Genomic DNA, 72,089 nt, shown 5'->3' with positions numbered 1-72,089 from the left:
TCATTCATTCTCACAATGCATCTTTTCACGTCTTTACTCATGTAATTGCAAATGTAAATATTCCACATTACCAATTTTACTGCAAATAAAAATGCTTGGTTTCAGACCTGAAAACTCAAAATATGTTTCAATAATTTACTTTGAATATATCCAGAAGTGGTAACAGTAAGTTTAATGGCACAGGATTTGGAAGAACAATGCATGATACTATTTTAAAATAATACAGAATGTGATATAGAAAGTGCGTTAAGTAAATCAAGGAATTTTGTGTAGCGCTCATGAATCAGGCTTAGCATGCTGTGAGCATTTAGTGATTAAACCATTACTTGCCAGATGCCAAGAGCAAGTGGATGTCACCCTGTAGGGAGCCCAGTCCTTGCCCAAAGCACCGTCCAACTCAGTCAGAAATTAAAAGCTGTGCTGATTGGATTACTAAACTACACAATGGTTGAAATGAATTTCCAAGTGGAACTGCATCAGAAATCTATAGTTTTCTTGGATACAAGACTAAGACAAGTAAAATACGTTAGAATCTTAGAGTCTTTTCAGTGTACATACACAACACTGCAATTACATAATTACATAATTTCTAGGCTTGGTTAGAGCTTTTCCTGGGGAGACGGGCAGCGGTAATAACCTTTCTGTAATTTCATTGTTTGTCTCAAGGGCATTCAGGAATTTCCCCAATATATTTTCATTTATAATACAAAAGTTACAGACAAAGGGGAACAAGTGAAAAGCCAAGTATCATAGTCTACATATACATGCAAAGGCAAAATGGCTCTGGTAACTTGATCATTATATTATTTACACGGCCAGTGCTTTGATGCATCTTATTACTGCTTATAGACTATGTCAGGCTAGTGAATAACTTTTTAAAACTCAAATTAACACCATTATTTAACTTTCTAGTTAACCCCCAAGTTCAAGAGTCAAGAACCAGAAAAGGCAATGCAGGTAGGCACAGCTGTTTGATACACTTCCAATGTTTGGGGCAGTTATTGTACATTCCCAAAATAAAGACAGAGTGCCCTCTAGTGTACGTTCTGGGCAGTCTTCATGATTTCAGACCATGTCTTTATCCTGTGGAGTTAACCCTGGGTATCCCTGGAGGACTCTCTACCACTTCACCAAATTCACTCTTGTACCAGGAAACAGTCTAACGTTAGGCAGCAATATTTGCAGTGCGGTTATTATTTTCAAAGCACTCTACTATGCCCTTTATTTATTTGTACTATTATTCTTTTTCCAGTGTTTTTAAATCAGTGCATGTTTACATTACATAATGTTATTCTTATGGTAAACTTACTATAACCAAACATTATTTTCATTCACCTTTACAGACAGGGAAGTGACAATGTGGAGAAGCTAAGCTGTCTAACCCACGTACCCAAATGTGAAGAGACTGTACAGAAAGTAAAAACCAATGTATGTGTGAGCTTACAATCCTGGTTTTTCACCTGCTTTTCCTCTTTACCTGGCAGATTTTAAATATCAGCACTATAATACATGCATTTGCAGAGTTATAATAAATATCTTTAGTTCCTTATGCTCTGCAGTTAATTTGGAGCTTTTTAAAAATGCAAATTAGTAGACATGGTCAAATAAAATTCATTAATGTACCAATGATGAATCCATATGAAACTTTTCAAAGATAATAATTAAAATTTTAGTAGGCTTCCTAAAGTGTAAAGTCCATTAATAACTTACGAAACAAAGTCTTTAGAGGTCATTTGAAAATTAAATTCTCCCAGATTTTTCACATACAGAGGTATTGTTAACAAAAAAGACATTTGCCCCAAAAGTTGAGTTACCCTATAAATCAAAGCTATACTTAATCTCTTTTCCTTTTTTTTCCACTTCTAAGTTTGCACTAGATTATATTTATTGCCCAAAATTAAACTTGAGATATTACAATGGTAATAAAAATGTCATGTAGTATTCACTTATGTACTTTTAAATGATATTAGAAGTGAGTTGTAAACTAGACTGCATAAAAGGGAAATGTGCAAAGTTATTGATCTTCTCTAAATGAGAATGCTTTGTTGTTGGTGTGGTTGGAAGGATTGCCGCAGGAATGCAGAAGGCTCGTTAATGTCTAAATTTAAGATAAAGTGGCTTATTTTTAAACAATTAGAGAGGTGAAATACTGCAAGTTTTCTCATCTTAAAGAAACCATAGAATAATATTACAAAGGTCATTATAAACGCTGAAGTAAATCCTTGACCTTGAGTTGTGGAGCAAGTCGTAAAAAGAAAAAGAAAATAGCAATAAATATTTATCTGAGAAATTCACTCATCGTGGAGACTTACAGAACACATTGCCACTTGTGTGCTTTTCTCAAATGTCATAATATCACTGAGGAAAAGAAAGACGTGAAAGTACCTCAATTTCCCATTTCCTATATGGACAAACTTGGGCTTGATCGGCCTCAGGTAGCCCGTGACAGCACGACAGTGGGTGTAGAGCAACGCCTCCAAACGTTCTGACTTGACAGCAGTAAAGAAAATGGTTTTCATGTAATCAATTACTCCTAGATTTGTTTTATCATTTCATTGTATATGTCACCAACATTTTTCTCCATATAAAATTGTCATTCATTATGCAGTAGAAAATGGTTTAAAGAACAATTAAGGTGTCTAACCTTAAAGCAATAAGTAAAATGCATGTTTCCAGAAAATGAATCCCAAACAGTGCTCACAAGAATAGCATGATAAATACCTGATCTCACTAATGCAGCTCTGCCTGCATTGTGTATGTCTGTGTTCTGAAGTTGTTTCCTTGTGCTGTATTCTTGAGAAATCTGCTCTCATGTTAAATTTTAATATTTTCTTCTTCTGTTTGACTTGCATGTTCCTATTTTAATCACTGAACACGACTTAAAAACTCAATTTTTTTCACGGGGGCTGGTTGTAGCTCAAGTGATCAGTTGAAGCCACAGGTCCTCTATGCAGCCTTCAAAGTCTCTCTCCTGTACTCAGGAAATTTCAGTGTCCTCGGACAGACATTGGCCCAGGATTTCCCAATGAACCCCCTACAAGAAAGGACGTCACAGTGTTTCTTCCACAACTCTTTACGGTTAAATCCGTGTCTGAGACCATTTGGAAGCACAAGCAACTGGATTCAGGTCATAACTTGACTTTAGTTGTAAGTCAACTTTAGTTGTAAGTAAGTTAAGTAAGTTATATTAATAAAGTGTTATAAAACAAAGATGTAATATTTATATTTATCTTATAACTATAAATTCTGCCAAGTATTCGATGAAGAGACCAATATCTTTTCTTTTGAATCATACTAGGATTTGAAAATGCTTCCTCTGCCCCTGTATTTGGGATCTAGATTAGCCCTTATCACCTCTCTCCCTCTTTGGTACCTATTTCATTCCTTCTGGCTCCAGAAAATAGTCCTCTTTCCTCTTCTTTATCTTTGTTGGGTAAAGCAACTTAGCACTCACTCCTGAAAGTGTCAGCATGGTTCACAGCAGCCTTTATAAGACGGGTGAGACCAGCTCCCTGCGTGCGTGCTTCCCAGACCCAAGCACCCGCTGAGCTAACACTCCCTGGAGTCAGTCTTCTTTCCAAATGCCATCGAAGTGAAATGCAACCAGAAATGCTCACTATCCAGGCCGTATTCTGCTTACATCCACACGCAGGATCTACAGGAATTCATTTCGTCTCTTTGGACACATTTTTCCTCTCTGGGACAATGTGATATTTAAGGGACAAATTATGAAGCCACACAGGGTGGAAGTTTACACAATATTATTAATATTACTACAATTCTTGCCTCAAGTCTTTATGAATCTTTGACAAAATGATTAAAGATACCTGATTTTCTCCTTCAGTTTTATGTAATGAAGTCTATTAATTTCATCTGCATGAACACACCATTGAATATCTTTGCAGTTCTCCGTGAAGTAGGATTATTTTAAGCACTAAAAACTTCTGATATTCCTAGGTGGATTCTATGTACGTTAGATTTTTAAATATTTTTCATCCATAGTAGTTGTAACTCACTCTCTAACAATACATAACATATGCCACCGTGTTAATTTTTTTTCTCTTGGTAATAATCATCTCTATTATATAATATAGGGACTATGGATGCAAACTCACTGATATAAATAGCAATGTTATATACTCTATGAACTTTCGATTGCACTGAACTACTTATCATTGATTGAAAAGTAAATATGCAATCCAAGGATCTTTTCATGTACAAAAAACAAAATAAAAAATTGTCTTCACTCATTGTGTCACAGAATTTGATCTGTTATTTCATTGTCATTGTATATATTCAACTCAAGAATTACATCTTAAAAATACAAATGTGCCAAGCACAGAAGTCTTCCTGAACAATAATCTCTAAAATATTAATTTAGTTGATAGTAACAAAAATTATAAAGCAAATATTATAACTGTCTTCCATATGAAAGTAAGACCTAGAAATGATCAACCAACTATCCTAAATCACACTATAATTTAAATAAATGCAAAAAAAACTAATTCAGGATTGATCTCACTTAGTCCACATTTAAGGCTACTTGGACTACACTCAGTTTTCATGGTATAAAGATAAATCAGACAGGGATCCAACCCTTACTGTCATGTTGTTACCCTGTATGGAAGAGAGGTTTGCTTTTTCCCAGGATGCATCATGTACTTCTTGTGGTTCAGCATCACCTGGGTATGTGTTTGCAGGTAGGCTAATAGAAATTTATATATATACACACACTTCTGCTATAATCCACTCTGTCCTTCAAAAGAAATTGCTATGCCAGGATTAAACTAATGCCACAACAAATACCTTAATTGTTTAAGGAAGAGAGAATCTGACTTCAACAGTGCCTCAGATACTTCAATTTATTTTCAACCCTGCTCCCTAGTCTCCTATTGAACTGAACAGGAGAAAGTTGTAAGGAAAAAGTTAAGCCATGTTTCTCAGGGAATATAGACGGGGCTGCAGGACCCTCATTCTGGTATGTACACATCCTGCTGTACATTCCTGTATTTATTCCCAGCCGTAGGAACCATTTTTGGTCACACCGAGATGGGCCAGAAGGTAACTTCGCCTTTGTGAGAGGAAGAGACAGATGAGAAAGGGCTTGGCTATGACCAGACAAGACTTCTCCTAAGTCGTTCGGTAAAACATCACTAGTCAGTAGCAGTCTCACTGTGTCTGAAGAACCACAGGTGACCACAAGTCAGAAACTCACCCCCTGTGGGGAGAGGTGCTCTTAACACAGCATGCAAGAACTGAGGGAAACCCCTTACAATAACGAAGTCCACGCCACGCTCTTCTGAAAATGTTCACAAATATATATCGAGGTAATACACAGGAAAATCAGTTATTGATGAAATATATGAACTTGTCTGATTGCAGCCACAGCCTGGGAGGGTCTGGTGACACCGGAACTCACCTGCCTTGGAGCTATTTGTACGCGTGCTTCCCCATGTCAGTCTGTGCTATGACTGCCTCTTCCTCTCCGGGAGACAAGTGTTAGGCTCATTTTATTTACTTATGTTTTTAGTGCTGGACTAAGTTTGTGATATGGAATATTTGCACTGGTTGGGAGGAATTGGTACATATGTGAATCGCACCTGGACAATCTTCCATCCCCTTCCACCCCACACACTCTTCCCTCCCCCTTTCCCCGATGTCCTCTCCCATCTCCGAAAAGTTTGCCTCTCAATTTCCGAACAACTCTCCCTTACTTTACTCTGTAATTGATTTATATTTTAGGTTTCTCATGTAAACGTAACATTAGGTATCTAATTTTGTGTGCCTGACTTAACCTTATGCTCTTGTTTTAAATTCCCTGAGATATTTCCACAGACAGTGTGCAGTGACAGACCCAACCTTGTGACCAAGGGTTGAGTCACAACAAAATCAATATTGTTTCTGCGACACTCCTGCTTACAGAAAAGCTAAAGCAGTAGCAGTAATTTTCCTTCATGAAGGACCCTTGTAAATTAACTCAAGATGTCTCTTATCACATCTACTGTTGTGCAGAAATTAGTTTAAATAACAAGAACCCAATCTCATCTTATCTGTTCAATGTTATACTACCAGTGTGATAACATAAGAAAAATAAATTAAAGAGAAAGTGATTAGAAAGAAAGAAACAAAGTGATCTTATTTTCAAATATTAAAAAATCAATATAAACAAGCAAGAGATTATCAATATTATAAAAGAAATGTGGACAAATTGCTAAATAAAAACAAATGTAAAAATTCAATTCCATTTCTATGTACTAGCAAAGATAGAAAATATATTTTTTAGCAAATATTTTTTCCATTTAGCAATATTTTTTCCATTTCTATGTACTAGCAAAGATAGAAGAATATATTTTTAAATGTAGCAAAATATTTTAAAATTTAGCTATAACAAAATACAAATGGAGATGCAAGATCTACCCAAAGAAAATGGTGAAACATTATTAAAAGCTAATGTACTAGTGGTAGATGGTGTTATGTCATGGGCTTCATAACATGAGCTTCTGTTCTTGGAATTATTTCTCTCTTCTAATTTTGAATTTGGTTTAGTTTGTTATCTGTTTTGTTTTGTTTTGTTTTGTTTTTGTTTGTTTATTTGTTTATTTTTTCCAGTACCGGGAATCCAATTCATGACCTTGCACTTGCCAGGCAGGCGCTGTGCCACTGAGCTAAATCCCCAGCCCACATCTCCTTTGATTTGTATTTTAAGTTATTTGAAATCTCTCTCTCTCTCTCTCTCTCTCTCTCTCTCTCTCTCTCTCTCTCTCTCTCTTTGATGTAGTCACTTTGAATAACCAGTGATTCAATGAAACAATCAAAAGACAAATTAGAAATTTTTTTGTGATAGATGAAAATAGAAATACAAAAACAGGAAGAAAAAGCTTGGTATCTCTGCAGTCATTTTGTATCTCTCTCCTTTACTATTTTAACCTTAAAATCAGATTACTTCTACTCAATTTTGTATGCAGACATCTGAATTACATCTTAATCACCTAGTGTTTACCAGGAACTGGTAGTACAAGACTGACATATCCAGAATTTCCCTTTTAGAGATAACACCAAGGCAAAGAGAACTAGGATATTTTCAGTGCTTATAGCTGTATTTTCACTCTTCATAGTAACTAAGATGTGGAATCAATTCAGTTGGTTATCCATGGATGAATGGATAAAGGAAATGTGTTATACATAAACTAAGTATTACTCATGTATGAAGGTAAATGCAGTACTGTTATTTACAGCAATGTAGATGAAACTAGAAGACATTGTAAGTGACGTAAGAGGCTCACAGAAAGACAAACACAAATTATTCTCACTCATTTGCAGAAGTTAAAAATGTTGATAACAAAAAAAGCACAGATTAGAATACAGGTCAGCAAAGACGGGATAGAACCAAAAAGAAAAACCACACTTGGGATAGCTAAAAGCAAAACTTACAGTATTTACATTTTTAACTTTTTTGTGGTTGTGGGTATTGAGCCCAGGGAGTCACATATACTAGGCAAGGGCTCTACCACGAAGCTCTAACCCTAGTCCACTTTTCTTAATTTGTTTATTGCTTTTTAATATTTTTTTCTAATTTTATCAATTTCCTATAACACCTTGGCAGTACTGAAAACATACAAACACAAGGATGTACTCATTTTAACATTTTATGCATGAGCATATGTCATACCATCAGAGAGGTGGGGGTGTTAATACTCTAATAGTACATAGGAATAGTTTTATGCCTTTGATATACTTCCCATAATTCATGATAATAAATAAAGTGAAATCACTATAAGGTTTAATTAAACACATAAGCATCTGTCACATGGATATCCATGAGAACACACAGAGAACTTAGGGGATTGTCACATGCTGGCAGAAGCAAAGGTTTATAGTAACAAACTCCTCAGAGAAGAATAAAAAAGAAAGAAGAAAGAGAGGAAGGAGAGCATGACAAATTCAAGGAGGAGGACATTATTCAAAGAAAACTCTGGAATTTAAGGTTGCTGATGCGGGATCGTGCGAAGCAAACAACATATAACTCTATGAACTTTTCTTTCTTCTCTTACTAGCTGGACTGCTTTAAACTGTTTGGTTGCCCCTTGGAAAAATGTCAAAAGAGTCATTTCAGGTCGTCTAGAGAGCACTGATCTTGTATAGCGTCACCTCCTGTGTTAGGGAAATCAGTCTTGCATGACACGGTCACCCTACTAGTGACCTTTGAGAGCATTTGCGGGTGGGTAATATTTCACATGAAGTTTGGTTTGTGTACTCTAAACATTACTGAACAAAAACAAACACATTCAGAAAAATAGCACTAGAGGGATTGGAAGCTGCTAAGGACGGAATCATTCTCCGAGATGGAGTGGCCCAAAGCCCTACTTTCCTTCAGGATGTAGAAAGAAAATGGCTTTATAAATGACATAAGGAGAGCGAGCAGAGGAATGGGCTGAGGCAGAATGAGGCTGTTCACATCCACACTTATCTGGGGACTGTGATTAATCTCTGACCCTACTGCGTTCTACTATAATTTCCCAGGAAATAAATGACTACTACGGGTACTTGTACACTGTAACATATATGCATGGAGTCAGCAGTGAAAAAGCCAATATCGCTTTTTAAACACAGGCTGTATTCTTAATAGACAGCAGGATAACCACAAAATCATACAATTAGTTCTTACTAGAGTCAAAATAGCCAACACTCATTTCACTACTGTATTTTTCATTTATGCTGGAAACAGCCACACAACTGACTTAGAGGATAAAACCTAAGAATACCAGTATTTTAATGGTAATATTAAATGCGTTAAATAAAGCTTTCACCCTGCTAGGTGAGCAGCTGAGGAATACTGTGCTAATCAAAACTGTCAGAGGTGCAGTCTGTAATCCACGTCTCTGGCTCCCTCAACCTTTATCTGGAGGGAAAAGAGGTGGGGCACTGGTTTTGTTTTATTTATTTAACTTTTCTTTGATCTCCTGAAGATAGTCTTAGTAACCTTTTCCTTGATGAGATCTGATGGCTGCTTTTGAATTGAATTTTTTGGTCCTATTGAAAGAATGAAATTGATTACCGACAACTACTTTGTCTTGAAAATCTTATATATCAAATCAACCTCCACAAATATATAAAATGCAATCTTGGATCTTGCTATGCGTGCTAACAATGTGGAAAGACTACGAACAATCCAGAAAAATCACAGTCATATCTAGGGGAAAAAATATTATTTGAACTACCATTCATTAACGTAGTTAAAATTAGTTAAGATGAAAGTAATCCCTTAATAACTCCTAAATTTCATTTGGTTTTGCTAATGTGCATTTCTCATTTGTAATACATTTCACAGATTTTTATTTCAAGTTCCATTATACACCACACAAAGGGAAATTATGCACTATAGTTTTTTCTAACATAAAAACATATTTAATTCCAGACTATGTGGTTATTTTGTTCCTAAAGATAAATACTGCAGTATCCACAATTAAATGCAGATATTGACTATGGGGAAATAAGCACCAGATAAGTGTTGAAAGTGCTGTTATTTTATTATATGCAGGACCGTATTCTTTGCCTTACTCCCTTCCCTGTGAGCTTTTCTTCTCTTTGTCCGGAATCATTCTTGCTATCACAGATGTAGAACCTGATATGGTGCCTGTTAGGATTCTAAAGAAAAGTAAATCTTATTACAATAGATAATAAAATACTTTTAAATTTTAAAAAACACAAGTTAGTAAAGTTTTTCTTTAATATTCATTACTATGACACTCAACCCTCACTTTTATGATTTTCCAAACTTGGTTTTATAAGTCTTGGAGCTGATAGAGAAAATAATGAGAAAGAAACGAGTATATATACATGAAGTTTTGCAATTTTATCAGAAACATTGCCATTATAGCCTTTGGAACTCAAATTTAAAATTTAAAACTCAGTATATAAAATTTCTAAAAAATATTGAGATGAAGAATGACGGTAACACTCAGTTACAGTGAGCAACTTACAAGCAATAATGAAAATAAGATGCCTAGTTTCTCTACTCTAAATAAATTATCTGGCTTTTATGGAAATTCTAAGGAAAGAAAGCAAATGTCCACGAAAGATTTTAATAGATTCTTAATATCGTGAACTTAACATTTTCCACCCACATTAAGAACATATGTTAAAGTTTTTGTAGAAAATATTTCTTTAGTATAAATGATGATAATAAAATGAATAATAATCATTTTCTGTATAAAAACCTGATGGAATTTTTAGCCAAGACTGACTGACATAATTCATAATGCCTAGTTTGAATTAGATGTAATAAAAACTCAAAGGCTACAAATCTTTTTATTCAAAAAATAAATTTCACTGAAATTTATAAAATGGCTCTCTAAATCTGATAGTAAAATTCACTTCCAGATTATTATTTTATGCTCCCAACCTGTATGCACATAGATTTATTATGGTTCAGTTGTCAAAGCTACCACTTCTTTGGCTTTTGTACTTAATTTTTTGGAGTGTTCTTACTTTCCCTTTTCCTTTCTTACACACACACTTACACTCTCACAGTAAAAACACTCAACTTCTTAGCTTTATAAAAATGTATTATCAAAAAAGAAAGCATAAGTCAAACTTGGTCTTATGATCTTATCTGGGTCCGCCAGGTATTATTCTTACACACTGAAGTTATATTTGTTACACTCTTTCACTCTTTGCAATGTCTGAAATTTTAATTTTCTACTGTAAAGAGTCTAAAGTCTGTCTGGGATAGTCGGAAATGTGTTTCTAATTGCTTTTTCCATACAAAAAAGATACAATAGCTTATCAACAACAGGACTATTAATCACCCGTCTAAGTGCAGCCTCTCTTCTGCATGCAATATTTATAAGTGTTCATACACTTCGGGCTAATGTTAGCAGTCAGTGCCTACTTGATGAGCCGAAACTATAAAATTGTCAAACGCCTGGAACTTTCTAAGAGATAAGGCTTGTTCTTGGTTTATGTTTCACATTGCACTTGTGATGAAAAGTGAAAGACAAAACAATATCTTTTGAAATTTCTACTAGGAATGTAAAAATCATGTATCTGTATTTTTCTTGTAAATAGCAAAAGCTCTTGTGTTACTATTTTCTTACACTGCCTATAACAAAATAAAAAGAAATGATTTTCTCACCTCTGTAGTTTTAAGAGGCATCTCAATGTACAGCTTTTGTCATGCAAAAATAAAAGCAAACTCGAATTACTTTAATAGTTTAAATGGTTACTTTCAGAATTTATGAGAAGTTAGGGTAATTCATCATTTTGCAGATATGATCTGATTGCATGTTTTCTGTTATTTTTTATTTTATTACTTTTACCAGGTATGTGACTGGCATTCTCATGAAGATATTAACTTCTAGTCAATTTATTCTCACGTTTATTTTAAAAATTGGGAGAAATAATCTTTCCAGGGTGCTGCAATTCAACCAAGAATTTTATTAATTTGCTTTTAATTTATTTAAAAAACAAAGTGTGGAAACACAAGGTTATATTTTATAGTTGAAGTATTGTGAATTATTTTTATTTGTATAGTACCTCATATATATGTTTATAAATTAGTATGGCTTGGTGTTTGTTACACTCTTAACTACCTGTGCAATCAGACTTCAATTTGACCCTAAGCATTTATTAGAGAGATTCAAAGCCAAAAGAATTTGAAATCTATATTCATTCATTTAATACTTCGTAAGTACATAGGTCAAACATCATACATGCCAAACTATGTGAGTTATAAGGAAGACTCTAGTTAAGGATAATTGACATCAAATTTATATTTCTTTAGGGAGAAATGATACCCATGCCAAATTCAATCCCAATGTGCAAATGCTACATAAGGGGTCATTAAGGACGGACGATGGAAGGTTAGAAAATCATTACTGAACGGTAGAGCCAAAACATGTCAGAGAAGGTGAGAGATAAATTATGCCTACAAGTGCTTGGATTTAAAAGGGTCGAGAGAAGAACATAACTGAGGTGAGAAGGAGACTGTAAACAGAATCCCATGTGTGGAAATGATTTGCAGGGTTCAGTAGGAGAAAAGCAGAGGGGATAAAAAGGAAGACAAAAGGTTCCTCTGAACAGCTGAATTACCCGATGCTGTGGATGCAGTTATTGAGTAGCTTAGGTGCATAGGGTACTGAACTACTGACTTCGGGCTTTTGTTTTATCTTGTAATGAAAACCCACTCTACAATAAACTGTACGTGGTGACAGATCACCTAAAGGCGGTGGCAGGGGAGCTAAGAGCTGTGCTATCAGGAGACAGAACAGGCTGTCCTCGCAGGACAGATGCCAGACTGGCTACGGCAGGCCACAGGAGGAAGGCGCAGAGTGGCAAACGTCATGAGGTACTGACAGCTGTACAATTCTGTTTTGCTTTTCTTCGTCATGGCAGGAATTATAAAATGAGGGAACACAGCAAAGACTGAAGTTTACCAGGGATTGTGAAGGTTGCTTATTACTTGAGATGCCATTTTTTTAGATTTCCTGTTACTAAAATACTTAGTTTAAGGCCAGGGACTTAACTCAGTGGTACAATGCTTGCATGGCAAGCACAAAGTCATGAGTTCAATTCCTGCTACCAAAAAAAAAAAAAAAAAAAAAAATCAGAAAGAAAAAAAGAAATGAAATACCTGATTTGGATCATTCTTAGGACTTCATATTTTTCTAAAGTATTGGTAATACATTGTGTACTCAAAATAGAAGTAAAACAAAAAGACTGACATGGCAAATAACAGTCTTATATTCCTCTTATTCCCCTTAGTAACCCTACTCTCTTTTTTTCATTCATCTTGCTGACTAACATCATCCTCACCAGACCTTTTTTATCTTTTATGTTCCTTTTTTATCATCAGTGCTTTCCTTGTACTAACCTCTTCTTTGCTCTTATAGATGGAGTAGCAGTAAAATATACAACAGAGGTCAGCAGCAGAAGCCAAAGGAGCAGAAACAGCAAGGAAGTCGTGTGTCACGCTCCTGGAGAAGCCTCGGAGGACTCCCTGTGAGATGTGCTGACAGACTAGCAGAACTATCCAAGGGAGACATGATTGTTACAGAAGCCAAACGATGGCTCATTCTCATGAAAAGTTTCCTCTCAGGCCAGCTTGCCAACTCTTCCTATGTAGAATGTTCCTGTAGTAGTTTACAAACATGGCGGCAGTCTTGATACAAAAGACGGGGCACGGGACTGCCGGTGGATGAAGCGGGACCATCAGAGGAGTTCCGTCGACACGGTCTTGCCATGTGGAGCAGTCATAAGACAGTTTTGGTGGCAGATACTGGGGGCATCTCCACTTTACCCATCTACAATAATGATAGGAGGCTGCACAAGGCCAAAGAGCTTGAACAGGGAGACAGCCAATGTCTGTCCTTCCCACCGAAACCCAGAACCCCCGCGCCTCAGTAAGTGTGCTGTGACCTGTTCAGACTTTTTCTGACTTACGCTTCACAGCTAATTGTATATACTCCCTCAACAATAGCCATCTGGAATAAGAAAATTTAAACTCAGTCACTAAAGCACACGTCACTACCTATTAGATATGCATAAAATATGTAGATGATGTGCATATATTCCTATTTTCTCAGTGAAGACACACTAGCCAGGTATTTAATGTTTCCTGAGCTAGATTTCTTTCCTGAAATTATATGATAACACACCACTATTTACATATATTCTAACAACTAGACTCAATTTAAACTTTAACAAGGGAAAATATGGAGCCATGCAGGAGAGAGACTCCAAAATTCATTTTTCCATACAAAATTCAGAATGTTTGCCACAATTTTTACAAATGACAATTCTCCAACAGAAGGCTATACATAATGTTTGAGAAAAATCTTTGGTTTTCAGCAGTCTTCTCCAGTATTTATACATCTGTTCATTACTCCTGCCAGGTACATAGACTTTCTGAGGGGTAATGGAAGTTAATTAAACTCTGCATATATTTATAGTTGCATAGTTATCAGCATAGATCTTAGGACAGTTCTGCTGGTATTTCTTCTGCAAAAATATTTACAATTTTCATTTTGGAGGGCTGCTTGGGCATTAAAATCATATTTCAACCCTCTAATTAAAGTGTAAGGGCATTATCCCAGAAAGCTCTTGTTGCTCAAATGAAATATAAAGCATTTGGTACAGGGGAGAATAAAAATGTCCCAAGTTCTCAAAAGCAATTAGGCCCATTAGTTGCAGTTCTCCTGTAAGAGAGGCAGGATAATCTAATTCAATGGCCATATGCAATATTTTATTAGTCTGATGCTTTGTGTTTTAGCATAGTGAGCATTTAAAGTTCCTCCAAGTAAATGAGCCCTTTACTTGGAGAAACTTTAAAGTAGCCAAAACAGACAATTTATCATCTCAATATATCCTCACTGATTTGTATTTGTTCAAATTTTTAAGGTAAGATGACTTATATTTAAACACTGAGCAGTTTTAAACCATAAATCTCTGTCACCTAATCTCACATGATACAAAGGAACCGCCCACCTGCCAGGAAATTGCATTTAATTCTGAAAAAATTATTCAGTGGTCAACAAATTTTGGAGTAGGATATTATAAAATTATAAAATTAAAATCTATCACAGGCCATGTCAAGATAGAGTGTAATTTAAAATTACATTTTAAATTATGAGAAAAGATTATCATATATTTAAAAACATCATATGTCTGGATAGAGTATGTCTATACATTTTGAAGAACTATTAAAAAGTATCCAGAGAGAAACATAGCTGTAATAAACCACTTTGTGTATTATAACTTAGTTCTTGTGTAATTGATAAAATTTTTCCTTGCTTAAAATTGAGGTTACACCTATGACTAATATTTGGTTTTTAGCACAGTAATTTATTATCATAATCTCATTGGCACAATTAGATACTTGAATAAAGGAGTGGCATTTCATTTCCTTCAACAAATACCTTGTACTTAACTGAAGCTATTTGGTTAGCATATATCCCATAATTCCTAGAGGAGAACAAGCAGGGTTTATGTTTATATACATATATTTGGAAAACAGTCATGGGTAAAAGTAAGTTAATTTTCTGCTTAGAATCTCCATTTACTGGGAAAAATTCAGAGCAGGTGTGATGTTTTTAAAAAATATGATAATCGTTTCTCATAATTTAAAATGTAATTTTAAGAACATAGAGAAAAAAATGTAGTAAATGGTTTCTCTAGTGAATACAGTTTTCCAGCTCAGCATTTTCTCCAATAAATTTCTAACGTTATTAATTATCTTAAGAACAATTATCTAATTGTTTGGAGCTGAATTATACTGCCTAAAAAATGCACGTATTGAAGTCCTAACCCTAAGTAAAGTAGAATGTGACAGTATTTGGAGCTAGGGCCCTTAAAGGGACTATCGAAGTTAACTGAGTTTAAGGGTGGCCCTTATTCTGAAGCCCTGGGGCTCTGGTAAGAGTCTAAAAGATAGACACTTAGCAAGAAATGACTATGAAAGGCACAGGGTCCCTCCACCTACAAGCCAAGAAGAGAGGCTCCAGAAGAAATTAAACACTTTCATTTTGGACTTTGAGCTCCAAAATCAAAGAAAAAAAATTGATATTATTTAAGCCACTTAACATGCAATACTTTGACATGACATGGCAGTCTTAACAGACTAACACAATCTTCAATGCTGCATGTTCATTCCCTTAGCTATATGCCTTGTTTTTCTAGGCACTAGGCTAAAACATATGCTTATTTTTGTAAGAAGTCATTATGAAGAATATGCCCAAATTGCTCCACAATACAGATACTCAGACACATTTGACAGTGAGACAAACACCTCTGAACAGGTTACACCCACTCACTTTATCCTCCCGAAACAACTGGCTAATTTTAAAATATATGTTTGCTTTCCATGTAGCCTGTGTAGACAAACAAATACTGATTAATAGAAGCTGGAGGAAATATTTCCATAAAAAGAAATCAACTTCGTCCTCAGGGTCTTTTGGGTAGACAACACTTTTCTGAATTCTTAAGAAAAATGAATCAGTCATCAGAAATAATTGCTAATAATTGCATTAACAATAATTGCTCACTAGCAATAATTCATTTTTTACAACTGTATTGGTAGATAATTCAGTATTTCCACTTTCAGTTCTTAAAGTGGCAAAGCTTTGTAGTTTCATGTCTTTCCCCATCTCTCTTTTGTACTCCTTGATATCCAATCATCTCCTAATCATATTTGGTTTCTCTTGGAAACTGTAGTTCCATTTCCACTCCTGCTAGTTGGATATTGCTGCCTTTCATTCAGATCTTCTTCTCTCTCTGTCCTTTGGAAGAAGTGATCTTCACACGTCCAAGTAGATGCTCATTCTGGGTATTTGAAGTTTGAACTGAGAGAAAAAAAATGTTGAGACTAAATGACTGGCATCCATGTTTTATCAGAAATTTAGGTTGAGATCCCAAACTCTTCGCACTACCAAAACTCTTAAGAATAGCCTGCACTGGGTTGCTTTCAAGTCTGTTTTACTACGCTTTTCTCTGTGTCTGTTCATGCATGTGTGTATGCATTATTTTACAGTTCTTGTTGTTATTTCATAATTATTTTACACCAGATTTTTCTCGTTTCTTATACTGGGACATCAGGAAAAACAAAAGAGAACGATTCTATAAATCATTGGATGTGTGAGACAAATGTAGGGAGAAGAGGAAGCAGGGACAGGGAACATAGGGAGGGAGGGAGAGACCGTGAGTTAGAATGAAAAAGTGAGCACAAGAGAAGCAGCTTCCGGCCCTCGGCTGATTAAGTCAACTAACCTTTGTATCAACAACCTATTTTTTTCTATTTGAAATTAAGTGTTAATAAAGGTTCATCTTCCTGAAATGTCTTATGCATTTCAAGTGCTTTACACTGTTAATTTGGTGCAGGAGTCATTATTAGGGCTGACACTGCACCAGCTCCTCCACGGATGTGTATGAATTGCTAGGTGGTGATACTGTCTTCATGTCCACATCAGTCCGCCCAGGTAGCCCATTAGCACTCCCTCCGTAAGCAGGGCCCAAGACATCCACTAGGATGAGATCAGCGGCTGCCAGCACACGACAGCTCTAGTCTGTCTCAGAAACTAAAGAGATGAGGCTGCAATGCTTTTTGCCACAGTCCCAATATTAGGCGTAATAATATCAAATTATTCTTTTCAATCTAGATATCTCGTGATTTCATTATGCTTCAAAGTATGATAATACATAGGATTACCTGAGCCTACGAACCACATGAGGTTTAGCTTATGTGAAAATATATTCAAATAACCATAATGAACTTTTGGAGAAATGCAGTTCATAAATACACTATGAGGATAGCTACTTTTTACATCTCTCCTAGAAGAGAAAAATCTTTGAAGTAGTAGTTTTGTAATGATGTTGTACTTACGTTGACAAAAAATCTTTTCTGCAAAAATGCTCTGTATAACTTTTTAGATTACTTATTGAAATTTCAACAAATATCATAAATGATAAAAATAACTTCACTGCTTATTTTAATTCATTTATGCTACTCAGCTAATGAAAGATCATCAGAAAGCATTTTTTCAACCTAATAGAACACTGATTTAGTTATCCACTGCAGTGATGATCCTGATACTTACCCCTCTGCTACTCAGCCAGAATAAGGACAGAAACTAGCTGTTAAGGAAAACAAAGTGAAGTAAACTCTGTTTTTTATATGAGATGTTATTGTTATTTCTATACTTGTCTATATATCCAGGTCTATGTAAAACGGGTGTCCATCTCTATAGATTTATCAAGTAGTACACCAAGTCCAATCAAATAATAGCAGTTTTTCCTTAAAATCATGGTAGGGAGTAATGCTGGTACTTTTTTACTGGCTCAGTGAATTGGTAAAATTTATAAATTCCTGACTGCACTTAATCTCTATGAGCTGAAGAAATCTTCAAGGGCTGTCTCATGTGTGCATTAACATAGTCATCACTGTCATACAATTCCACTTTGGAAAATCCCTCAGTTCTTGCATTTCTACATCTGACATTTTGAGTGAGTCTATTCATGGAGGTGTTCGGGTAATAACTCCAGTTGTGGTTTAGTTATGAACCACTTCACAATGCGCTCTGATGGAAAATGCTACAAATGTGAAGGTTGACTTTAACATCTATTTCAATTGTGTCACATTCATTATAAGTCAGAGAGAGGCACTGGATATGCTCTTTCTACTTTATGGAGATTGTAGTGATTCGGGGATTTTACAAATAGCTCTGAACAATTTCTGAGAGAGAGAGAGAGGACAATATAAATGACAAGCCCAGACTGAAACTCATGTGCTGCTTATGAGAATATAAAGTGGTAATACTTTGGAAAATTGATAGGCAGTTTCTTAATTATCCTATCTCCCAGCAATTCCACTCTTAAGAATTTACCCAAGAGAAGGGTGGAATATGTGTGTTCACAACAGACTAAATGAGTAATAACAGCAGCCTTATATGTAATAACCAAAACCTGGGAACAAACTAAATCTCTATGGAAGGAGATTGGATAAACAAATTGTTGTATGTATATGCAAAAGTTACTATTCAGCCATAAAAATTAATGAACTGCAGATACAGAAAACAAAATGAATAAATATGGAAAGTATTATATCATATAAAAGAACTCAAAATGCAAGGAGTATGATTCCCTTTTTATATAAATTTCAATAGCAGGCAAAGTGTATATACACTGATATGAATCTTGATTTGGTTTCTTGAAGAGAGAATTGAGTATAAAGCACATAGTGTAGAGGTGATAAAAATATTTTCTATCTTGTTTTAGTTGATGGTTGTATTGTACAAATACAAGACTCTCATTGGACTGAATACATGATATCCATGCACTTTTATTGTGAGTAAAATATATTTCAATAAATACACAACATACACATACATGTATATGTACACATACACAGAAACAATATGATGCAGTTCAATAAATTTTCCTCACCCTTTCACCTAAGAGCACTGTGATTTGCTTTGGGATCAAGTTTATTCACTGCTAATCCCTTTTCTTTTGATTCTGTTTTCTAAGTGCTCACTCAGCAAAATTATCTCTTCAGCACATCAATTATTTCATGAAAATGAATAATGGACAACTATAACATATAGAAGTCTGACTATCCATTAGACTATATTTTTTCATCTATATAGAATCTACAATTCACTTGGCATGTACCAATCCAGTTTAGCCCCAGAAACTTTCAGAACCACTTCACAGATAATAAAGATGCCTGAAAAAATTTTTAAAGTTGTATTTTACATTTTCTCTTTGGTAGAGAATAAAGATATTAATGCAAAATGCAGGAGTAACGTATATTCATTGCTCGTGTTCACATGTACCTGTACCTCTGTATAGCAGTCAATGCAAATCTCATCTTATATATAAACAAGTATTAGTAAATATTTATGTTGGAAAGAAAATTAAAAGATATTAGTAACCCAAAGAATAAACTAATCAGTATATAATAATACAAGATAATGATCTGAGGCTTTTCTATATTCTAAAGCACTTATTCAAAATGAGAGAATGCAATGCCTTTTTAATGCAGTATCATTCATCATGTATTATTATTTCCCTAAATGCTGTCCAATTCATCCACTTCTAAACCCACATGTCTTTGTAATATAGCCTGTGGCAGTAGCTGCTGCTAGAAGGTGTTATGGCATAGAAAGGCATATTGATAATAAGCATTTGCAAATTCGTAATAATTTTACAAATATTACATCCCACTAATAAACCCAAAATAAAATTGACTATAAGAGCCTGGTAGTAACAACATGGCCCCATTTTATTACAATAGTAATATTATTTGCTATAAGAAGTAAAGTTACAAAATATATATAAAGTCATTTTCTTTTCTAAGACTGACAGTGTTCTGCAGTATTTTTCTAAGATAGCATTTTACATGGTTTAGAGATGGCAGTTATTATAATTGTTGCTACTAATGACTACTTGAGGGGTAAATAACATTTCTGGATCAAAAATAATCGGAAGTTTTGTTAAATCAAAGGCAGATTATTTATTTCCTTGTCATTATCAATCAGACTCATTTATTATTAAATTGTTCAATACATTTATTGGATGACAGGTACTCTTTTAACTTTGCCTATATTTATACATATCCTTGCAAATGCCTTGTGATATTTGGAGACATTAGATATCACATTTTCAACTAAAGTACTCCTCACAAAATGAGCAACAAAAGTGGAAAGATTTCTGGAAAGATTTCTGGAAAGACCACAAACTGATATACTTTAAATATTCAAACAGGAACTGCACATTTATAAACATTCCTCTTGGTTTCACTAGAAATTGAAGCAAATCAAAAAATCATAAAGCAAAACATAGAACCTTCATGTTAGAAAATACTGGGTGTTTGAATAGATAAATTATTTGGTGTGGTTTTCTCTTTTGAAAAAACTTTTGAAATAAGCAAATATTTAAAAATTTGATGCAATTGAAGATAGACTACATGTCTATGTATATATCTAAAAGTTAGGGTAAATTACAAACATTCATACCCTCTAGGGTATGGTGAAGAGAAGAAAAAGTTTTTCAAAATAAGTTCCAAATTGTAAAATCAACCTGGAAACGTCCAGCTGCTGGTCATAAAATGAGATATCGCTGACTGAATCAGTTTCAAAGCTTCGCTAAGATACCATGAAGCTGTATCAGCTCAAAAAGTTTTATTATTTTTGTTTGATTTTCCAGAACAAATAAAGAGAGAAGCAAATAAAATGTGCTTTTCAGAAATAACGGGAATGGTCTTAGCTGCTTTCTCATCTCTGGGCAAAATACCCAACGCCCACAAGAGGCTAGTATGGGTTCACACATTCAGTCTGTGGTAGGCTGGAGAAACATCATAAAATATTAAAAATTTGATGCAATTGAAGATAGACTACAGAGCAGAAAAGGCAGGGTGGAAGTTTCTGGGTGAAGGAAGCTGCTCAGGTCAGGATGGCAGGAACCCCGGAGAGAAGGGAAGAACGGCGGAGGGAGAGATCCCTGGGCAAGGTCGTGCCCCTGGGACCCACCCCTGGTAAGATGCTACTTCCTGACCACAAGTTGGCTGTAGCACCCCTGAGAACCTTCCCAAAGCCTTCCCTCTGAGAGTTAGCATGGAGAGGCATCATAGATCTAAAACAGAACAGGAGTGTAACATAGTGATTAGGAACACAGGTCTTAGGCATAAAAAAATTGTAAACTTGGATGTAGTAGCGACATATTATTTAGCAAGTTACTTGACTCTAAATTATTGAATATAATTTCTCAAGATAGCATTGTGAAAATGAAATTTTTGTATCATGTTTGGAATGTGTGGTTTTAATAAGGGTTAAGTATGATTTTATTGTTTCTTGGGCCCATCAATCTGATCACTATAGTTTTTATTTTTAAAAGACATTCTGAGTAATCATAATCTGTTCTCTATAGGAAAAAAGCATTTTTAGTTTCTAAACATTTCTTTTAATAAAATTTCATTTTTTCAAGTATGTATGTGATGCATTCTTGCAATTCAGTACATTCAATAAATACTAAGTAATATTCAAACATCTGTCTTCATTGTCCAATCTGCTGTCCTGAAATAATCAGTTCATAGTATTTTATTTATCCACCCACAATCTTTTCCACAGCACAGAAACGCATACAAAGACATATGTAATTAACTTTCCCCCAAATGCATCCTACAACCTATTTTTCCTAGTTAAAAACGTATGTCATGGTATGTTCACCATAACTTTGAGTATCCAAATAAATATGCTTCCAAATCTAAAGGTAACTTCCAAAATTTAGTTCACAAAATATCTTCAGCAATTTCAGAAAAACTAAAAAGGAATGAACAAGCTTGATGAGAATATTGAAGAAAACTGCACTAAAATGATAACTAATATACCGGCATGTCTAGCTACAGTTCAATTGTGTTAGTATTTAGTCAGAAACTATTCAGTATTTATTTTAATATCAGAGTGAAAGTATTGTTGTGGGTAGTAAACGGACATGCCAAAAAAATTGAAAAATGTTTTTTTTATTGTGGCAGACAAAGCATGTGTGTTTGAAAAGGAGATAACACATTGTTTGTAATAATATACAGAACAGAGCATATAATATTCAGACCAATCACCAAAAGAATGGTGACATAGATTCACATTCAATCTAATACAATTTTTCTCTTTGAAATAAATGACTCCAAATGGCTTTTTAACAATCTAGCTCTTATCACAACTCCAAAAAGAAAAATAGAATTAATTTTCTGTTTTATGTTGTGAATATATATGCTCAATACTGTAAAGTCACTCTGTCTAATGCTCCTGTTATTTTACAACTTAAAATAATACTGGTATTCAGGCCTTGAACAACATAAAATCATAGCAGACAACCACATCAATCCCACACCGATCGCCCTGCATAGAAAGGTTTATTTTAAGCCACACAAAATTTACTAATGTATCAGTTTCTAACTATATTTTATTAAATTAGTACTATTAAGATTCTCTGAAAATCAGATGTGAGGTCTTTTGCTCCTAGAGAGCAATTGGTGGTCCAAGATCCCCGCTGTGCACCCCTCTACTTTGTCTCTTTCTTTCTTTTCCCACCTTATGCTTTAACCCAGGCTGAAGATTGGAACCCACTGCTGGGGTATCCAATAGCTGGCAGTGTGGGAACGGTTGCTTATAACTGATGCCCAGCGTGGCCTCAACCCAGGACACTCTCGCCTGCCTGCTGATTGAATAGGAGAGTTTCACTGGCATTTGGAGTTCCTCTGATGAGCCTGGGGACATCCGGTAGGGAGCTAAGGATAGCGCTGTCCACATCGCTAAGAATTTCACTGGGACTAACACAAAGGGTATTTCTTTTGTTCTTTAAAAACAAATGTCTTTTATAAAAATATCTCTTTAAAATCTCTTTCATTAAAACATCTCTTCTTAAAAAATAAAATCTTTTTTAGAGAACATAAAGTACACAGTTCCAACTAGAAGTATCATCAAAATACTCCAATAATTAAGGACAATTCTTAGATTCCACGGGCAGGAACTTTAGACATTTAAATTGGGATGAAAAACATTTTAAAGAAATCTCACAGCAGAGGAAAAACTGTTTCTCCTGTGACCTTCTTAGCTCAGAGTGTGGTAAAATCTGCTTTAGATTCATTAAGTACTAGTACCCACAAATTTTGGTCTAGAATGGGTATAGGGAGAAAAATATTAAAAAATAAAGGCCACTCACTGGGCTCAAGCTCAGACCCAGAGCCAAGTATGTGAGGCTTTTGATATTCCTCATCCTGTGCCTCCAGCTATTTAAAGTGTTCTAAACTTTGTATATCTAAATACCAATAGGCTGTTCTTTCCTGACTGGTTAAAAAAAATCTTAATAGTCACATTTAGTTTGTCCCTGGACATCGGGTGTTTGATTTTAAACTGCTTAAAAAACTAAAACAGTGTGCTAAATATTTGAGCTCAGGGACCATTCACCATAGATTCACTTGCCCTAATCATTATCATCATCTTAATATGCAGTTACAAGAACCCAGTCCTGCACCAGCGCAGGGGACGGTTGTGGGCCTGCCTGCCTCTGCTGCCCTGGACCCGTGCTGTTCTATGCTCAGGGCTCCTTCCAGCTGGGCCTCCGCTTCCACTGGGAGCCCTGCTGCTGGGCCTTTCATGAGCACCTGCATGCAAGGTCCCGCACTCTCACATCATTAAATATCAACAGTGCCCGGTGGTGGCCGGCAGTGAAACCGGGTGGGTTGATGGTAAGTGGGGAGCTATGGGCAGGAGGCAGGACCTGTACTGAGAGGAATGTGGTAGCCCCAGCGATTGCAGGAGTGAGACCCAGGCCAGCTTACCCTGGTAAGGCCGGTCGTTGTGGTGCATGCTTTAAGGTGGTGAGAGAGAGGATGAGGTGAGAGAAATGCTTAAGTCTAAGCAATGCTTCCTTTAAAATCACTGTTAATGTAAAAGGAAATATTGATCATGATGCTATTTCACAACTAAACTTGTTCTCTAAGAACGAAAATAAAATGGTCAAAACTGCCTTCTATTCATACTTTCTGGGCACTAAAGAAATAATACCTGTGTTCAAATATAAATGTGGACCAAGGGAGAACCAGATAACTCTAGCCCTTAAGGCGTCCACTATTACTTTGCCTCTGACTACGCTTCCTCCACCTTTACAACCTGAGAAGGTTTCCAAGACAGCTTTAATCTAAACCCATCCACTATTACTGAGTTTGAGGCTCCCCCTTCTTGCCCTCCGGGTCCTGAGGGTGGAGCTTCTAGGCCAGCCATAATTAAAGTCTCCAGGCTGTATCCATGCTTAGCTGATTTATTCAAGCTCCTGAGGGACAGTATCCCCTACAGAAAGTAAATGGGAAATTTAGAGCTATCCCCTTTTACATATCTTCTCTCTCTGTGACCTAAAATAGATCAGGCAAGATCTAGAAAAGTTTTCAGATGTTCCTAATAAGCACATGAAGCTCTTTAGAGGATTTACTCAGACCTATAAATTAAGTTAGAGAGATATTAAGTTATGATACAGATTTTCTGAGTGGGATTAAACAGAGCCTAGCCAGCCATTCCACAAAGATGACTGGATAGAGAAGCTAAAATGTTTTAAAGACCTCTTTGCCCCAGGGCCGAGATTTCTTCTGAATTATTACTTGCCTCTGTCTGTCCCTAGAAACAATAGATGTATTTTGTAGGCTGGTATTTTAGAACTTTTGATTCAGAGTCACTTATTAGAAATTAATCCCTAAAGAATATAATTGGAACACGTTCGTTTTCTCTCACTCTCTTTCAAAAGGTTAAAGGCAGCCGTTCAGGTCCTTTAATTATTGGTTTAGTTTTCTGCTTGAAGATGCAGCTGGAATCAATCATAATTCCTGTCTCTAGAGGCGTGTTTTTCTAACAGTTAGAGATTCACCCCAGGAAAGCGCTTGATCCTATCCATCTTTCTGCACCTGGGATGGTGCAGAAAGAGTGATTCCTGTGCCACACATGGAATCACTCTCCTGCCCCTCTCCACTGCCCCTGAGAGGTAACAGGGTGCAACAGTGTGTGGACCAGGGCAGTGTTCTCCTCCGTGGCTGCTGGATTTAAGGGCAACTTTCCAGAATGGCGAGTTTCCCCGCCCTGGACCCTTCCAGAGTGAAGCTGATCTTCACTTCTCTCTGGTCATATTCAAAAGCTGGCCTGGATTTAATCCTGCAGCTATCAAAAACTAAATGTACACGTTTTAGTCCAAACTTGTCTGTCTTTTAGTCCTTAGGCTGAACTAGAGATTAACTCGTCTTTCCCCTTAAAAGGATGCTGTTTGGTTTCTATAGCAGGGGGCAGACTGACTGATTTTCATAACACAAATAAGTTCATTCATGGAAGAAAACATTGCTAGGAAACCTTATAAATTTAGTAACAGTTTTAAACCAAAACCGGCACAGCCATGTCTCAGGAGAATTCCCTCTTCTTGTGATTTCTCTCCAGCACATCTTGCAGGCCATCCGGTATTCTCAGAGACAGTCTCTTTCTACACCCAAATCTGGCCTGCACAACCCCCTAAACAGTTAAGATTACCTTTTACGATCTGCCCCACTCAAGGAAACAATTATATGTGACTATCAAAACAGCAGTTTTGGCCATCAGTTGTGATTATCCAGAACTATGGCTATCAAATCATAAAAACTCCCTTTGCTTTCACAGAAAAAAAGTTTGATTCCTTTTGATTTTTATTACAAGTGACCTCTGCTAATCTACAAAAAATTCTGACTAGTTTATTTATAACTATAAACTTAAAGACTATAAAATTTATCGTAATTCATATTGACCAAATATATTTGAGTGCACTCTGATTTTATAAACAAATTGTCTTATTTGTAGTTATTTGTCTGTCTGTATAATCTGTAAACAGCTGTTATATTTGAGCTCAAAAAATAATTCTTTTCTTTTTCTGTAATTTTGCATTTTTAAAACATTTGTCTATAATTTAAGTCAGCTTGTAGATAAATGTCATCAAAATCAAAAACATGCTTCCAGCTATGTTGCCAACTGGTCAAAAGGAGGTTAAAATTGGTTTTATGAATGTAATACATATTGTTGTCTGTGTACAATGACACAAGAGTCTTTCATTGGTCAAAACAATGTGTTAAGTATTATGATCTTTTTCTCATATGTCATCAAAAATTTGTTAAACTAATTAAATGGAAACCCTTTAGGCCTGGGGGAACTATTGGACAGGACTCCAATCGAGGAATAAGGAAGTAGCTGCCTGGAAACATTTCTGTAGTCCTTCTCCATTAATGGGGGATCCAATAGTCTCAATAGCCTTATGTGAGACAACCTAATAAATGTTGTTAAATATATTATTGTGGTTTGTTTACAGTGGTCATCCTCAAAAGCTTAAGGTTAAGAAAACAATATGGTTTTCCCATTGGAAGATTCTCTTGGTATAAAACCAACTTAAGAACCAGAGGGTTCATATGGCTATGACCATTCATTATTGCTAATCTCATGTAAATTAAATGTATTAAATTAAATGTATTCATGCCTCCAGATGTGCAGGTCTTCCAAAATATAAAACTGGGATTAATTATGGTGATTGATATCTTCTTTCATACTCAGACATCTGCCTTTCTCTTGTGCTCCAGATACTTGTGATAGGAGGTTCAGGTTAAGCCAACATGAGGTCACCAGTCAAATGATTTTCTTTTACAAAAACTTATGTGATGTGTACACCATATATGTGATATTATACCTAGAGATGCTCAAGTATTAAGCAGTCCAGACCATGCTACAGATTTCTTCAATGATATCTCATTAAAGAACAAGTTAGATAAAAGCTTCTTATGTACTAGATAGAGATGATTGACTGAAAGGGTATTCTGTACCACAATGGAGAGTTAAGTGTGTTACCAAAATAAAATAATGTGTCACCATGATTGTCATGCTAAAATCTTATATGTGGCTTCTAATCTCAAATTTTCTCTGTAAAACTATACAAATGTTGTCTGTTAACACTCTACAGGGGTTGAACTAGAACATCCATGGTTGTTAAGAAATAACAGTTCTCTCACTTTATATTTCAAAATGCCTGATATTCAGATAAAATTACAATAATCAAGCTTGCTGCTCCCACTACAATATAATGTCACTAGCATTCTCTCCTGGATGTTCAAATAAAGTTTAGAGGACCAAACTAGAAAGATAGATGGGCTAAGAGTTGAGCCAATATTTTGGTCCTGACACTCCAAAGCCAATGAAAACCCAGGACATAGGGGAACACCTGCTATAAAATCCTGTAACTCAGTGAGTCCGGGACCTCCTGACCAAAGAGATTGCAGATTATGAATGATGAAGATCAACAGTGCATAGCATGCCTAAGGAGAGTCACCAAGAGAGAAAAGTCTCCCAAGCTTTCACAAAAAGCAACTTGGTCAAAAATGGCTGTGACAGCACAAGGTCATGAGTTCAATCCTGCTAACGGGGGAAAAAAAATGGTCGCGACTCATCTGAATGGTTGACACTGATAGAAGAACTGAGAGGTATTGTACATGGTTCCAAGGTAAATCCTGAGACTTAACTGGCCTTGATTGATTGCCAGAAAGAGGTTAGAGGTCTTAATTTAAGTTGGCTTGAACATCCGACAGAAAAGTATAACCAAAAGATATTTAGAACAATGCCATAGTTATATGCTAGATATAGAAAGAGGTTCCAATCACTAACTCCTTCTGTTAGTTTCCAGCTACACCAAAAACTAACCACTGGTATGGGTCATTAAATATAAAGTACAATAAATTTTACAGAAACTCTATAAAAACCCTTAAATTCTTTAGGCAAGATCAGCTAAAATTAGAGGCTTATGACAAAATATCAGACACCATCAATAGAAAGATCTAAGAGACAGTGGTTTGCAATCACTACAGTTTATAGACTTGGCTCTTTCTCAAACCTGCTTTTTCATTCTAGTGTCATGCTTTGATTATACATGCTTTAATTTCTCAAAAATTTGTTTATTCTTGCATAGAGGCTGTCAAACTCCAAGTTATCATGCATATAAATCAATGATAAATATGCTAGATTCCTTCTACTGGAATCCACCAGATCAGCATCATAAAGGGAGTTCATAACTGGCAAACCGCAACAGCACTTCTATCTGAGGCCCATTAGATTAGCTCTCTGGAGGGAGTCAGTGACTGTGATCTTTCTTTACATCGACCCTTCTCAGCTCGAAGCAGTTAAGATGAAATCTACGCCCAGCGTGCTCTAACCACAGTTAGGGAAGCTCTTCAGAGGACAAAGTATCACAGACAGCTAAGTGAGTTACAAATACTACAGGCAGTTAGACGGGGTGGGCATTCAGTACAAAAGACAATATGGCCAAAGACACATTCAGTAAAGGTCAGGGTTTAAAAAAAGGAACACTTCAGTCTACTAAAAATCAATTAAGTAACAAAGAGAATATGTTTACCTCCACATGCACAAATAGATCTTGATATCATTACCTTCAGTTTTAACCTAAATTTTTTCAACCTGGTTGCAGAAGGAAAATACCCTCCAACAGAACTTCATCGGCAAAAGGACAAATCTGATGGGCATACCTAGTGTTCCAGTCCTATAGAAGGACCTCCTGGCAGGAAAGTGGGATGGCCCAGTGAAGTTATACCAGGGGTTGCGGGGATGCTTGTATGTTAACAGACAATGGATCACCACTGTGGCCGCCTTCTCACGATTTGTGGCCATAGAGAGAGGAATATCGCAGTACTGTGATGGATCTGTTCCCACCTGACCCTCCAGTGTGAGCATTCTCAGGAGAGCCCAACTCTGAAGGTACTGAGATCCAAGCAGTCTACAAAACTTACAACAAGCAGACAACTAAAAAAGACAGTGCAAGAGGCTCACAGAACCTCCTGTAAACTCCTAAAGATATGTTTGTTGCTACAGACCACTATAGCCTATATGCTCTTTCAACTGCTTCAATTACAAAACCAAACCTGGAAATGCTGGGGACCATGACTGACAAAGTATCTGTCCTAGGGTCTCCTTGCCCTGCCTGCCTTGTAGGCAAGTTTTAGAATGCAGAAATCTGGCTTCCTCTGGGTCGATGAGATTAGCACCCAGGTGTGGGCATGGCTGTTGGATTGTTTCCTTTAGAGTGTTAACCCTGCCCATTCACCCACTGCTTCTAGGCTGTTCCAGGAGAGTCACCCTACCTTCTCCCCTACACTGGCTAATAAAATGGTAGTTAGCTGCAGATTTGGGGCCTTTTGCTCCTACAGAACAACTGGTGGTCCTAGATCCCTGCTGTGCACCTCTCTAAAAAAATCAGATATGAACATTTGATTTTTAGTTTTTAAAAAACTCACATTTCAAAGTTATACAGATAAAAGGAAAGGAAATCAACAATATTTTCTTTGAATTAATTTTATGCCCATTACTCTTTTTCTTCTAATTCAGTAAATTGCCCCAGTGACCAGAAATCATTAATGTGTATATAAATTCTCAGCTGCATGTCTTGGCAATTTAATGTTATTTTCAATTTCTGGTTTTGAATACCCCAAGAGAAAACAATATGGCTGCTTTCTTCTTTTTATTCTAAGTTATCATGTAATAAGGCTTATGTTAATTTCAATGGATTTATGTTGGAATTAACATAAATTGCTCACAATTTTGAGTTTCTTAAAGACAGTTTTAGTCCAATGTGAATTTTTCCACAGTGCATAACAAAGTGAGTAATTCTTAGACAACTAAGACAAGTTGAATCCTTGAACTGAAGCACTAATGGTAGAGGGAAGGTAGTATGCATTCAAGCTCAAGGAGTTAATAACATGTAATAGGTTTAGGCTTTCTTATGAGAAGACTTAAATAATATTTTTGAAAACCCATTATACAATTAAGCATGGTAGTAAATGCTTTTCTTGGTATATTTATATTTTCCTCATTAAATAATCAATTTTAGTATATGTGCTGCAGAAGCAAGCACCATCATTAAGTAATCAATACCCATTTTTAAATCAAAATTCATGTTCAAGGGACTTACAGTTATTTAGCAGAATGTGGTCATACCATAGAGCTGTTGTGGTTAAGGACATACTACTCTAAAATACAGTATTTCGATGTTTTAGAAATCTGTACAAAGAAGACCACTCATGGCTTCCCCTCAATCTTCTCTCCATGATAATTTGAAATCTCCTGTCCAAAGGTTCTCATCCCATACTGAGAGAAAAAGAATGTCCCAATTTCTGAAAACACAGAGACACAGTAAAGAATTTAAATTAGATCTCACTATTAGGTTGTACAATCCTTGTGCAATCATATTTCTTCACAGTTATACAACTTGTCATTAATTGAAACATAAAATATACAGATATTCTTGTTTTGGGGGGGTCTCCATTTCTGAAGGCTCCCATATCATGCAAAATGTATATGAAACATATATGTATATATTGCTCTTGCTAATCTCTGTTTTGTTACACACGCCTCAGCAGTAGTTGGGTGAAGGTTGGATGAAGAAAACTGGACAAAAGTTGGCTGAAGAACCAGACCTTTCTTCCACTAGAGAATTCAAACCCAATCTTCAGAGGTAAGAGAGCATGCTCTTTCCCTAACACCCTGAACCTGCATATTATGACATAACAGGGCAAGGAAAAGGAGAACAGGCTATAGCACATACCTCACTAGCTACTATTTATAAAACCAAGGTGGAATGCCTGGGAGGTTCACTATTATACAAAGTTGACTGGGAGTAAGAGGAAATAGATGCTTACAATTTCAGATACTAGTTTAGATATCAACATTACACATTTAAACACACGAGTACTTAACATGTTACTCATTGCTCATGTTTTCTGATAATTACACGATTGAAATATAATTACTTACTCTATAATTCAGCATATAATGAGAAAACACAGTCTGACAAGTTCAGGTGTTCTTTATAGTTCTTCTGTATGTTTGTTTATTTCCCTTTGCTACTCATGTTAATGGCAAACTGTGCTAACTTGGGTCATAGATGACAGAAAGGCACTTCTAACAAATAATGTAAGAACTCAGAAGATATTTTATATAATAGAAATGCTAAATAAAATAGTCAAATCTTTCTGATTGAGGCTGGATATTCTTGGCATCTAATGTATCCTCTAATCTAGTATAAACAAAAAACTTCAGCTATTTAGGAAAATTACTTGAAGCAAATTTAATTTTAGGCTTTTGAAATGCAGAGACCCCCTAATGAGAATCCTTTTCTACTTCAGCTTTCAATTTTGTTTCCTTTAAAGTGGCTTCTAGGACTTATACTTCCTTTTCAAGTTCCTAATATTTTAGAAAACATTGTGGACTAATGAAAACAGTAATAAAAATGTTTTTTATCTCATTCTCATATTTGCAGAAAGCATCTTATATGAGTTCTCAATAACACAATAACAAAACTAAAGGTAAAATTAGCAGTAAACTTTCTTTGGCACTTCTTAAAAAATTAATAACATGCTTACTAATACAACCGAATTCTTTTATAGAGAGAAAGAGATGAAAAATCTAAATGTTAAGTGAATAATTAAGACACTTTTGGATTATAAAACTGGCTTTTCAGAGATTCTTATAGTTTTTTTGTTATTTGTGTCTCTTTCCCTGAGTTACCTAACACACTCTAGGCTTTGAGTCTCATAACATGTCCTAAATTCCACAGGCAAATGATTCCGTGCTTTTGATTACTTATCCATGTGCATGAAGTCCAAACCCTATTGCACAACTGGAGCTGAGTTCATTCCAAATTATTTCTTATCTGGGGTGACTGACAGCATACAATCTCATTCACATCAAACAACATCATGCTCTGTTTAAGATTCACACATGAGTTCAAAATTACTTGAATTAAGCATCAGTGATGTTGTGGAGAAGGACTGGAGATTTAAGTAGGATTTCAGTGGGACAAAAACATATTTTGAAATAAAATTAAAATATTAATACAAATAGAGATTTTCATTTTCCTCTACTTTCAATGGTCACGTATCTATATATGTGTAGTTGTGTACATGTGGGTGTGTGTCCTTGCATATTTAAAACTGGAAAAAAAAGAGACCATAATCATTTTTATACATTTTGTTTTGGAAGGCACATAGGTTAGCATTTCCAGGCAATATACAGGATGTCAGTTGAATTAGATTTCTAATAAATGGTATTTATAATATAACTTCTCAATACAGAATATATTTATGTCAAGATATTATTCATTATTAACTAAAATTCAAATTTATGTGGACATCATATACTTATTTTTTCTTTAGCTTTATTGGGATAAGATTGTCAAGTAACAATTACATTTATTTAACCAGCATGATGTGATCTTTTGTTCTATTTATATATTGCAAAATGATTGCCAAAATCAAGATAATTAAAATATCCATCACTTCTTGTAGCTGCCATTTTTATTTGGATAATACTTAAGATCTAGTCTCTTAGCAAATTTCAAGATGCAATATATTATTCCTATCTATAGTAACCATGCTGTACATTAGGGCTCTAGCACTTACTCACTTTGTCATTGATAATTTGTACCTTTTGATGAACATTTTCTATTATCCTACCCGCTCAGCCCTGGTAGCCATTCTTCCACTCTGTTCTAGGAGCTTGTTTTTTTTTTATATTCAATTTATATGGGAGATCAAACAGTAATTGTTTTTCTGTGCCTAGTTTATTTCACTTATCAGAATGTCCCCCAATTTCACCCTCTTGTTGCAGATATGAGAATTTCATTTTTTAAACGGTAAACAAGTCATTTCTCAAAGGAATACTTATAAATGTGTGTAAATATGTGAAAAATTTCAATATCACTAACTAGGGAAATAAAAATCAAAGACACATTAAGGTTTACCTCACAAAATTTATGATGGCTATTATTAAAAAAGGGAAGAGAAGCTAAGGTTGGTTGTGCACACCTGTAATTTCAGCACTCTGGAAAGCCGAGGCAGGAAGATTGTAAGTTGAACATTTTTTCATATTTTTTGGCATTTGTATTTCTTCATCTGAGAAATATGTATTTAACTCAGATGCCCATTTTTGCACTGGGTCTTTGAATTTTGGGGGCCTGATTTTGTTCAATTCTGTATATTTTCTAAGTATAAGCCCTTTGTTTGAGAAGTGGCTATAATTTTTTCTCACACTGTGGGTTGTCTTTTCACTCTATTGTATTGTTTTGCAAAACAAAATTTCTTTTGTTGTGCAAAATATTTTTAATAAGGTGAGAGCTCATTTGTTGATTCTTTATATTATTTCCCATTTTGTCTGGGTTTTGTTCATGAAATCTCTGCCCACATTTATATGTTCAAGATTTTTGCTTATTTTCTCTCCCAGTAAATCTGGTGTTTCTCTGTTAATGTTTAGATGGTTGATCCATTTTTACTTTAGTTTAGCGCTTTGTGATAGACATGGGTCTAGTTTTGGTCTTTGGCATGTGGAAAGCCAGTTTTTCTGGCACCATTCATTAAAGGGGCTATCTTTCTTCCAGTGAACGTTTTTGGCTCCTTTGTGAAAGATAAGGTGGCTGAGTGTGTTTGTAGCTGTACCTGCATCTTTTATTCTGTTCCACTGATCCTCAGATATGTTTCTCTGACAATATAATGCTGTTTTTATCATAGTAGCTTTATAGTATAATATCAGGTCTGGGGTTATGATGCCTCTTGCCTTGCCTTTGTTGCCTAGAATTGCTTTTGCTATTCTAAGTCAATTCTGATCCCAAATAAATTTTAGGAATATTTTGTCTAATTCTGTGAGGTATGCTAAAATTATTTTGATTGGAGTTGAGTTAAATCTATATAACAATTTGGGAGGATGGCCATGTTTACCACATTGGTTCCTCCTATCCATGAGCAAGTGATAGCTTTCCATTTTCTGATATCATCTTTGATCTCTTTTTCCAGAATAATTCAGAATGGCTGATTGATGTAACAGTAAGATTGATACTTGATCCAACTTTACAAATCCCTGCATATAAGTAGAATAATTTCAATCATTAACTGTGCTCTTTTAAAAAATTTCACATGGAAGCCCAAGGATTAAGTTAATTGTGCATAACCAAGGGCTGCTTCTCTTTGTGAGTCCCCTAAGGGAGAAAACCAGAGAACAAAATCAACTTGTACCCACTATTATAGTATGATATATTAGATTTGACATGTTGTCAGCCCGCTGATGGGGCCCAAGGGAGATTTTCTCAGGTGAGGTCCCAAGGTTAAAAAGCACATGTGTAAGACATCAGCAACATCAGCAACATCAGCAGGCAGCAAGGAGCAGAGCAGAGAGCCAGAACACGACTGTGAGAAAGCCACCTGCATCTTTATTGTATCATTCTTATACAGGTTGTTTTCCCCTGTTTACATTCTTACATAGTGCTGTAACCAGCACATGTGTGTTTACCTGTGCTGAGTCATGGTTACACAACTGTAACCCACTCTGTGCCTGTGCTAGACAAGCGGGGTCATATCCTCAGGTGCTGTTAGACACCCCTGAGCTTTGAAGCCATCTGAGCAGTTCCCACATCCCACCCCCTCAAAAATCAGGAGTATATAAATGTAATATTCTATATGTAACAGGGCACAAGTACCGTAGTTAACAAATCAAGAACCATGTGGTTTTGCAAAACCACTTTCTCCACTTAAACAGAGTCATCTACAAGCAACACCAAAGCCTGATGTGTAACATTTAAGGACTTGGCCATATGTTAAGCAAGGGTTTCAAATTGGAGGGCTAAGTGTATGGTCCTTGCCCGTGGTCAGACGCTATTCCTAGCGGCATCCCACACTTGGCAATCGATGTTTTTGGTGAAATGCTATTCCTAGCTGTCAGTCATTGTAATTCCTGGTCAAAGCACCTGTTAAATCATTTCCTAGTGAGGGGAGGGGCTTACATTCTGAACCATGATATCTTACAATGTCAGCTTTTGGCCGTATTCCCGTACATCTCACCATAGCTCTGCACTCCACAATGGACAGTGCCCTGCCTGCCACTCCATCGGCCCCCTCAAGATGGCCCTGCTGTCGTGTGTACGTGTAGAGGGCCTCTTCATGCATCACAATCACACTGTCTGCCTGTTGGTTTGACCTGTCCGTTCCTGTACCAAATAAAGTACTTCTTACTGGGCTAGATATCAACTGCTGTCCACTGGGGATGGGTCAGGGCTAGACTCAGCAGTATACCAAGCTAGAGGTTCCTCTTTTCCTTTTGTATAGGGACTAGGGGTCATATCCTGTAGTCTGTCCTTCTGGACAGGTTCCTGGGCCATGTGCAGGTCCCAAAACCATTGCCAGTTCGGCTGCCAATGGGCTAACTGAAAAGAAGGGCTGTGGGAGGTACATCACCCAACACAGAACTGGGAGCCTGTGCCACCCCACTCCTCGGATACACAGACTGTTCATATGGGACCTCTCTGTGTCCCGTAATCCCTCACAGGCATGCAGAGCAGGGTACAACACTGCTGTCTCTCAATCAGGTAGTGTCAGCTCTCAGCTCCTTCCTACAACTGTGAATAAAACCCAGCAGGGTGCTTCCACTTCCCCTGCTTTTGCCATAGGCCCCAGCCAAAAACATTGTCATCCACATTGACAAGGTAAATGTCAGGTTAGGGTCAATGACTCCTAGGACTTGCACCTCTGCAACAGTCCTCTTTGAGTCCTGAAAAGCAGCTTCCACTGCATCTGTCTAGCCCTATGCTGTGCCCCTTTTGGTCATCTGGTATAAAAGCCAAAGCAAGGTAGCTAGGTCCAGTACATCTAACAAAAACCTAACAAGCCCACGTATGCCTGTAATTGATGTGCTGTCGTGTGTGTCTGGACTTACATGATCATATAACTTCCAACAATTTGACAGACAAGCAAGTTCCTTGGAACTTGTCTTTGTCTGTAGCATATCCATGTCGGTAAAGTTTCCTTTAGACCATGTATGGCGGCTTTCAAATCTGCAAGACAATCAGGTTAACGTTACATGATCAGTACAAAACAGTGACACAGAACGTGGCTTGGCCCTGGTGGCCAGGTCTTGGGCCACAAGCCATGGCACAAAGTTGAGCTGTAGAAATAGCTTTGTGGCAACATCTAGAAGGTCATTTTCCTGTTCTCCTGGGTGAAGAAATTGGTCCTCACTGCCAGTATCAGAGTGAGAGTTCACAGTCATTTGTGACGACGTCTGGCTTCTGTATGGGGCCATACCGCAGGGCTCTGTGCAAGGCATATCACCCTGTTGTTTTTTATTTCAAGATCACGGTCAGTCCCATCTCATGGCCTCCAGGTAGCTGATACGGCTTCACACACACAACCTATGTGGCCTGTGGGAGAGTCAGCAGTGCGTGGTATGGATGGCTTCAGAGTATAGTTCCTACTGTGTGAATTCACAACCAGAATTCTCCCTGTGTGGAGTCCAGCTGGACACCAGTCAGTACGTCCATGCACAGAATGTTTTGAACAACTGGGGCAACATAAACATAGTACAGGTGTGGGGGCAACTGCCCAATACCTAAAGTCACCTGGGCTTTCCAGACCGTGACGTAGTGACCTCCATACCCTTCTCTGTGTGCAGTAGGTCCTGTAAAGTGGCCTGGGTTGCCATATATTAGCACTGACTCAGCACTGATATCCACCAAGGCTAGTACTCACTCCACAATTTGGGGGACCAGTAAATGGTCATTTCCTCATGTGACCTGTGGTCTCCAGGGACCCCAAGACCCAGGTTCCTCAGCTGCCTCCTAATTGGAATAAAAGGAGGCCAGCGTCACTTCTTCCAGCTTCATCAGGGCTGCTTTGGCCTTCTGGCCCTGGCCCACTGGCTGGTATTGCTGCTCAGGGTGTAAGAGCCTCCACAGAGTCAGTAATGCATTCAAAGGCCACTCGTCTAACTTGTCTGTGGCTAGGCCGGCAGTCAGCAGGTCTGTCCAGAGCTGGTGCTGACCAACCTTCAGGAGCCCATGGCCTGTCCTTGAGAGGGATGGCCCCACTTGCCCAAGGACCCCTTCTTTTCTCCTTTGCCAGTACAGGTACAGTTTTTACAGGCCTCACCTTACAGTGATGCTTCACTTCCACATCTCCTAGCCTGGCCAAGGCGTCAACGGTGCCATGGATTGGGTGATCAATAGAAACGGTAATCTGCAATTGCATGTGATCAGTCCTGTCATCCCACAGCTGTAGCAGCCATGCAGGCAGCTTCACCCACCTTATGCTTTGTTTGGACAGCTCCTGCAGCTCCATGGCCGTATAGGTTATGCACACTGTGTGCTGGGTAGAGGTAGGTAGCCCTCACGGTCTCCTCCCTGGGCTAGGGGTTCCTCTATCTCCACTTTTGGATGAATACCTGGCTTAGCATGCAAAGCCAGAGGATTTCCCTGAAGGATTTTCCCAGACATGAGGAGCTGAAGCTTCTGAGCACAGTTCTGAGGAGGCAGTGCTTCCCATGCCTTGCAACCTGAGCTCCACAGCAGCCTGCCATTGCTAGAGGTCCTCCCCTATCTGCTGCAGCTGGCCCACTTGCTGGTCAAGGCCATCCGCCTCTTGCTTTATGTGGCAGGAGAGAGTGAAGAACAGACAAGCCATCCACCCCACTGTTTTATGGTGGGAGGAAAAATTTGCCTGTCTGTTGCTTCCAAGACTTGCAAGACATCCCCAGGCTCCAAACAGACCAACTCCTAGTCCTCCAGGGCGTTTCAAGTTGCCAGTAAGGTGGCTATAGGCAGCCATGGAGAGGCTGGGGTCACTTATCAGCCATTTCCAGAGGCTCTGCCTCGCCTTTGGGTGCTGTTTCCACAGCCTCCGTGGGACCTCTCCCCTCGATGTCCCGCTGACTACAACAGTTGTCAGCAAGCTCAGGTGGCCCACAGGAGATTTTCTCAGGTAGGTCCCAAGGTTAAAAAATACATGTGTGTAAGACATGAGCAACAACAGTAGGCAGCATGAAGCAGAGCAGAGAGACATGGCAAGACTGTGAGAGATCCACCTGCATCTTTATTGTATTCTTCTCACACGGGTTGTTACCTCGTGTTTACATTCTTACAGAGTGCTGTAACCGGTGCATGCATGCTTACCTGTGCTGAATCGTGGTTACATAACAGTATCCCACTGTGTATCTGCGCTAGACAAGTGGGTCAAGTCCTCAGGTGTCCTTAGATGTTCCTGAGCTTTGAAGCAGTCCAAGGGGTTCTCACATATATCTTTATCATGAGAAGAATAAATGTCAAGAATTGATAGTGTATGTTGTAGCCAAGATTTGCAAAGGAATTGATTTAATACAGGACACAATTTATAGGAGTGTTGTCTGGGTTGAGGAGGCTGAAGGAGTAAATGTGCCCGTGGGGTTCCTAAAGAAAGCACGCAGAGGCAGAGGTAAGCACAGCAGCAACAGGCAGCAAGCAGAGTGAGTGGCTGCATCTTCATTGTCTAGTTCTTACGTATGTTGTTATCACGTATTTACATCTTGCAGGCTTAACTGTGCAGCACAGGTGCAAATGCCCAAGGTTCAGTCAGGGTGACATAAGTGTATCCAGCTGTGCACACGCACCAAACAGCAGGGTCACATGTCCTCCTAGGTCCTCAGGCTTTGAAGCTGTCCTGATGTGGCTCTCCATCGTTATTTTGTAATATTCTTTCCAGAAGGGAGGCGCAGAAAAGTGCAAGAGATCTGTCTGCACTAGAGACCTAAAGAATCTTTCCAAGGGCCTGGACCCCACAGCAATGTATCAAACATTCTAGGTGAAGGCCTAGAGCCCAGGTCAATTCTCATGCAAGTCCATGTGAAGGAGCTGCACCTGGAAAGCCCATAGGCCAGTGGCAGAAGTAGAGTCTGCACTGGTGGGGTGAAGCATCTTTGCCAGAAGGCTGCGAGATCTGCATTGGAACCGGGATGCAATACTGAAGGCAAGGACCAGAGCTCCCCTGAAGAGAACAACAGCCATCTCCAGTGATAGTGAAGACTGGAGCTCCTCCCACAGGAGCCAACTCTATCAGGAAAACCAGCCACAGAAAGCATCTCCAGAAAAATCAACTGCATGCGGTCTCTCCATCCTAGTCTCCTTTCATGCCATTTGCCACAATCCTCGGGTGGGTCTTCCACATCCAGAACCATGATGACTCAGTTCGGCTGGGTGTTCCCACTCAAGTTGACCATTAGTGAATCCACCGCAGTGTACAAACAAGGGCCAGAAATTGATGGTTTAGAAGAACATATACGTCCAAAGATCACTTCAATCTCCACAAGGAAAACTGAGGAGATGCTAGGGAGGAAATTTGACACTTTTGCCTAAGAATCGGCATTCTTCAGATTTAATTATTTTTATATTCTGTTACATGTTCTCATACCATAGCTTTTTATTCTGACAAGAGGTGTCTTCTGTTTTAGTGAATTTTGAAAAAAAAATTATGGTTCACTGAATATATTATCAAAACATAGTTTTCAATAATAAAAGTTTGCCTTTGATATACTAAATAGCAAGATTATCACTTTCTTCTGAGTACATTAATTTGTTAGAACCTTAAAAACCTGAATCTATGTTACAAATGTGGGAAATCCTTGTACATAAGTTTTTTGTTTTGATTTTGTAATAACAGATAAAGATCTATCAGACCACATGACTGTCTCCTTGGGTTTTGACTCTTGGCAATTCATTTCACTAAATAAATTAGAATAGCATGAGTGACAACTGTATTGTATTTGTGCTGGAATTTGCAAAGTGGAGTGTGGTGGTGGAGTAGGCCCCTAAAACTGTAGGATGTTCAATGGTTGCTGCAAAAAATTTAAAACAGGAAGAAAGGGTGAAAAAAGTATATCCTTTAAGAATCCTGTATTCTTTAAAGTTACTCAGTGTATTTTTAAAATATTTTTTATGGCTTCTGAAGAACTCAACCTGTGAAAGTTGAAATTTAAGGCAGTGTTCAGAATCATTGTCCATAATTAAGGAATTTGAAAGACCACCAGTTTTTAAGATTACTTGTTGATGTGGAATATTTCATCAGAATTAAGTTGTTTTCAAAGTTACAAGTCATTAAAAAAAAAAAAAAAACCTGTCTGGGCTCTCCAAAGGGAGACACTTCTAATCAACTGAATATGCCTGAATGTATTCTTAAAGTCTTCAGATGAGTATTAAAACAATGACATAATAGCACCAGTTGTGAATATAGAATAAACAACTCCTTGCAAATATTGTAAAAATATCCAAAGCACCAACCAGGCTGTACTTTAAAGTGACTAATAGTATTAATGTTTAAATTGTAGAATTACCCAGATTAAAATAGGAAAAAATGACAATATTCAGAACTTAGGTAATTCTCTAATTCATTTTTCTTTCTCTCATACATTATATTACAACAAATAGTACTGTAAAAGTTTTTAAAAGACAAATTAAACAAAGAGAACTGAGAAGGATGTGTTATTTTTGATGATTAAGACACATTAACTTTTCCATGGGGAAATCAATAAATTGCATGAATATTTCAATGAAGCTAATTTTAAAACCATGACTTTAATGTCTTCCCTTAGTTAAGATATCTAAGTAATGTTCTGAATCATAATTTATATTTGGACTCCAAACTATAAGAATGTATGTACAATTATCTTTTTCTTTTTTCTGCTTGGATCTAGATCCCTGTTCTACATGAAATAAGGCTTTTAAAAAATTAAACAAAACAGTCCAGGAATCATTTACACTAAATAAATAGTATTTTGTAAATTGCAAGTAGTTGTAATCAGAAAGATCAATAATGATAGTATTTGTCATATAATTCTGCTTAGATTATCAATTTTTTTACATGAAACAGGATTTACTAGCTAAATGGAATGTGTAATTACTTAAGACATGTTTTATTAATTCATTTTGTATACATTTATTAATAACTTAGACCATACCAGACAGACTAAGGCATCGAAGAGTCAGGACCCTTTGCTCATAGAGATTCTAGTTCAGTGTATTAGAATGGAGAACACCATGTCATCAAAAATGAATGTAGGGGCTGGGGATTTAGCTCAGCACCTGCCTGGCAAGCGCAAGGTCGTGAGTTCGGTTCCCAGTACCGGAGAAAAACCAAAAAAACCAAAAAGAAAAAAAAAAAATGAATGTAAATTTGCTGTCGTGACATGTGCACTAACAGGTGGGTGGTGGAGCTCTGTACGCTGTAAGAAATGTCACTTGTATGCAAGCCTTCTAAACACATCACACAATTTTAAAAATTTAGATTTCTGCATTCTAGTGGAAAACTACCTTCCCATTGTTAGTCTCTTTCTTTAAAAACATAGCTGCAGCATGGTCTTAAGACTAGTGCTTCTCAATTAATTTAATGGCCATATTATTTTTCATTATTGTAAGTAGTGTATCAAAGTCCCCTACCATTGCTGTCCTGCAATCTTTCTCTCCCTTCAAATCCTTCAATATTTGCTTTATATGTTTAACTACTACACTGTTGGTGTGTGTATATTTGTAATTGTTGAATGTCCTTGATTAATTCACCCCTTTATCATTATATAGCATTCTTCATTTTTTTGCATGTTTTGATGTAAAGTGTATTTTCTGTGATAGACTATCACTAGCTCTGCTCTATTTTATTTCCCATCACCATGGAATATCTTTTTCCATCCCTTCACTATCAGTCTATGTGTGCCTTAAAGTAAGTGAGTCTCTTGTAAGTTACATATAACTGGCTCTGAATTTTTCTATTAATTCATTTACTCTATGTCCTTTGAGTATAAAATTTAAAACATTTATATTCAAGGTAATTGTTAACCACAGGACTTATTACTGCCTTTTTCATAGTTATGCTCTGGTTGCCTCATAGATATTTTGGATGTTTCCTCCTCTCTAACTATCTTCCTTTGTGACTTGACAGTTTTCTGTATAGGTATACTGGAAATCTTTTTTTTAGTTTTTGATTTATGCATCTCCTATACGTTTGCAGCATCCATAATCAAATGGTGTAGAGTCTCAGGGAGAATGAGTTTGAGTTTCTTTGAGATTTGTTATATAGCATGATAAATGTACCTGCTCATTGAATATAGTACATTTCAATATTACTAAGAGAAGAAGTCTCTATTTTTATCACAAAATTGTCAAATATATGAGGTGATGGATAAGTTAAGTAGTTGGATTTGATCACTCCTCATTGTAGTAAAAATCCAAAGCATCACTTTGTGCTCAACAAATGCAGACAAGTATAATTTGTGAGCATAAAATTAAAAAGTCTTTCTCATTATATTGCAAAAATTGAATTCAGTTATTCTCAGCTTTCAAATGTTAGTCAAGCAAAAACAATAAAAGTGTATATCTCTGCATTTAATTTTAAGAATGCAGTTTAAGAGAAACAATAATCCTTGTATTTTGAGGACTTTACTTCACGTAGGATAAATTTAAGGGTTAGGGTTTTAAAAGGACCTGGATATATCACATTATGGCTTTACTACTTTTCCAAAGAAATGTATTTTTTCCCAATCAAGCTTTATTCATTTTATTTTAGGTATATAGAATGATCCCATTCATCACAGATCATCTGTATCTGCACACTAGATAACTTGTTTCTTTTTTCCCCCATTTTCCTACCTTTCCTTCCACCCTTCCTCCCCTCCCCATTTACAAAAGCTTTGTTTCCAATTTTTTCCTTTTTTTCATATTTTTTACTTTTCCCTTTTTTCCTTTTCCTCCCCCCTCTCCCTTGCTCCCCTTCCCATTTGAACATTGCATGTTGAGACCATACTTTTCAGCACAATAAATCAAACACACATGTGTAGATACTGCTTGTTTCTCTGGGGTGAGAGATAAAGTATAAATAAAGATGAAAATGTGTAATAGGTATCCGTACATTATTATTTCCATAAACATTAGCCTAAAAGAGGAAACAGGTGCCTACTCCCTCTTAGTTATTTGCAAGCAGATGGCCTTATTATCTCATTGTCCTAAACAATGCGCTCTGTGAGAAGCTGGTGATGCTCTTCTTTCATGTAAGTGGAAGAGAAGATGAGAAACAGGGCTGGTATATTTTGGCAGTCTGAGTCTATCTAAATACCTGCAATATACAGAGAGCTCCGGATTAGATTTCTTAGATTACTCATTATGTACTTGTTCTCAACATCATGAATTCAGGTAAGTACCTTCTTTCCTTTCTTCATTTCAAAGGAATCTTTTTTCTTTCTAATACTGTGTAGTGTAAGATTGTAAATTTTTAGCACTGTTCTTGACACACAGAAAACGGTAGAGGACACGCAGTCGATTATCAGAGGTGAAGCCGCAGGAACACCGTAGGTAGTGACTACGACATGGAAATTATATCTTTCTTTGCGCTTTATAAGCTGTTCCACTTCTTTTTGATCCTACAAAGTACAGAGTCTGTCATCCTGAAATTTAAAAGGATAAAGCATTCCACTCCACAGTTGAGACAAATAATTTAGCACCGTTGAGCCTTAACTTTCCTGTGATGATGGGCAATAAAATCTCAGGACAAATTCCAGTTTCCAAGAATTTGCCCTTTCCGTGCCATTAACATTAATTCCTCGAACATATTTTAATTGGACAGTCTTTTATTTAATGCTGTTTTGCTACGTTTTGGACATACAAACGTATTTCTTCTTCATTGTAACTTCTTTCCCTCCTCCATAGTCTTCACTTCAATTATCCCTTTCTTTCTTGTTATTCAGATGAGGAAATTTTAAAAATAATTAAGAATTAATTAATTTGCTCTAACAATAGGCTGTAAATTTGTAGCCCAGTGCTTGACACACAGAAAAGAGTAGAGGGTACACAGTCAATCACCAGAGGCGCAGCTACAGGAACACCATAGGTAGTGACTAAGACAAGGAAATTATGTCTTTCTGTGTGTTTTATAAACTATTCCACTCATTACTGATCCTACAAAGTACAGGGTTCTGTCAGCCTGAATTTTAAAAGTTAAAAAAGTTATTCCTCTAAGTTTCGTTTGAGCATAAAGAATAAGAGCTAATGTATTTTCTGTGAACTTTGAAGTAATGTTAATTTTAGAAAATTATTTACCAGTTTTGCTTGCGAGTTTCGAAAAATATGTTTTCTCCTGATCAGTCTAGAAGTGACCGATGGCCATTCTTTTCTCTATCGGTCACAAGTTTTTCAAGGGATGACACAGTGCTTGTCCTTGTTTATGTTATTGTCTGCAAAAATGAAGATGATAAATACCATACGTTACACCTCATTAATTATATTTCTCTGAAGATAACCCCATTCATAGAAAAAATATAAATATTTAAAAATCAGTGTAAAATTCTGGAGAGAATTGAGTGTAGCCAATTATTTTGTTTGGTTCCTAGATTTAGTTATATTTCCTGGTAATGTTTATTTTGGAAGTATTTTTATATGACCACAGAATCCATAACAAGAGCACATTCTACATAAGTTGATAATTTGAGTAATAAAGCAGTAAAGTATAGCCCTTTTCCAGCCTTCTGAGTTTTTTAAAAGTAATTATTATTATTTGGAATTTCAAGTCGTGCCTTTACAAGTTCTTAGAGATATGGATAATACAATTAAAAGAGACTTGTTATTCTGAAAGGTGAGAACACTAATGATGCTGAAGTCACAAAGGAAAGGCAGTACATGGAGAAGCAAACCAACTAAAAGCTGGCCCTTATCTCTTGGAAATATATTCTTCTGACTTTCAACAGAAGCTAAAGTTTCTTGTTCTGCTGAAAATGCTCAAACTAAATAATGCAAGTGTAGGAATGCCCATGCTCTGATGGGAATGTATTTGTTAAATTCCACGTGTTAGAAATTTAACTCCCCAAAGTCATGAAGGTATCTCCTTTGGCAGATAACTAGGGGTAGATGAGGTTATCAAGGTGACTGGGTAGGTGGCTTCATAGAACAGGGAGAAAGGCTTGAGTCATAGATGTTTCCTCAGTCTCATCATGTGATGCCCTCTGCCACGTTATCACTGATAAGAGCAACCACACTAGATGCTGGGTGGATACAGGCACAAGCTTGTGAACTTCCTCGCCTCTAGACAGGGAGAGCTAATGTACTCATGCTTCCTGGAAACCCAGACTGTAGTATTCAGTTATCACAAGAGAAAGTTGGCTAACCCAGACTGCAACCTAAATAGCAATATATTCCACTTAGAGGAAGAACTTACAAAATAGTAGTGATATGAAGGTGGAGTGAATGAAAATTTAAAAACTAATTTACATGTTCTCTTAAAATGACTCTACTATGTATTGTTATGGTTTGTGTCTGGGTGTCCCCACAGCCTCATGCAGTCATGGGGCAGGCTTCTAGAGTTTATGATTGATTCGTGGTCCAATGTTGGAATTATGGATGTAAGTGCTACACTTGTCCTGGGGCAGGTAGTTTGTATACATTGTAAGGGAGTGAAGGAGGCCTGCTCTCTGCTGCTACTTCTTCCTTTTGCTCTTGCTTTTTTTGTCTTCTGCCACTGTGAACTTTTGCCCTCTGCTGTGTGCCACTCTGCCTTGGAGCCAGCCGAGTATGGAGTGAAATCTCCACAAACTGTGAGCTAAATAAACCTTTCCTTCCTTAATTTTGGGCATCAGGTATTTTGTCTCAGCAACAAGTGCAAAGTCATCAAGACATGTATGCTCTTAATTTTTTAATAAAAGAAAAAATATATTTTCTGGAGTCCAAACGAGTCATATTACATATGATTATATCACAAAACACTGGCTGCCACTGTCCCGGTGAATATGTCAATTTCTTCCATTCATTCTCCTTCTGCTTTTCTACAAATACTGTGTAGATAATTTGCAACACAGAATGACTTGGAGATGGGCTACTATTTCTTTGCAGCATAATACAAAAAACAGGCTTCCATCCACTTTGGTAATATCATTCCTTGGCAGTAGTTAAAAGTGTATAACAGCTGCAACAGCTGTCAGATTTAACAATTCATCTACTGAGAGAAAATTACATCAAAAAATAAGAAAAGGGATCTAGCCACATGTGACCTCACATACTATATCTTTAATCAAAAGATGGAAGGAACGGGCTCCTCCCCCAAGTCAGTGTCTCCTTGCCTTATCATACATACGTGCAATTCAACATCAATGTCATGTGAAAATCCCGTAACCAAGTAAGACTATGGAAAGCCTTTGTTAATGAACAACTAAGCAATTTTGTATAAAAATATTAGTCTCTTACATTATTTCTTTGGCTACTATTAACTAATCTTACCAACTTGTTCATCCTCAAATTTTGCTGATTGTCAGCAAGTAAAAATATCTGGATCCACCATCACATTTTACATGGAATTAAATCACAGTTAAAGGCCCTGCCATTGAAGGGTCAGACAAAGATTGGAAACCTTGAGTTAATCTCCTCAATACTACATGAAACGTAGGACCTGAACAAATGTGTATTTGGACCCACTTATAAAAATAACTAAATCGCTTTTAGCTTTAGAAACTGAGTAAGGAATTTCCATTCTACTTATAACAACTCATTTTGGGTTTCTCCAGTGGATTGACTGATAGTGCTATTCAACACTATCTTTACTGACTGTCTGTATTTGGGATTTATCAATAAGTGATAGTGAGACATGGAATTTTCCAATGATAATAGTCATTTTTTTTTTGTATAGTTCTCGTTGCAGTTTTAACCATTGTTGTTCTATGTATGCTGACTCTTAGTGGGTATATATGTTAAAGACTGCTATGTGCTTTGGATAACTGACCTACTTTATCATTATACAATGCACATCAATAGGAATAATAGTAGGGGACTGTAGTTCAAAGACCTTTAACATGCATATTTTTCTACTCTTAAGATGGAAAAATAAATATGGATAAGTGAGTTAAATGCTTCTTCTCAAGCAAAACAAGGTTTAAGTAAAATCTTTTAACCTGCAGAGTAAAATTTATTATGGGGAATGCTCTGGTCGTATTTCATACTGGTTTTCTCTTGGACCTATTAGAACTATAAAGGACTAATTCTTTTGCTGAACCTGGTGAAATTCCTGGAGCCATGAAAGTTCAGGGCTTTCTTAATGCTGTGTCCTCAGAAGTTTCTCACTGTCATGCTACCCCAAGCTCAGCCTTCAGGGATTTGTCAAAATTACCATTAAATGTTCTTACCAATTTATGGCTCCAGTGGATTCTGTCTCAGTAGAGAGGTCTTTCTTTTCTACTTAATTTATTCTTAATTGACACATAAAAGGCACTTATATATACATATATAATGTTTTCTCATTTACATACATTGTGGAATGGCAAAATCAAGCTATTTAACATGAGCATTACCTCACATTCTTATAAATGTTTGTAGTGAGAAGATTTCAAATCTATTCTCCTAGATTTTTTATACTTCACACATAATTGAAATTTTCATATTTGCTTTTCTGAGCTAGTCTTTTTTTCACTTGACAGAATGCCCTAAAGATGTGTCCATCTTCTCATAAATGACAAGATTTCTTCTTTTTTAAGGGTGAATATTCAATTTTGTGTTTACCTATACACATATATCATATTTTCTTCATCCATTGATTGGTAGACACACAGTCTGATTCCATATCTTGTCTGTTGTAAGTAATGCTACAGTGAATACTGAAATGCATATATCCCTTCCTCTAACTCTCTCCCTATCATTTGAACACACACTTCAGAGTGGATCCCCTGATCTCGGTATTTGTTGTGCTTCGAGGAACACCATGCAATCCTCCATGGTGACCGTGTAAGTGTGCATCACAACCTAGACTGCACAAGGGTTTCCATCTCTCCACATTCTTTCCAATGTCTTCATGTTTTGTCTTTTTATAGCAGCCGCTCAAACAGAAGTGCAATGATATCACATACGATTTTGCTTCACTGATGATTTGTTTCACAAACAAATCATGATCATTTATTCACATAGTTACTCATCTCCATGTTTTCTTTTGAGATATGTCTATCACAGTCTACTTTTCTTTTTAATCAGGTCATTTGATTTTTACTGTTGAATTGTTTGAGTTCCTTATGTACTTGGGACATTAGCCCCAGTCAGATGTGGTTAAGCAGGTCTTATTTGTGAATATGGATTTACCTTATTCTTCAGTTTTCAGCCTATTTTTCCCAGAGATATTTCCCCACTGAAACATCTGAACAGTTTTTTAAACCTGGGATACAAGTTTCATGACAATAAATTGATTAATACCTTATTTATCATTTTCTTGCCAGAGCCAAGAAATATGGTCTGTGGGCACAAAGTGGTCAATAAGTATTAAATCATTGCTCAGAGGAAATTTAGGAGCGGTGAGTTGATCGTGGGTAGAGGAAACTGATCACAACAAAAGCCTGTGACCCTACTATTCTAGGTCAACAGTATCTGTGCTGAGACCACACACTGGTACTAAGAGGCCGTGTGGAGACAAGTTTTTTCTTAGAATCTATTATGCATTGAATCATGATTCTTCTGAAGGAGAAATTTACTGTCTTGTGTCTTTACAAAATAACAGGATATTTATAGAAATATAATATAAATGAATATATATGAATATATATATATATGAGAAGCTATCATATTCCAAACAAAAATTTAAAAACATAAATGTGGAAGGAGGGAGAAATCACTAAGAGGCAAGCTAATTATGGAAAAGTTTTATGAAATCTGGTGAAAGACTGAGCCCTGAAAATAAAACACGAAACATTTGACTAGAAGAAACGAAGGCAGAGTGATGCAAGGAAGGAAGGATAGATGGATGGATGGATGGATGGATGGATGAATGGATGATGGATGGATGGTTGGATGGATGGATGGATGGATGATGGATGGATGGATAGATGGATGGATGCATGGTGGACTGAAGGGAAGAGGTGGATAACTAGGCATATACTTAAGAAGAAACAGCAAGATGAGCCAAAACACACAGGAAACATAGTTCATGAAATGAAAGGAAGAGCAGGGAGAACATTTAGTTGATCATACAGGATTTAGGGTGATGCACATTATTAAATCAGGTTACAAAGGTAAGGGCCAAGTAATAATTTAAACCCCAATCATAAAACAGAATGGTGGAATTAAAATGTACCTGCTATACAATTTCTAGACCTCTCCAAGAGCAATTTTTCAAATGATAGTAAATCATGAAGACACTGGATCATTTGGCATTAAAATGATCTGATAAGTTGCAGACACAATCCAATTAAGTTTCAATCAATACCTTAGCATTTTGAAACATTTGCAATAATTTTTTATATGTAACCATGTCATCAAATTTGCGTGCAATTGCAGTGAAATCCCAGATTCCCATCACTACTGAAAATATCTCTGACCCTGAAAACATCAACCTAAAATATGAAAAAGCATTGTGAAAACTGATAAAAGAAATGAAATTTTCATCAAGAAAAACAGTAATTGGAAGACTAATGGCAAATATATCCAAATATGTAGAAAACTATTTAGATATTGCTTTATCTATGCTTTAAATTTTAATAAAAATAAACTTTCTTTTTTTAAGACTTTCCATATGCCTTTTTACACAAATGTTAACTTTACAGTGAATGAAACCTATGTGACTCATGACATATATACTTAGTCAAAAATATTATTTCCTTCAAGTAAAAGAAAATGTCATGCAGCATGGGCTTTGATTTACCATTAAGTGTGAGTGTCTACGCTTTTGTGAACCACAGGTTGGCCAAAACCTTGAAAAACTACACAAGATCCAAATGTAAGTAAAATTAACTTATTGTAGAGTCAGCCATGTATTTTACAAATAGTGTTTCTCCTCTTCATAGATTCCATTTTCTAGGTTGATTTTTCCATATCTTATTAATGAGCATCAATACATGCTCACATCTTAAGCAATAGAAATATATATTCTCTTATATATTCTCTTATATTCTCATATCTACTAAGCTATGCTGTTATGTGTTATGTTGCAAAATACCAAAAGACCATAAAATTATGCTCATCAAAGTCTCAATTACTAGTGTATTTTGACATGACAATGCCATATTATTTTCCCTGTTGACTTCAAATTGCAATGTTGCATGAATGGTATATAATAAGATTGAAAATTAAAGAATGGGTTGTGTGTAGGTATGCAAAATTGTGCTATCAGGGCCATTTATATGTGCTACAGAAAATATTGTAGTCTAAAAACAATTGATCTTGAATGACACATTTCCAAGAAAAACAAAATCAAGCTTTCATCAAAAAAAATTTTATTAATTGTTGGTCACATTGTTAGCTTTATATAGAAATAACTTTTATGTAGGTTAACAGTCTTAGGGTTGCATGGCTATAAAAATAGCTCACTTTTGGAAAATTCTCAAATTCAAAACTCAGGAGACAAGGAAATCCAAACCTCTGTTGCTAGAGATATTATTATCTTTCCAAGCTGTTTTTCTTTTCATCCCATAAAATCTTGCTACAGTTAAAGTCATAATAAGTGACTGAATGATATCCAATATAATATATTCATAGAAATAGGTTGGGAAAAAGATGTAGAAAATTGTGTCTTATTGCAAATCTTTTAATATAAATTTACTAAGTGCAGTCAAATTCACATGCAACTGCTCTATCACATTATGCAAAATTTTCATACACTTGTGTTATCAAATAACTATTTTTATCATGACTACGTGTCCTCAATTTATCTTAGTGAATCTCTGATCAAAATGCTACTTACGTGACTGTGAACATTATCCTAACATGAAATTTAGCATTTACTATTTGCCTTCTTAGATAAAAAGTTGTTAAATGCTCTGAATCAGAGAAAAGTTAGACATTTTCACATGCTTTAAAATGAAAAGTTGGTTAATATTTCAGCTTGCTACTGGCAATTATTTCTTTGTCAGATAGTTGACACCATTTTCAGAAAAATTGATTCTAATAATAAGTCCCTTGCAGTATTTTTTCATTTCCTGAGAATATTAACTTCAATTTTCCAATAAAACTATAAATCATCTAGAATGCTTTATCAGAAGAATTCATAATACTTTTTTATATCACACAACATATATTTAATTTAATTACTGTATTTAAACACCACATTAATCTTACCAATTTTGGAGAGAGAATGTCTTTCTTCCTTTAGTTCTTCAATATAATCTCACACCATCTCATGCTTCCTGATATTACAATATTTTATCTGTCCCTCCTCACCTATTTTATAGGACCTGCTGGATATTAAAGAAATAGCTCAATAATTTGTGCAGTAATTGAATGGCCGCTATTTTAAAATATGTGTTTTAAGTCAGCTTTTAATTAAAATGCCGTGGTCTAGAGAATCTAGGTTTGTATTTTTGGAGTTACTTGCTTTTGGCTTAACAGAACTTCGACTCTAACAAAGCCCACCACCTGGTTACAGCATCGTTTCATTCGTCACGAGGGCATCTCTCAGTATTCCTGACCTGTTACGGTCGGGGGCCACCAACGATGCTTCGATCAAGGACAGACCACGCATGCGGAGGTGGTGGCCCGAGACTGTTGCTTAGTGAGTCGTAGCTGTCCTGATTTGTGCCACTGACGCAAGGACAGAACAGCCTAACAAGGCACTGCTCCTACAATGGATCTGCGCTTTTAGCCGACGTGTAATGTATGCAGGTAAAGCTCTCTCGCGATAGCCGCGCGCACAGAGCGCCCGTGTTCTCTTTGCAGTGCTGTGCTGTCTTATCACTGAGTGTAAAGGACTGTGGACACTTGAGAATCCAGTCTGCATATTGAAAAGAATCGGAGCCACGGCCCTTCCAGGCACTTTCTAGCGCCCAGTCGTCACCTCAACGCTCCATCTCTGTGGCCTTGGGAAGATTCTGGGCATCACGCTGAAAATCACTGAATGACGCCCTACTTGGGGCATAGCTTAGCAACAGTGTGTTTGCATATTGTGCATGAGTCCCTGGATTCGATCTCCCGCACTAGAAAAAAATAAAAGGGAAAGGGAAGCCACTGATTTAAATTCATGGGTCATATTTTAGATGACTGATAAAAAGATTACATCCTGAATTTTCGTAAAGTGATTAGAAACAAGGTCTTCTACCCACTCTCTGAAATGAGGTGGAAGAACTCATGGATGTACCACAGCTAGTAAATACTCTTAAACTTTTCAAACTAAATGACTTTAAAACACTTCTATGTAAACGCACATAGGATATCATTCTTTGATTTATTCTTAGAAATGGCAGCAGGTGGAAAACCTTACATATTATCAACTTTCAGAAGGGGCATAATACCCCAAGGTTAATCTTTACTTTGTCATATTTCACTATTATATCACTTTGGAAAAGTGTTTCTTACGATAATGCTTTGTACAACCTTTGTTTAGTAAGTGTCATGAAATCTGAAACAATGTCTGCACAATAACCGACCTTAAGTAGTCACAAAGTTCTTAGTTTATGACCTCACTAGTTCCAGGAGGAAAAATTTCTATTCATGGCCAGAGAATTTGCCCAGTTCTGAGATTAAAAGTTGTATTTAGTCTGAAGAACACTAACTGGAGAGAGAACTGCATCCTCAGAATATTAACTATACTTCCCCTTAATAATTAGAGTGATACCCATATAGTGGTCAACAGGCCCTACATTACAGTTCTGTGATAGAAATAAGCTCTAGTCTACTGCACATAGGGCGTCTGAAGATAGCAGTATCTGACTATGTACTTGAAGATAGCTAGAAGGAAAGGTTATGAATATTTTCACCAGAAAGAAAATATTTGTGACAATAATATGCTTACCCTAAATGGAGCATTACACGGTGTTTGTGTCACATAGAACCTCATAAATATGCACAATTTTAGATAAGTAAACAAAATGATAATCTCATCTTTAAAAAATAATGCATATAAAATATAGGAGAACATGAATCTTAAAGGCAATCTTGATTACTCTTTAAAACCAGATAGATTTAAAATCTTTGTTGAAATTTGTAAATAGTATAAAAATACAGCATTTTAGAGATATTAGGGAAATGTGGGGAAAAGTATCAAAAAACCTCATCTCGCTATTATTTTCTACCTAAAAGTAGAGAACAGTCTTAGACTTTTAATAGCTGAGGAGAATAATATTTATGAGGTGCACAAGTTGCATGAAATTCAAATTTGTTGTCTATAAATAAAATCTTATTGAAATACAGCCATGCTCCTTTTTAAGTTTATATTCTGAGGCTGCTTACACGCTGCCATGGCAGTATTGATTTCTTTATGAGAGACAATCTGACCACAAAGGCTGGGAACCACCTGGCACTGTTATAGAAAATGGTTGCTAATTTCTGTTCTTCAGCAATACTCTGCAATAGAGTTTTCTCTTATAATAGAAAGACGTGGACACATCTTTCCAGTCAGATGCAGCACCCGGTACTCAATGTAGCTACTGAAAGCTGGAAATGTAGCTATCGTGGCAGATAAGTTGATTTTATACATTTGAAATAATTTATGTCAGTTTACATTTAGCACATTATTTTAAAAATACTATTTAATTTTAATTATTTTAAGGTTAGTGTGCTCTATGCAACGATGTAGGCAACATGCTTTTTGGCTTGCAAAGGGTTACATGGCAGTAAACTCATCCTATGTTAAACATATAAGTTGAAAAAATTTACTTACCACACCCCACATGCTAAATACAATATCTTAGCAACACAGTGTACTGAGTAGAGGGCATTTACCGTCCTACCTGCACCACTGCCTGGGAGCTTCAGTATGCAGCTGAAGCAAAACCACCACAGAAGACATCCGGCTCCCACATACCTGGAGTGAAATCAACTAGGTCATTTCTGGCAAAAGCAAACGTTTTTAACACAGTCTGGAACTCAAACAGGATAAAAGAAGCAGCTCCTTTCCAACGGTATGGGCTGGTAACCAGTTAGTGACACCTGGAAAGCAATACCACATCACATCGGTAACTCTGGGAAGTATCACAATTTGAAGCATAGTTTTTACTGAATGCAACCATTTAGCACCGTAAAGAAAAAAGAAAAATTGAAAATCAAACTGTCAGAAGTCAGGAGCCATCTGTGATAACAGTTAACAGCCTTCCCTCTGAAGTCAGACCGCACGAGTTTTAATTTCAGTTCTGATACAAACTGTTTCTGAAACACTGGGAATTTTACCTAATCTCCCACTGCATTAATAGTAATGTCTACATTAAGGCATTGTAAGGATTAAGTGAGTTAATATCTGTAAAGTACCTAAAATTCCGCCTAGCAAGAGATTCTTTAAAAATTATAGTGGTTGTTATTGTTATCACTATTACTTTGTCTTGATATCAACATATGTACAACAAATTAATGCACCAAATATTCATATTCCAGCACCTACTGTATTACAAAAATGCCTAACTGAAGCAACAGAGAAACTCGTCTACAGGAGTTTATATATTACAAATCAAGATGCAAAAGAAAATGCAACAAAAATAAAAATTTCTTGTTAAAAATAGTTATTGATATCAATCAATATTATATTGCTATGTTTTATGCAGATAAAATATAAATTATGTTACTGCAAAATCTCCCATTGGTCTTGTTGTCATTTATACATTTAATTTAAAATTTTTGTTTATATTGGATCCCCTGCAGTTTTTCACTAATTGATTTTGTGGTAAGAAAACATAATAGGAATTTAAAATAGAAAATTATTTTAATGGAAAACTGCTAGTATGTATTTACTATGTTGAAGCTCCCCAAAGGTTTTATTTTTACAAATTCCTCTATTGCTAACTTGTGCTTATACACATAAGTATAATATCATTGCTGGCTCCAGAGAAAAAACAATTAGAGACCTGATAAATCAACAGGAAAGTTCTGTAATTCACCTAAAGCAGTTAATACTCTCAGAGCTTGGTTGGGAACCTGTGTGAGTTACAATGTTCTGATGACCAGTTTGACATTTCTGAAACAATGCCATATTTAGAGTTCACAGAAGTTAAGTAAAAGGTTAAGTAAAAGGTTACAATTGAGATCTGAAATTTTTATTGTTTGTCAAGAAGAACTAGTAATGTGTTTCTAGAGGTAGGTCTGATTATTGCCCATAGTATTTTTTTTTAGTTAACCCATGTGCATAGGATACATATTCACTTTACTTAATCAGAAATGTCCTGGAGCATTTTGTCATAATAAAGTAAAAGAGTGTTCCTCATAATGTGCCCCTTGTATGGTACTTGTCCCTAGAGCAAACAAGAATTTTTGAAGCAAAACCATCACAGAAGACATCCAGCTCCCACCTAACTGATATGGAATGAAATCAACTAGGTCATTTCTGGCTAAAGCAAATGTGTTTAACACAATCTGGAACTCAAGCAGAATAAACATGTAAGTTCCTTTCCAATGGTATCGTCTGGTAACCAGTTAGTGACATCTAATGCTGTCCACCCTGCTCAAGTGTGCCCACAGAAAGCTGGTCGTTGTGTGCTATGTCCAACACCAAACATTTTCCAAAGCCACAGTTGTGAGCTGTCTTGAGACCCGTTCCACAGGAACTGACTGCCAACTGAAAACCATAATAAAGTCATATACGAACATAGTTGCATAGGAGTTCTTTGTCCAAAACTAATTACAAAGAGAGGGAAAGAGAGAGATCATGAAAGTAATATTCATAAAATACTTAAAATATTTGTAGCAGGATACAGTAGATTATAGTGATATTCCATAGTTTCTTAAGAAAACATTGTATCTAAAAATCTCAAACCAACATTGTTTGACAAATGAGGGAGTATTTTATGGTACAGAATTTGGCATCATGAAAATAGACTTTAACAGACTCTATATCTATTATAACTACAAATACTTATTTATATTTAGAAAGTGCTAGCCAGACCTTCTAGCCAACACAAATTTTTAGGAAAAGAGTCATAAATTCAGTAATTGATGGTTTTTTGTTTGTTTGTTTGTTTTGCTTTTTTTTCCAGTACCGGGAATCGAATTCACGACCTTCTGCTTGCCAGGCAGGCACTGTGCCACTGAGCTAAATCCCCAGCTCCAAATTCAGTAATTGAACTAAGGAGAACTTTGAATTCAAATTAAACTTCCTAAATTCTGTTTTCTTAGAGAAAATGATTAGAGAAAAGAAATATGACTCATGCTGTGAGAAATTGTGGATTCTGACATGATGCTGTTTACTGTATTCCACTTCTATCCCCCAAAATAGTATTACTGATGACATCGTTGCAGTGACTTGAATTACTGCACAATTTTTTTTTTAATTTTTATATTAAGATATTTGTTATTTGCATATTTGTCAGAACGGTTATCAACAGAGACAGGTATTTCAGAAAGCTAATGAAAGTGAACATCAACCACTCCCTGCCTATTTCCAAGGCCGCAGGATAGGTGTCAGCGTTGTGTTTCCAAGAGCATATGACTTTGTAAAATGGCAAAGTTAAGACAGTTAGCTGTAAACACTTGAAACCTTTCCACTCCGAGTTCCCTGTCCTCACTCTTCCCTTCTTGGTGCACACTGAGTACTTATCAGCAAGGCACAAGCAGGGGAAAGCTGCTTTGACAACACATATGGTTTGTCATGGTGATATATATTTATGCTATATTCGGTCATTTTCATGTGTAGTTAAAATTTTGATAGCTGTGTTTACACAGTGAGGTCAGAAATGCACCTATAGCCTTTGTACTTCCTCATCCAGCAACTAAAGACCAAACTGAAAATTCGTAAGGACTTTCCCATACACTCAGCCTCCAGTTCTGCATTGGAGCCAACTAACCATGGAATGAACCCACTGAAACTGTGAACCAAAGTAAATCTCTCCTCTCTGTCTTTAAGTTGAGAGTATGAGATAGATATGTATTTCTACATTTTGTGATAGATTTGTTAATTTTTCAGACTATAATTTCCTGCTAATAGTTTAATTCTAAACCAATATTGATTTTAACATCAAATTTTAGTCATAATTTTGTATTCTTTTCTTAAGGCAACTCTCAAATTGTATAAGGTTTAATACAAAAACCTGCATCTGTCTACTTTTCTCAGATTTCAGAATGGATTACCACCTTGATTACGACTGCTTTGTATAATATCAGCCTTAATCCTCTGAGAAATTGCATCAGAAGCAGCACAGGTTCAAATTATTGTCATAAATATAATTTTGGAAATAAAAAATTTATACAGTGAAAGAAAAAGTGGAAGCCAATAAAAATATATCATGATAGAAAAACTTTCTTTTAGGAAAAAAAATGATCCAAATAATTTTTATAAGTGGAAATAATCATTAAGCACTGATCCTCAGGAACATAAAAAATTCCAACTCATGAGTTGTGGTAGACTTAATGATATATTCTAAAAATAATATGCCATGCCCAAGTATGATTTACTCTAGAATTAGATGTTTCTATGTTAGCTCACTGTGTTCAACCATCAGGGATGAAGTTGGGCTTGAATTCACAAACTCTTAAGAAACAGCACAATTCACATAAGATCAAATTTATCTAGACTTCAATATCAGAGTAAAACAATGAATGTAACAATGTATCAGGTACAGCAGGAGCAAAGTGGACACCCTATCGCTCTGCTTATGTTTCCAAAGTCACTAAATCATTTCACACTTGAGTCAGTCATGTTGACCTAAATCCAGAAAAGGTGTAAGTACTTCAGTCCCATTACACAATGCCAGTCATGGAACTCCTCAGAGGTAATGACCAGCTCATCTCACAAATACTAACACAAAATATTTTATAAATCTCAGTGATGAGGTACAGGTTCTTGGCCGCATATATAATTTTTGCTTGTTTGTTTGTTTTATGCAGTGTTGGGGATTAAAACCCCTGGGTTGTGCTTGTGTGAGGTAAGTGCTCTACTACTGAATTCTGGCCCAAATTTGGCACACACTATATTTCTTAATCAGACTCTTACATAAAGTAGATGTATTATCTGTGACAGAGTCCTTGAGTTAATGATGCAAAAACAATTCTACCACAAGGCAAGGAGCAGGCATCCGTGAGACTATGAAGGGTCACAGACCCAGGTGTTCTTTCCTTCTGATCAATATGAGATTTTTTTTTTCTTCATGGATAATCATGATAAGACACAAAAATGAAGAAAGGATTTACACACTTATATTGATGGGCAGAGTTCACAGGAGTCAACTGGTAAATACAACATCCAGTCTTGCTTTGAAAAAATCCTAATAAAATGATACTAGCAGTATTTCAGATTAAACAACTGAGTGCATAAATTACCTAATCCTTGTCAGTATCATATAATAGTGGTGAAATACCAAATGTATTCTAAATTAAGAAGCAAGGCAAAAATGTACCCTAATATCAATATAAATTAACATTATTTTGGGATTATTATGAACATAATACTATAAAATAAATTTTTAAATGTTTTAAAAGAAAAATGATTACAATTTACAATTAGTAATGCCTTGGAAAAGTGCGTTGAGGTGGCCTTACGAAGTACATGTAAAACATCAATAGTTCTTCATTCTCCATTGATTAAATGGTTATTAAGGTGCTGTTGTGTGCCAGATAATCTGCTATTTGAAGATGAAGCAGTGAACATGATTGAGTGCATATATTTAAGAAGCTTATCCTTCTCAGGGGTCCTCTGCCACAGCTGTGTGCCCACCGTCTAAGGAGTGTTTTAATAAAGGCATTTGTATGAGTCACACTCTCACTCTCCTGAATTAAGGCATTTAAAGAAAGAGTATGGATCCTTTTACTTTTATTTACTTTTAGTTAAAAAATAAAATTGCATACTGATGTGTATTATTTTTTAATATATGTGCACATTATGCTGTGGTTGGGTGTGTAGGAACATCATGGCGGAAGGACACCGCGGAGCAGAGCTGCTTAGTTCATGAGGGCCAAGCAGAGCATGGGCGGGAACAGAGCCAGAGCGGTACCGGACGTAACGTCCAAGCCAGGCTTCCGTTATTCACTCTCACATGCCCAGAGCATGCTTCTCCAACCCGGAATGGATCCCCACGCCAACCAAGTTGACACCCAACCTTAACTACCACGCACTATTCTCAAATTCATGTTAAACACCCACCAACATTAGTTTCTTAAACTGTTGTTGTGCTCTTTAGAAGCTTTAATTTAAATGAATTAAAATTATTCAAAGTATGCTCTCTGACCATACAGCAATTACGCTAGATATAAAAAATAAAATGTTAATGAGAAGCTGCTCTTCTATTTTTAAATTAAACAAGGCAAATATAAATAACTCTGGTTCAGGAAGATGTCATTATGAAATTTATATATATTTTTTAAAGAAGAGTAATAAAGTAATACATACTGTACCTCACAAGATCCTGGCATAAATTGGTTTTGAGGAAAATTTATAGATTAAACATACACAACATCCACCAAAACATGTATATATACTTCAGGAAAAGAAAAATAGTATGACTTTTTTCCAACAGGTGGTGTTACCCTCGTATGGAAGACCCTAAAGGGTGTAATATATAACACAAAGAAACAGCCCTTAGAGAAGAAACTGAAAATGCATGTGCAGGAATCTCAGTGGACCAAGGTCACCCAGCAGCAGTTTTCTGTGCTAATGAATGTCCAGAGGAAACGGCCACCTCTTTGAGCACCTCTTGTAACTGCAGAGGCCAAGGTAACATGTTAATCTCGTGATGTCTCCATATATTTAGTATTAATATATTTATACAAGTTTTTTTTTCCTAAAATGTGTACACATTTTTGGTGGACTCTGTATATAAGAGAAAAATAAAGCTGAAGCTCAATGATCTGAGTATAACTTTTAAGAAAATAGAAAAATAATAAAAAATGAAGAAAACCAAAGAATAAAGAAAGAAATAATAAAAGGAAATGAGTTAAGAAAAGATAAAACAAAAGTGATCTCTACAGCTAGGGGATATAGTAATAAAACTGACATCATGGCAAAACAAAAGCAAGAGAGAAAAATAGTAGTCACAAAGATCCAATATTGGGAATTAATAAAAGCATATAACAAAAAAAGTCATAAAATAAAGAAATATAAATATATGTGATACCAGGTTGGAGATCTGACCCAGGCTCATGACGCCCTTGGAGGAAATATCATACTGTGCAAAGCCCAGCTGGGGAGGAATCTGCATAAACAATGACACATATGATAATTAGGGTTGGGAGAGGCCACGGGTTGCAGAAGACCACTGGGCACATGGGCAGGGACTTACTGTATATAAACTAAGTCGCCTGGTCATCTCTACCCATTGTTAGTTATGGGCGTCCCATGCCTGGGCTGATGTTTAACTCAGAAGGCGGATCTAGCCCAAGAGAGCAGGCTTCAGGTGGACCCTCCCCTTCCACAGCTGTTTCCGTGGCTACCTTGTGAATCACAGCTGGCTCAGGAAGCAGGCTCCATGGAGACCTGACCCTCCCTTTTTCCTTCAGGCTCTTTTTCAGTTTCTTCTACCTCAAGTCAACATTATGGAAAGAAAATTTCAATAAATGCCTGACTTGCTTCAACAATACTTCAGCAACATAGATAATTTGGGCAAATTTTAGAAGTGATCTCACTTAACGTCAGTTGACTTAGCTGTGTATTTATTAGTGTACATTATTTCTCAATATATTGAGTAAACCTGTGAGAAACAAAGAAAAACTTATCAAGATCCCAAACTTACAAACCAGTGAGGTAAGTATAGATACTCCTTAGCTAACGCAGAGGTTATAACAGCTTGAAAATGTTCTACATTGAAATGCGTTTCATACCCATAGCCAGTGTCACTTTTGTACTGCAGTGTATGGGTTCTTTGCCCAATATCATATCTCTGGGAGCTGAGGCTCACTGCAGGGCCAGCATCAGGGAACAGCATCTTACCACTAGTGATAAGACCAAAGTTCCAAATTTGAACTAAGACCCCTAACAAATGTGTGTCAACTTCCCACCATTTTAAAATTGAAATCACCAAGTCAAACTATGTAAGACACCTCTGTACCCCCGCGTAATTTCATAACAATCTTAAGTACTGGCATAAATCAACCTGGAGGGACAAAGGAATATGTGTACGCAGAGTGTGAACGCCTATTCAATTCATTCTCCAGTCAGAAAACAAATAAAACACCGCAGAGTGGTAGTGGTCAATGAAGGTATTTTTGAGAGAATAACAATGAAAATGAGCTTGAAAGGCAAAGTCAACAGGAAATGAAAAAGTTCTAAGCAGAGGTGTGAGTGGGCCAAAAGTCTTGTAGGCATGGAAATATTCAAGTTTGGTATTCACGGATTATATCTTAAGACTGTATCTTAAGAATACAGAAGAGAGGAGCTCGAATAGAGTGAGTTTAAGCATAAGAATACAACGCGAAGGTCCTGAGTAGCCTGTTTTCCACACAAAGGTCTCTGACTGTAGATCAACAGCAACCAGCTGCTGCAAAGCTTTTAATAAAGGGGCTTCACATAAACAGTTATGACTTTTGCCAACATCTTTCCTTCCAAATGTGATCTATAGAACAGGGTCACCAACAGGTGTAAGCATCTCAATGCAGGAAGTCAGGCCCCATCCTAGATCTACTGACAGAATCTGCCTTTTCCCTAAGTTCTCTGATGATCTCTATGTGCATGTAATTTTGAAATATGCTGAATCATATTATTCCAAGGGGGCACATTTTTTCCTTGCTGCAGGCATGATTCGAGTGAGTGTGACAATTAGGAATAAAAAACTGTAGCACTAAAGTTACAAGATGCAAGTGATTTGAGAAGTCATGAAAGAGAAATGGAACAGGAAATGACTTAAGAGTAAAGTTAACTGAATTTTTGTTGGGTTAAACTTGGAGATTAAGGGAGAAAACCAGTTGAATATCATGCCAAGGTTAGTCTGAGTGGAAAAATAGACGAGGAATGTACTGAAAGAAGCAGGTGTAGAAAATACCTTATTATACATGGGAAAAAGCTGAGTATTATCTTAAAATATCCAGTAATAATACGAAAAGGCTTTGAAAATGGTAAATCACTGACTTTTATGGTGTGCTGTAGCTTATAAGGCTCTTCTATAGCTTTGCAGTCTTGTCTGTACTGTCTCATGGTATTAACTTGAATTTACCACTTTAATGGAGGTTTAAATTTTATGCAATAATAGCTACTTTCCTTAAAATTTAAGAGAAATGACTGTAAAGTCATCAGTTTAGGGTCAGAGTGACATAATTTATTTTCAGATTCTGGAATTGCATTATCCATGCTGTGTACTTTTGACTAGTGATAAACTTGTAAGAAACTTTAAGAAATTTTTGTTGCATTAAAACATTTATGGAAGAAATTGTCTGAGTTTCCATCTTTCATGATACGACTCTTGGGAACTACTGCACATGCTGGAACTATGTAAACTATTCTTCAGCAAGTCTTTATTTCAGCATTGCCTAATGCAGCAACATTACTCTGCTTTTAATGCCTTTTTCTGTTTATTTTTTAACAGAGGCAGTTTGAAAGATCCAACACAAAATGAAGAAAATATTGTTGTTACAACATGGGGGGCAGGAAGTACAAAATCACCATGCTCTATATTTGCTCAATATGTCTGAATTATGAATGCTGTCATCAAAATGGAAAATGATAGGTAGACAGATAGCTAATCAAATTCTATGCATTTTACTCCACAAGGAAGATTACTGACTTAGGTATCTTTATTCTGTCTACAGTTAATGTTTCATATACAAAAGCAAATGAAAGGCCAACTCACTATGGAGACCCAAATAGGAAAGTTACTTTCTAAGGACATTAAGTCTTAATTAATCATTTATCACTTATGAATAATAAAATAAAAATATCTTGCTAAATCTAGGTTAACACTATTTTAGAATAGCTAACACCATTTTCTCTACATGCTAGAAAACATTACACTGATAAATTTCTCATGCTAATAAAATTCCTGACATTATTTTGATTTGATAATAAACTATATTTGATACCAAATAAATCAATTTGATATTAAATGTTATAATATTTTGAGCATAGAATTTATGTAACATCTTTTCCACTGATCTGTGTTACAAAGAGTCCATTTTTCAACTTGAAAGCTAAAATAAATTTTAAAATATTTATATTAAAATTCACTTCTACAAAACATACATTGATTAGATATTTAATATACATATAAATTTCTTGTCTATGTGTGTTATTGATGCAGGAGCCTAAAAATATAATGACAACATGATAAACATAGCCCTTTGAACATGTAAAATATAATGTGGTCAAACTGAAGGCAATTAATGGAAAAAGAAAGGACAATAACCTGGAAAAAAGAATGGCTGGACTCACAACGGAATAGTTCAAAGCTTTCTCACTAATTATTCACATTTATATTCAAGAGTATTTCTGGTTTTCATTGGTTTCAATGCTTCTTCAATGCAAATAATATTTGTATGTCTATACATATAAAACAAGTAAAGCAATTAAGTTGAAAATAATTATGTGGATAATCCAAAGCCTCAATCTACTGATGAAGAAAATAAGGGATAAAAACATCACATGCTTTCCGTTATAACAATGGGTGGTTACATGAGATTTCCATGATAGTAAACACAAACATAGTATTTTTACATAAGTAAATTTTTCCCTGTGGTGACATTTCTGTAGCAGTTGGTACCACTGCAAATTTATAGCATAGTTTGTTGGCCAAGAAAATCTATACTTTTATTTTTGTTTTTTTTCCCTTTAATTAGATTTAACACACATGTAAAAATCAAAAACTGCAAACAAGTTTTCAAAAGCTCATGAGTTCTGACACAAGTTGCCAATGGGTGAGTGTCACTCATTAGAACATAAAGATCACAAGCTCATGTAAAGAAATCAAGTAAAAGGTAACTTTTTCTCTGTGATGTTGTATATACTGTATTTACAGTTTAAAATAGTTTTTCTCTGCTCAAAAGCCACAAACCACAATTCAAAATGTATGCAGATTCTACTGCCAGAGAGGGTTCATAGGTTCCTCATACATACAGCACAACTGGTTGAAAACTAAAATCAATCATGAAGATACTCCTAGCCTACAGACAAAACAATATGTGTCTCCAACCGAAATTGCCAGGCCTTCTCTTTCTGTCTTTATACTTTCTTATTTCACCACTTTTTAAACCTAGAGCAGGGCTGGGGATTTAGCTCAGCGGCAAAAGCGCCTGCCTGGCAAGCGCGAAGTCGTGAGTTCGGTTCCTGGTACCGGAGAAAAAAACAAAACAAAACAAACAAAAATAAAACCTAGAGCAGGAGAACATTAAACATCAAATTATAAAAAATTATTTTATCTCAAAATCGTACTTTTCTATAAGTTACCCATTTGAATTTTGCATTGCCTTCTCTAATGAGTTAAATTATTTATGCCTTTGTCTTTGGGCAGATGTTTCTTAACTTACTTTTCCTAAAACTTTGAATTGTTTCCATTAAAAGAGAAAAAGAATTTTGATTACACAAGAATGATAAAATTATTATTGAAAATCATATTAGACAGTTTTGGGTGAATTACCATGATATTATGCCAGTGGTCATGATATAAAGATTGCAATCCTCATGGAAAATAATAGAATTAAGTCTTGTTGTAGGGGAGCCATCAAAGCAGTCAACTAAATATCAGTGTAAATGAAAAAGGCTGAAAACAGGACACATTAAGTTAAATTTCAATCATCCATTAAAGGGAGAGTATCATGCCAAGTATGGTATGGAAAACAAAAGAAAATAGACATGTTTTAATTGATGGATTAATCTACTTCATGGATTGTATGCTATAGTAGAGTTTTACTTACCTAAAATCTCATAAATTTTTGGATTGAAGGAAAAAATTCCATTTTTGTGATTCTTGCCATTTTGGTTCAAAATACAAGTAAATCTTGTCATTACCATTTATCTGATCATTATATTCTGTCAAAAAATGTTCCATAGTTATTAGAGCATGTTTTTGATAAGTACATATTTGATCTTTCATAATTTGCATAGCTACATTTTTAATGATGTTATTATTTCTATTATCTATAATGCTTGTTAGTTGAGCAAAATCACATATTTGCTAAAATATATTTTAATATAATTATTTGTCATGTGTTGGCTTTAGTATTTGAAAATTAAGAATTTGTTTCTAAGTTTGGTACACTTGTTTGAGTATAATGTTGGCAATTTGGCTATAATTAGAAATAATGTCTTCATATGTACATAGAATAGGGATTTTCGTTTCCAATAAATCCTCCATTGTTCATGTTATTATTAGAAGAGCACCAATGGTTTTAGTATAAATACAGATTAAAAGTTTCTTTTTTTGCCATTAAAATAGGTTTTGTTAGTGAGAAAGTAAGAGTCAAAAATACTTTCATTCAATAAAATTAGCATATCCTGAATCCTAAAAACATCTTTTAAAAGGCTTTGTTATCTGAAACTGCAGGGCATTCTGTTCCAGGATTTTCTTTTAGTGTCTCCTACAAGAAAATTTGTGAATTCCACTCTGCAATAACAAAACATATGTAATGAGACCTGTTGTGAACAAACAAATTCCCCATTGGGGTTTGAGCTGCCTGCAGGTGTGTGAAGTATCTTTACTGTAACCATAAAAGTCATCTGGTACAGCAAGGAGGCTGTATGTTTGCTCCTGAGTATTAATGATAATGTGGTCATAATTTTTAAAAGTTCTGCAGCAGGATAGTTCTGCTTAAAAATATCTCCATTCCATAATCATAACTTAAAATAGTTAATATTTTAATAGTGTAATAGTTTGAGTACACTAAAACATAATTTACTTGTTAAATACTTAACACTGCCATGCATGTTTTTAAAAATTGTATATTTGTTACATTAAGAGGGTAATGGTACTAATCCTATAAATAATTTAAAATCATTTCTTCTTCCAACTGTTTGCTATAATTTCAAAATCAACATTCATTTAACTATTCCTTTAAATTGCCAAACACAGCAGTGTACTGCTGGGGAAATGGACCTGAAGTTTGACAACTTTACATGTATTGATAGCACCTCTAAAAGTGAATGTTAAGGATTCTAATAAGAGGTTCTTATTTGTATTTTTTCTACTTCTTTGACAAATGCTAATTTAAGAGTAGAACCAATGCTTTTTTTCAAGATTTATCTTTTTTCTTTTCTCTATTTTTTTCTCTTCTCTTCAAAATACTAATCTGGACCATTAAAAAGGGAAAAAGAAACTTCATAAGTTTATCATCTCCATAACCATTCAGCAGAAGTATAATCTGATCTTTAACTTTTGTACTGCAAATAACTTGAGCACATTCGTTTAAATATTGTAAAATTATTGCCATCTAATGGAATATTTTTAGTATTTTCACAAAGTGTCATAGTGCCAAAGTGTAACTGCATTACTTTATTGCCTGCAGTGAAAAAGACATCATATATGTAGTTCAAGCCAAGATTTAAAAATTGGAACCCTAGCTTCCTATCATTGCCTTTTGAATTCAACCTTTTTTAACTGTCTGTGTTCAATAAAAGTTTGTGAGATTTAAGCATACTAAGGTTGCTGTCTATCTTGTTCCGTTAAGGCTGCTATAAGGAAATGCCACACACTAGAGGAGGTTATGAACAACAGAAGGTTCTTTCTTGCAGGTCCGGAGGTGGGCTAGTTCAAGGTTAAAACATCAGCACATTCAGCGTGAGGTGAGGCTTGACTGCTGGGTCACAGATGGTACCGTCTTGCCAAGTCCTCCCGTGCTGAAGGGAAGAGCTCAGCACTCTTCAGCCCCTTGCTGGGCACTGGGCACTGATCCCATCATGAGAGCTCCATCCTCCTGGCCTCCTGATAGCGTCACAGTGCGGGTTAGGCTTTGACACCGAAGTGCGGAGGGAGCACAGGTGTTCAGACCAGAGCGCCCTCAGATAAACTTTACCTGCAGAAAGTTCAAAGGAGACGTATTTATACCGCATTTGAACATCTTCTTAACTACTAGATGTCAGTGCTGGTTTAACTTAAAGCATGTTCAGATTTTTGTTTGTAATATTTTTTAGAGACTTTCATTTTTAACATGGGCAAAGCTTCAGAGTAACTTTTAGCCTTCCCTTGCACCACAAGAAATATTAAAATAATATAAGCTTTTAGAGGAAGTAGGTTTGAGATCAAATAATGCACAGTATGTCCCTGTGAATTTGATCGTGTTTGTAAATTATTTTAGGCTCATCTATATAATTAAGCATAAGTATTACTGTAAGACATAAATTTAAAATATGAGTAAAATGTTGATACATCTAACCAGGTGATGCTCTGAAATATTTCCTCTTTTCTTCCTTTAATAGCAAGAACACTGAATTATTATGAGAGTATTCTTATTCAGAGCACATTCCTTAGCTATTTATACGTACGTTGGGAAAACACTCTAATACTGTCTCTAGGGTAGATTATTTTGTTTGTTTACATGTAATTTCTACCAGGTAAGCTTCATAGTCAGATCACTGGCTTGGTAGCCAGCGAGGGGACTAGTAATGCGCACTTCTGGGTGGATCTAAGTGAGTGATAGGGGTCTACATCTCTCACCAAATTGGGGTCTACATCTAGCCCCTGGCCCCTTCCTTTTGGGCGTGTTTGTTGACTCTGCTTCCCAACAGCCCTGAGCTAAGTACCTTTCCTCCTCTGCACCTTTCCACCATAAGGTGTCTGCCTTGGAGACAGCCAGTCATAGACCGAAACTTCTGAAGCCATGAGTTAAATTAAATTTCTTCTCCTTTAAGTTCTCCGGTCAAGTAATTTGCTCCTGCTGAAAGCTCACTAATGCAACCTTCCTCCTCTGTTTTCCTGCCTCCCCCAGGCCACAGTGATGGGGCTTCACACACTGTCATTGCATGAATCAGTGAAGCTGACAAATAGGTAAGCGAGTAGCAGGAGCAGTAAACACTGGCATCGGCTTGAGTCTACATCACCACACTGTTTATTCCTACGCACGTGGGTTTGTGGAAGGAAAAAAAAAATACTTTAGCCAGTTGGTTTGGTTATTTAAAAGGCATATTTTTCAAACTACATATTTATTAGCTGGCACAATGATGAAGCTATGCAAATTTTAAGTTTGAAATTTTATAAGTAATTTCATTCATAAATTGAGGATTCTACATAAATTATGTTATGGCATGTAATAAAGTGAAGAAGCCTATTTTAATTTCTACTGGAAAAATATGTAGCTAAGATACTTACCGAGCTGTAAGTCTCCAGAATCTAAGACACACTGTTGGTTGCAGACAGATCTAGGTAAATGCTCGCAGGGATGTGAGGCAAAAGGGGGCTTTCTCCATCGCTGATGGGAGTGTGAATTGGTACAGCCTCCCTGGACATCAGCACAGAGATCCCTCAAAAAACTAAAACTGGAGCTTCTATTTGACGCAACTGTTCCCCTACTAGGTATCTTCCTGAAAGAGTTAAAAGCATCACACAACTGTGACATATGCACACCCATGTTTATAGCAGCAAAACTGATGATAGCTAAATCTTGGAAACAGCCCATAGGCCCATCAGTGGGTGAAGGATATAGAAAATGTGGTTCTTATATCATGGAGTACTTCTTAGCCAGAAGGAAGGATCAACTTGAGTCATTTTTAGGAAAATGGATACACCTCGAGACCATAACCTTAAGTGAAATAATCAGACCCACATTTTTTGTTTTGTCTTTTTGAGACAGAGTCTCGCGATGCAGTTCAGGCTGGCCTTGAGCTCACTTTGTACCCCAGGCTGGTCTCGAACCTGCAATGATCCTCCTGCCTCAGCCTCCCGAGTGCTGGGATTACAGGCTTGCACTACCATGTCTGGCCAGACCTACATTATAAGTACTGCATTGTATAATAATGGAGGAGAGCATAATGGAGGAGGATAATGGGGGATAATGGAGCATCATGGAGGACAGATATTGAGAAGTGGGAAGAAAATGTTCAAATATGAAGGGGAACATGGAGCAAGGAAGAAAAAAGAGAAGGAGGGGAAAGGAAAGAAAGAATGGAAGGAAAAAACTGAAAAATGTTTTTGCACATGGGAGGGAAAGAACGGTTGAAGAGAGGGGAGTGGAATGGAGAGAGAAGAGTTAAGATACATTACATACAGGTACAAATTTCCTATGATGAATGCTACCCATACATGACAATATATACCCATAAAAAGTTAATAAAAAGAAAACTCCAATCTTTCATGGGACAGAAAGAGACAAATAATATTTTAGTGTGATGCAAATTGAATCTCACAGCACCTCCAAGAGACTTTAGAAAATCCTTTCTGTAGCACTGTACCATTAAATACCAGTTCAGGATCAAAGCTCAGGGTGTGAACATCCAAATATACTGAACATCCAAATATACTGAACCCACATTCAACAATTACAGCCTGGAGCTTAATATTTGTAAAACACTGTGAAAGTCCACACTCAGAATAATGTGTCAGTAGAAGCACATTCATGGCTTTAGTATAACCGGCAGATAAGCTTATAAATGCTGTCAAAATGAGGTAAATCTTTCAAAACAAGTTTCACCTCTCAACTCTACTAAGCCTTTGGAGAATTAGCTGGCTAAACCAAGACAGGATTGTGGAAGCACAAATAAGAAATACTAGAAGAGAAGTATGTAAGAAATTAAAGATTACTCTTTTATACAGCGGGGGGAATTTAAGTGAATGTATATAATAGGTGAGGAAAACATTGTTAGGGTATAGATAATAAAAGTTATAGTTCATTAATTATGTTTTAAGCAAAACTCTACTTAGAAATATGCTTTCAGAAATGAATTGTATATAATTAGTGAACTCATGACAGCATGATTAGTTTGTAATCTATTCCGAGGAATCGAGAAAAAGAGAACAGGTTACACAATATTTATTTTTTGTGACCACAAGGATGGGAAGAGCCAAAACAACAGAAAACATTGGAGTTCTGGGGCTGGGGATTTAGCTCAGCGGCAAAAGCGCCTGCCTGGCAAGCGCAAGGTCGTGAGTTCGGTTCCCAGTACCAGAGAAAAACCAAAAAAAAAAAAACAAAAAAACATTGGAGTTCGGCCAAACTGAGCTGAAGAACCAATTATGAGCAAACTGGACAATATCACTCGCATGTCAGTTTTTGTCCTTCGATGCAGGAAAATGATAAAGTTGTAAAATAATTTATTTGGGTTGCAAATAAAGAGTATTTCAATAGCTTTTCTAACTTACAAGAGTTCCAGATAAAATGACATTATAAGTACAAATAAAGCAGACGTGGGGGAATCCATGTCCTCCCCTTGGTTATACCTCATGGGTTATGCCATCATGGGATGGACAGATGACTGCAAATCCTATTGTTCTGATTGGTTTGATGCTATGATGTGACTGGTAAGCAAAAACCTAACAAGCTCCCTTTTATTAGCATCCTCTGGTACTTTTCTGCTATGAAAGGAACATTGATTACACATGAGAAAGCTATTACAGGCATAATAGCCAGTCAACACAGAGTACTGAACCTTCTATGAGGGGAATATTTACTTCTTTAATTTAATATTAAGAATCACAAAGTCTTGTCAATTTCTTAATGGGAAGAAATCTGCAAATAACAAAACAATACTGCAGGATTCTTTTGAATTTTAATTCTCATAGCAATTTTAAAAGTATAAATGTAATTATTTTCTTGCTCACTGAGTAAGCATAAATAATGCCTCATCACAAAAAGTGACCTCATTCATTTAAAAAGAAAGGAAATAATCTAACATGAGTCTGACTTAAAGGAACTTAGAAAAATAAAGACATCCTTAACACAAGCTAACCTTTGCTTTACAGCATGAGCTACACAAATTCTGGCTTGAAGTGCTGTTATTAACCTCATCAATCAAGTTTCCAGTTTTTATTATCAGCAATAGGAAGAGTTAAAAAGCTCAAGGGACAATAACAACGATATGAACTTTGTTATATTAAATCCAAATCCAAACTACCTACACCTTTGTCAAGTTAAGTAGAAACAAATCACTCACTTAAGTATACTTCTAAGCAGAATTAACTTTATTTATTTGGGTTTTCTTTGGCCAATTTTCATCATAGCTGTAAAAGAAAGCTAATATTTTTAATTAAACATTTTGAAATGTGACTCTTTTTACAAGTTGACTGATTTTTTTATTGGTACACGTTAGATATACCTAATGATGACATTCATTGTAGGATATTTGTACCTATATATGATGTATCTTGCTTCTCCTTTCTAAATTGACTTCATATTTTGCACAAAGAAAATCTATTTCTAGTACAACCAAAAGAGGGGTCGTTAAAATGTATTATGTGGTTTTGTGCATTTTATATGAGGAAGGAAAAGCAGTCAGCAGGTCCATAGTTATCAGCTTCTCAAAGTTGTATATAAATCAAAATACTATGACTTAAAGTTATATGTATAGTTATACATACAATTTCTTATTTAATTAACATAATGAATTACATGTGTTAAAAAATTTATTTAGTTATGAGATTTTGTGTATATAATATTTAACTTTATTAGTTTTCAACATTTGATATACGATGCTAGCTTGCTCTTTTATAATCAAAAATATACAAGAATAATATATAACTCATTCCATATGTACCAACATATAATGAGATAGTCATTAAAAATTCTGGATAGTTCTATGAATGAATATTTTAATCATGTACTGTTTTAAGCTTATATTGCATTATACTACTATATTTTAAAATAAATGATTATCATTGTAATATCTATATAAATATATAGATATATATATCTATGGAGACACAGATTTTACAATTATTTAACTGTAATTAGTTATTAGTATTCAGCAACTATTGGACAGAATATAACAATATTCCAAGACTGAGAAACTACTTGGAGAAGTAATATGTGCATGAATCATCTAGTAAATGATGTAACCTAGATCCATCTTGGGATTTTAGAATGGAAATGACCTTAGGAATTCAGAGAGGAGAGAGAAAAGAGTTAAATCTATTAGGCAAGAGTTCAAACAACAAGGGGATGCAGCTTTGGTGTGGCAGTCAAGCTGACAATGAATCAGGGAGATGTTATAATACTTATACTGAATTAACAGCTAATGCTGGGGGCTGGGGATTTAGCTCAGTGGCACAGTGCCTGCCTAGCAAGCAAGGTCATGAGTTCGATCCCCAGTACCGGAAAAAATTCAAAACCAAAAAAAAAAAAAAACCCAAACAGCTAATGCTGTATTAGTACAGGGTACAGCTGGAGGTGAAGGTGCATAATGCATCAAGCACCAGATTTGATGAGCTTGAAGGCAGCCCCAAACGAAAATGTGACTGCAATTTATCGAGAGCAGGAAATTTCAAGGCAGCCCAATATTCAGGCAATGGCATGGGCACTGCTAT

The 72,089-nt window shown here is 36.1% G+C and overlaps 1 long non-coding RNA gene across 3 annotated transcripts; it reads right to left on the bottom strand.

Moving 5' to 3' along the window:
- Nucleotides 1-42,712: 42,712 nt before the first annotated feature.
- On the bottom strand, nt 42,713-60,101 carry LOC102007252. Of its 3 annotated transcripts, none has more exons than XR_001234341.1 (7): nt 60,003-60,101; nt 59,838-59,915; nt 53,541-53,739; nt 50,935-51,053; nt 43,963-44,096; nt 43,068-43,310; nt 42,713-42,982 (listed from the first exon to the last, which is right to left on the bottom strand). It is a non-coding gene; the product is annotated as an uncharacterized LOC102007252 (long non-coding RNA). The 3 variants fall into 3 exon arrangements; XR_261230.2 differs by having other exon boundaries at nt 53,615-53,739; XR_001234342.1 differs by lacking the exon at nt 59,838-59,915 and having other exon boundaries at nt 60,003-60,092.
- Between the last annotated feature and the right edge of the window lie 11,988 nt (nt 60,102-72,089).

This window comes from Chinchilla lanigera, unplaced genomic scaffold, assembly GCF_000276665.1.
Source record: "Chinchilla lanigera isolate Chin_1 unplaced genomic scaffold, ChiLan1.0 scaffold00026, whole genome shotgun sequence".
NCBI lineage: Eukaryota > Metazoa > Chordata > Mammalia > Rodentia > Chinchillidae > Chinchilla > Chinchilla lanigera.
Note: the sequence above shows the minus strand (reverse complement) of the source record. Positions and strands in the feature narration are given on the sequence as shown.